This window comes from Procambarus clarkii, chromosome 18, assembly GCF_040958095.1.
Source record: "Procambarus clarkii isolate CNS0578487 chromosome 18, FALCON_Pclarkii_2.0, whole genome shotgun sequence".
Lineage (NCBI taxonomy): Eukaryota > Metazoa > Arthropoda > Malacostraca > Decapoda > Cambaridae > Procambarus > Procambarus clarkii.
In genome coordinates, this window is record NC_091167.1 from 42,494,728 (window position 1) to 42,566,816 (window position 72,089).

The 72,089-nt window shown below is 46.7% G+C and overlaps 4 protein-coding genes across 4 annotated transcripts; 2 read left to right on the plus strand and 2 right to left on the minus strand.

The window, feature by feature from the left end:
• Positions 1 to 4,509: 4,509 nt before the first annotated feature.
• On the minus strand, positions 4,510 to 5,130 carry LOC138366119 (suprabasin-like). The gene has a single exon (XM_069326858.1). The coding sequence runs from the start codon at positions 5,128 to 5,130 to the stop codon at positions 4,510 to 4,512; it is 621 nt and encodes a 206-aa protein (XP_069182959.1).
• Positions 5,131 to 5,301: 171 nt separating this feature from the next.
• On the minus strand, positions 5,302 to 6,411 carry LOC123748387 (SUMO-interacting motif-containing protein 1-like). Its single transcript, XM_045730576.2, has one exon. It carries the CDS (start codon positions 6,409 to 6,411, stop codon positions 5,302 to 5,304), a length of 1,110 nt encoding a protein of 369 aa, XP_045586532.2.
• A 7,092-nt stretch (positions 6,412 to 13,503) lies between these two features.
• Positions 13,504 to 55,275, plus strand: LOC123754442 (protein sprouty). The gene is made up of 2 exons (XM_045736862.2): positions 13,504 to 13,663; positions 51,062 to 55,275. The coding sequence occupies exon 2, from the start codon at positions 51,114 to 51,116 to the stop codon at positions 52,020 to 52,022; it is 909 nt and encodes a 302-aa protein (XP_045592818.1). The 5' UTR covers positions 13,504 to 13,663; positions 51,062 to 51,113; the 3' UTR covers positions 52,023 to 55,275.
• On the plus strand, positions 15,304 to 16,176 carry LOC138366120 (uncharacterized). Its single transcript, XM_069326859.1, has one exon. It carries the CDS (start codon positions 15,304 to 15,306, stop codon positions 16,174 to 16,176), a length of 873 nt encoding a protein of 290 aa, XP_069182960.1.
• Positions 55,276 to 72,089: the final 16,814 nt, after the last annotated feature.

Below are 72,089 nucleotides of genomic sequence, written 5' to 3' on the forward strand. Positions count from 1 at the left end.
CTGCCTGTGTGTACACTGTGTGTACTGGCCACACCCTGCCTGTGTGTACACTGTGTGTACTGGCCACACCCTACCTGTGTGTACACTGTGTGTACTGGCCACACCCTACCTGTGTGTTCACTGTGTGTACTGGCCACACCCTACCTGTGTGTACACTGTGTGTACTGGCCACACCCTACCTGTGTGTACACTGTGTGTACTGGCCACACCCTACCTGTGTGTACACTGTGTGTACTGGCCACACCCTACCTGTGTGTACACTGTGTGTACTGGCCACACCCTACCTGTGTGTACACTGTGTGTACTGGCCACACCCTGCCTGTGTGTACACTGTGTGTACTGGCCACACCCTACCTGTGTGTACACTGTGTGTACTGCCCACACCCTGCCTGTGTGTACACTGTGTGTACTGCCCACACCCTGCCTGTGTGTACACTGTGTGTACTGGCCACACCCTACCTGTGTGTACACTGTGTGTACTGGCCACACCCTGCCTGTGTGTACACTGTGTTGTTCGTCTTGGAATTATCTACAATACAATACAATACAATTTTATTTAGGTAAGGTACATACATACAATAAATATTTACAAGGATTGTTTAACTTATAGGTAGAGCTAGTACATACAATGCCTAAAGCCACTATTACGCAAAGCGTTTCGGGCATGATAAATCTACACTTTTAAGTCTCCTATTCCTGTAGTTGTGTTAAGTCTACCTACCCTGTAAGTACCTCCAGGTGTCCTTCCTCTCTCCATACCTGACCTCCACACCTATACCTGACCTCCACACCTATACCTGACCTCCACACCTATACCTGACCTCCACACCTATACCTGACCTCCACACCTATACCTGACCTCCACACCTGTACCTGACCTCTACACCCTGGTGCCACACCTCCACGGCCCAAACAACCAGTCATAACCCCCCCTCCCCCCACACCAAGGCACTGGGGCATTCTGATTGGTCGAGCGGCTCTCACGGCCCCAGACCTCAGTGTGGTGATGCAGAGCCCAGCAGAGTGGCCGCCTCGCTTGGCTCTATGGTAGAGCAGAGTACTTACCACTCAGTGACTGCGGGGAAGTGAGCTCTAGCTCTATACTCCCCACCTCAAAGTCTTGTGGTACTTGTTGCCTTAGGATTTAACTCTTCACTCGTTCGAATCCCCGCCTCACTGACCTGCCTCATCATTGGATATAGCCTGACCTGCCTCATTATTGCGGTTCTGTTATTAACATGTGTAAACACACACATGTTATCCCTCAGAACACACACATGTTATCCTTCAGAGCACACACATGTTATTGCAACAGGTCAGCAAACAACACCTGCACTCTAACGATTGAAACATCTTGAACACAGATGTTTGCAAAATCTTTCAATCGTCGTTAAATAACACAAAATCAACTAATCATTGATTAGTTGATTTTGTAATCATTGATTAGATTAGTTATTCAACTAATCTCGTGGTCACACTGCGAGAGTTAACTGCTCGTCAGTGGTGAGGTAATCGTTAGCAAATCTTTGGGGCTGTGTGGGGGAATCTTTGGGGATGTGTGGGGGGGAATCTTTAGGGCTGTGTGGGGGAATCTTTGGGGCTGTGTGGGGGGAATCTTTGGGGCTGTGTGGGGTGGAATCTTTGGGGCTGTGTGGGGGAATCTTTGGGGCTGTGTGGGGGAATCTTTAGGGCTGTGTGGGGGAATCTTTGGGGATGTGTGGGGGAATCTTTGGGGCTGTGTGGGGTGGAATCTTTGGGGATGTGTGGGAGAATCTTTGGGGCTGTGTGGGGTGGAATCTTTAGGGCTGTGTGGGGGAATCTTTGGGGATGTGTGGGGGGAATCTTTAGGGATGTGTGGGGGAATCTTTGGGGCTGTGTGGGGGAATCTTTGGGGCTGTGTGGGGTGGAATCTTTGGGGATGTGTGGGGGAATCTTTGGGGCTGTGTGGAGGAATCTTTGGGGCTGTGTGGGGGAATCTTTGGGGATGTGTGGGGGGAATCTTTAGGGATGTGTGGGGGAATCTTTGGGGCTGTGTGGGGGAATCTTTGGGGCTGTGTGGGGTGGAATCTTTGGGGATGTGTGGGGGAATCTTTGGGGCTGTGTGGAGGAATCTTTGGGGCTGTGTGGGGGAATCTTAGGGGCTGTGTGGGGGAATCTTTGGGGATGTGTGGGGGGAATCTTTAGGGATGTGTGGGGGAATCTTTGGGGCTGTGTGGGGGAATCTTTGGGGCTGTGTGGGGGAATCTTAGGGGCTGTGTGGGGGAATCTTTGGGGATGTGTGGGGGGAATCTTTAGGGATGTGTGGGGGAATCTTTGGGGCTGTGTGGGGGAATCTTTGGGGCTGTGTGGGGTGGAATCTTTGGGGATGTGTGGGAGAATCTTTGGGGCTGTGTGGAGGAATCTTTGGGGCTGTGTGGGGGAATCTTAGGGGCTGTGTGGGGGAATCTTTGGGGCTGTGTGGGGGAATCTTTGGGGCTGTGAGGGGGAATCTTTGGGGCTGTGTGGGGGAATCTTTGGGGCTGTGTGGGGGAATCTTTGGGGCTGTGTGGGGGAATCTTTGGGGCTGTGTGGGGGAATCTTTGAGGATGTGTGGGGAATCTTTGGGGCTGTGTGGGGAATCTCTGGGGATGTGTGGGGGAATCTTTGGGACTGTGTGGGGGAATCTTTGGGGCTGTGTGGGGGAATCTTTGGGGCTGTGTGGGGGAATCTCTGGGGATGTGTGGGGGAAATCTTTGGGGCTGTGAGGGGGAATCTTTGGGGCTGTGTGGGGGAATCTTTGGGGCTGTGTGGGGGAATCTTTGGGGCTGTGTGGGGGAATCTTTGGGGCTGTGTGGGGGAATCTCTGGGGATGTATGGGGGAATCTTTGGGAAGTATGAGGAATCCTTGGGGATGTGTGGGGGAATCTTTGAGGATGTGTGGGGAATCTTTGGGGCTGTGTGGGGAATCTCTGGGGATGTGTGGGGGAATCTTTGGGGCTGTGTGGGGGAATCTTTGGGGCTGTGTGGGGGAATCTTTGGGGCTGTGTGGGGGAATCTTTGGGGCTGTGTGGGGGAATCTTTGGGGCTGTGTGGGGGAATCTTTGGGGCTGTGTGGGGGAATCTTTGGGGCTGTGTGGGGGAATCTCTGGGGATGTGTGGGGGAATCTTTGGGAAGTATGAGGAATCCTTGGGGATGTGTGGGGGAATCTTTGAGGATGTGTGGGGAAATCTTTGGGGATGTGTGGGGAAATCTTTGGGGATGTGTGAAGGAATCATTAGGGATGGGGGGGGAGTTCTGAACCACCCCCCCCCCTCCTCCCCCCAGACTCAAACGTTTCCATGTTGTTATCATAGACACATCACATAATTGTGATTGCAATCTGCAATTCTACTTTGCAACAATCAAGGCAACAGTAAACTTAGAGCTTGTGGGACTATCAGCCCCGATGATCTCCATATATTGGCAAGACAGCAACATATCTCTCAAGGTGGTTGACTCTGCACACACAACAAGGCTCTATCAAACGTCAAAAAGTGTGTCAAACTCTTTCAAACGTCAAAAAGTGTGTCAAACTCTTTCAAACGTCAAAAAGTGTGTCAAACTCTTTCAAACGTCAAGATATCAATCTCTATCAAAACTATCGCCGGAGATATCCTTGACAAACAACGCCGAAATCGTCGACAGATACAACGACAAACGGAGACTAGACATAGACGAAGCACTACATATCAAACACACTCAATCAACAACCATTATCAACAACTATCAACTACCAGCCTATACTCGGGTACGTCTTAACAACTAGAAGACAAAAAACAACAGAATTGCCAGTTTATACCGCACCTACAGCCGCAGCTGACCAATGAGAGGGCAGAACAAGATAGCCTCATTAGACAGGTTAAACTTGGTTGGGCCAGGCAAGGCTTGGTTCGCTAAGTTTAGGTTAGGCTAGGCTAAGGTCAGGTTTGGGGTGGGTAGAGTCAGGTCAGGATGGGTAAGTTAAGGTTAGATAAGATAAGATTGGGTTAGGGAGAGTACATTTAGGTTGAGTAGGGTTAGGTAAGATTATGTAATGGTGGGTAACGTTAAGTTATGCAAGATTAGGGTAAGTAAGGTTAGGGTGGGTAAGGTAAGGGTGGGTAACATTAGCGCAAGTAAAGTTAGGTGAAGTAAGGTTAGGGTAAGTAAGGTTAGGGTAAGTAAGGTTAGGGTAAGTAAGGTTAGGGTAAATAAGGTTAGGTAGGTTTCAATACCCGTTACTGGGCTGAGATGATTCATCCCGTGATCAGGTCCCCTTGGAAAGTGAAGAAATATTTGGCATCCGAGAATGAAGAGCGCTGCCGGCTGGGACAGAGGCTATCTCTTACCTTGTAGATCCGGCCTTGGTGGATGACATTCCTTTGAGCCGGTGTGGCCGGCCTAGCCTGCCCTAGCCAGCCCTCCGCAGCCACCCCATCCTCCCTCCTCTAGCCTGCCTGTCCTCTAGCCTGCCCGGCGCCTCATTCCCTCCTCCAGAAATTCATGATCTTTTATTCATTCTGTTGACCTTCAATTTCCACTCTGGCTTGGCCTGCCTCCTTCATGGCTTGGCCTGCCTCCTTCATGGCTTGGCCTGCCTCCTTCATGGCTTGGCCTGCCTCCTTCATGGCTTGGCCTGCCTCCTTCACGGCTTGACCTGCCTTCTTCATGGCTTGGCCTGCCTCCTTCATGGCTTGGCCTGCCTCCTTCATGGCTTGGCCTGCCTCCTTCATGGCTTGGCCTGCCTCCTTCATGGCTTGGCCTGCCTCCTTCACGGCTTGACCTGCCTTCTTCATGGCTTGGCCTGCCTCCTTCATGGCTTGACCTGCCTCCTTCATGGCTTGGCCTGCCTCCTTCATGGCTTGGCCTGCCTCCTTCATGGTTTGGCCTGCCTCCTTCATGGCTTGACCTGCCTCCTTCATGTCTTGGCCTGCCTCCTTCATGGCTTGACCTGCCTCCTTCATGGCTTGACCTGCCTCCTTCATGGCTTGGCCTGCCTCCTTCACGGCTTGACCTGCCTCCTTCATGTCTTGGCCTGCCTCCTTCATGGCTTGACCTGCCTTCTTCATGGCTTGGCCTGCCTCCTTCACGGCTTCACCTGCCTTCTTCATGGCTTCACCTGCCTCCTTCATGGCTTAGCCTGCCTCCTTCATGGCTTGACCTGCCTCCTTCAAGGCTTGACCTGCCTCCTTCAAGGCTTGACCTGCCTCCTTCATGGCTTGGCCTGCCTCCTTCATGGTTTGGCCTGCCTCCTTCCTGGCTTGACCTGCCTCCTTCATGGCTTGACCTGCCTCCTTCATGGCTTAGCCTGCCTCCTTCATGGCTTGACCTGCCTCCTTCAAGGCTTGACCTGCCTCCTTCAAGGCTTGACCTGCCTCCTTCAAGGCTTGACCTGCCTCCTTCAAGGCTTGACCTGCCTCCTTCATGGCTTGGCCTGCCTCCTTCATGGCTTGACCTGCCTCCTTCATGGCTTGACCTGCCTGCTTCATGGCTTGACCTGCTTCCTTCATGGCTTGGCCTGCCTCCTTCATGGCTTGACCTGCCTCCTTCATGGCTTGACCTGCCTCCTTCATGGCTTGACCTGCCTCCTTCATGGCTTGACCTGCTTCCTTCATGGCTTGACCTGCTTCCTTCATGGCTTGACCTGCCTCCCTCATGGCTTGGCCTGCCTCCATCATGGCTTGACCTGCCTCCTTCATGACTTGACCTGCCTCCATCATGGCTTGACCTGCCTCCTTCATGACTTGACCTGCCTCCTTCATGACTTGACCTGCCTCCTTCATGACTTGACCTGCCTCCTTCATGACTTGACCTGCCTCCTTCATGACTTGACCTGCCTCCTTCATGGCTTGGCCTGCCTCCTTCATGGCTTGACCTGCTTCCTTCATGGCTTGACCTGCCTCCCTCATGGCTTGGCCTGCCTCCATCATGGCTTGACCTGCCTCCTTCATGACTTGACCTGCCTCCATCATGGCTTGACCTGCCTCCTTCATGACTTGACCTGCCTCCTTCATGACTTGACCTGCCTCCTTCATGACTTGACCGGCCTCCTTCATGACTTGACCTGCCTCCTTCATGACTTGACCTGCCTCCTTCATATCTTGACCTGCCTCCTTCATGGCTTGGCCTGCCTCCATCATGGCTTGACCTGCCTCCTTCATGACTTGACCTGCCTCCTTCATGACTTGACCTGCCTCCTTCATGGCTTGGCCTGCCTCCATCATGGCTTGACCTGCCTCCTTCATGACTTGACCTGCCTCCTTCATGACTTGACCTGCCTCCTTCATGGCTTGGCCTGCCTCCATCATGGCTTGACCTGCCTCCTTCATGACTTGACCTGCCTCCTTCATGACTTGACCTGCCTCCTTCATGGCTTGACCTGCCTCCTTCATGACTTGACCTGCCTCCTTCATGACTTGGCCTGCCTCCTTCACGGCTTGTTTGGTGAGGCAGGCCACTAGCGCCACGCCCCATTACCAAAATAAAACATTCTTATGGGTGTATGGTCAACCCGTCCTCTTAAAATATCGACGGTTTCCGCCCGTATGCGCGCTATGACCTGCCCGAAACGCTGCGCGTACTAGTGGCTTTACAAGAACGTAAACACCAAGCTATGTACCCTCACAAACTCAATGTACTTTCTTGTATATATATAAATAAATAAATGGACATGATTTGAAATGAAATCGGCTGAGGAAAGTGATGTACTATCCCGTTTTCTGTTGGAGTCCTCCGGCTTTAATCGGTTAAGTTAGGAGAGGAAACTTTCAATCAACGGTTTTTATGACGTTTTGAACTCTTAGGAGAACTTCCTCCCCTCCTAACCTACCAGAGGACCCTTAACTTGCTGTTCTAGGGAAAAAAATCGAGGCTGGAGTGGCCTCTCCAGGGCGCAAAGCCTTGGGTAGGTTGATGTGGAGGAGAAGCTGTTACCCATGCAGCAGAACATAATAATTAGAAGAACATAGCATAAAAATAACAAACTGCACAAGGCCTGTTGAAACAGACGAAGCAGTTCCTATACAGTAATTATAGTCGACGTTAGGAAGAGCCGTTACATCCAAATATCTGCACAAAGCTCGAAATCTCCGCACACGAATATGCTATGACTTTACTAGGAGAATTTAGGGGTTATCTTGAGATGATTTCGGGGCTTTTTAGTGTCCCCGCGGCCCGGTCCTCGACCAGGCCTCCACCCCCAGGAAGCAGCCCGTGACAGCTGACTAACACCCAGGTACCTATTTCACTGCTAGGTAACAGGGGCATAGGGTGAAAGAAACTCTGCCCATTGTTTCTCGCCGGCGCCCGGGATCGAACCCGGGACCACAGAATCACAAGTCCTGGGTGCTGTCCGCTCGGCCGACCGGCTCCCTAAGTTAGGCCACAGATCTTTCTGACCCCCCCCCCCTTTTGTCGTCATCCTCATCCTGTTTCCAGCCCCTATCCTATCCTATCCTATCCTTCGTCCTCCCCCCCCCCCTTCCCCCGTATCTTGTCAAACCCTTTGGAGAGAGAGAGAGAGATCATTCACACACTCAGTATACACCAACCCAGCCACAGTATACCTGGTTGATTCCTGCTTGATGGTGTTCTGGGAGTTCTTCTACTCCCCAAGCTCGGCCCGAGGCCAGGCTCGACTTGTGAGAGTTTGGTCCACCAGGCTGTTGCTTGGAGCGGCCCACAGGCCCACATAACCACCACAGCCCGGCTGGTCCGGAACTTCTCTTAGAAAACCGTCCAGTTTCCTCTTGAAGATGTCCACGGTTGTTCCGGCAATATTTCTTATAGTCGCTGGGAGGACGTTGAACAACCGCGGACCTCTGATGTTTATACAGTGTTCTCTGATTGTGCCTATGGCACCTCTGCTCTTCACTGGTTCAATCTTACATTTTCTTCCATATCGTTCACTCCTGTACGTTGTTATTTTACTGTATAGATTTGGGACCTGGCCCTCCAGTATTTTCCATGTGTATATTATTTGGTATCTCTCTCGTCTCTTTTCTATAGAGTTCATTTGGAGAGCTTTGAGACGATCCCAATAATTTAGGTGTTTTATCTCGTCTATGCGTGCTGTATATGTTCTCTGTATTCCTTCTATTTCAGCAATCTCTCCTGCTCTGAAGGGGGAAGTGAATACTGAGCAGTACTCAAAACGGGACAACACAAGTGACTTGAAGAGTACAACCATTGTGATGGGATCCCTGGATTTAAAAGTTCTCGTAATCCATCCTATCATTTTCTGGCTGACGCAATATTTGCTTGGTTATGCTCCCTAAACCTTAGGTCGTCGGACATCATTATTCCCAAATCCTTGTCATGCTATTTACCTATTATGGGCAGATTCAATTGTGTTTTGTACCCTGTATTATGTTTCAAATCCTCATTTTTCCCGAAAATGAGTACCTGAAATTTATCACTGTTAAACATCATGTTATTTTCTGCTGTCCAATCGAAAAATTTGTTGATATCTTCTTGAAATTTTTCCATGCCTTCAGCAGAGGTAATTTTCATGCTAATTTTTGTGTCATCTGTAAAGGATGACACGAAGCTGTGACTTGTATTTTTATCTGTATCTGATATGAGAATAAGGAACAGTAGCGGTGCAAGGACTGTACCTTGAGGTACAGAACTTTTAACTGCGTTCGGACTTTATTTTACTTGATTGACTGTTACTCTTTGTGTTCTGTTCGACAGGAAATTGAGTATCCAGCGTCCTACTTTACCAGTTATTCCCATTGACCTCATTTTGTGTGCTATCACTCCATGGTCACATTTGTCGAATGCCTTTACAAAGTCTGTGTATACAACATCTGCATTTTGCTTTTCTTCTAAAGCTTCTGTGATTTTATCATAGTGGTTGAGTAACTGTGACAGACAGGATCTGCCCGCTCTAAATCCATGTTGTCCTGGATTGTGTAACTCATTATTTTCCATACAACTAGAAATTTGATTCCTAATCACTCACTCAGAGTGATTATCACTCAGTATACACCAACCCAGCCACAGTCTCTCTCTCTCTCTCTCTCTCTCTCTCTCTCGCTCTCTCTCTCTCTCTCTCTCTCTCTCTCTCTCTCTCTCTCTCTCTCTCTCTCTCTCTCTCTCTCTCTCTCTCTCTCTCTCTCTCTCTCTCTCTCTCTCTCGCTCTTCATTCTCTCTCTCTCCCCCATTCCCCACCTCTCCTGCATATTTTAATCATCCCTCTTTACCTATTTCTCCTCCCCCGCCTTTCCAAATCTCCCTATTCTAACCTATCCCCCCCCCCTGCCGCCGGGCCCTATCCCCCCCTGCCGCCGGGCCCTATCCCTCTCTGCCGCCGGGCCCTATCCCCCCCCTGCCGAAGGCCCTATCCCCCCTGCCGCCGGGCCCTATCCCCCCCTGCCGCCGGGCCCTATCCCTCCCTGCCGCCGGGCCCTATCCCTCCCTGCCGCCGGGCCCTATCCCTCCCTGCCGCCGGGCCCTGTTCCCCCCTGCCACCCGGCCCAGTTCCCCCCTGCCACCGGGCCCAATCCCTATCTCTCATCCACACCAAAACAATAAAACAAAGCTAGAATAAATAAGCAAATGAAACTCCCTCTCTCAACCCCCCTCCCCCCACCGGGGGGGGGGGCTCCAGGGGGGGTGAGGGAGCGGGGTATAATGCTTCACTGGCAACTCTTGGGGGGGGGGGCGGCTCAGCATTGATGACGTCACCTCCCACTTCCGACCGGACCGATGAGCGCAGCATTTTATCAACAGCATCAGTCAGCTCCCAGCCGGATGTGACTCCCCCCTCCCCCCTCCCCCATCACCCCCCCCCCCCTCACCCCCCCCCCTCACCCACCCCCCCCCTCACCCACGTGTTTTATAGACGAGTTTTTGTTGAGCTCGTGAAAAGATTCCAGGAAGGGGGCATATATACGCGTTGCGTTAGTTGATTGGTCGGTGGGAGACGCCGCCCAGTGACGTCCCCGGGCGCGTACCTCGTGGCGGGGACCAGAGAGCCAGAGCTCGACCTCCCCCCGGCAAGCACAACTAGGGTGAGCACATCAGTTTAAGTGAGGCGTTGATGCTCGCGTCGGGCCTGAAGCTGGAGTGTTGATACTTGGGTCATGGTTTGCATTCATTCTTCATATTTATCCGCTAAGTATCTGTAGTAGTGAAGGGACTCACTCGCCGACTTGCGTAGATATACGCAGGCACACCCAGGCAGACCGATACGCAGACACAGTCATACCCAAATATACGCAGACACAGTCATACCCAAATATACGCAGACAGTCATACGCAGACTGAGGGTGCATACCGTACATGTGCGCAATCCACATGACATACGCAGATATGCGTAAGCAACTCTTCGCAACACTAACTTGTAAATATGGCCGGTATTGATTTATGGTTCTGGGGTGTCTCTCTCTCTCTCTCTCTCTTTCTCTCTCTCTGGAGAGAGAGAGAGAGAGAGAGAGAGAGAGAGAGAGAGAGAGAGAGAGAGAGAGAGAGAGAGAGAGAGAGAGAGAGAGAGAGAGAGAGAGAGAGAGAGCAGTAAGGGTGTGAAGGGGAGGACGAAAGTGGTGGGGGATTGGGGTAAAAGACCTCATACATTTTCTAAAAGAATGGGATGACAGCAAAGAAATGAGTGGAATACTGAGGTTACAGTATGAGTGTTTTCAGTGAACCCTTCAACACATTACAGATCAGTGATCCAAACGAATTCTTTACGAGTAAAATAGCATCATTAAACCATATTTATATAAGCTGTCAACCCTAACCCCACTGCAGTTTGAAGTGACCATTGACAGCATGCCCCATGAACTCTCTTGTTGTTGTGGCTTAAGATTCGCTACTTGGAACAAGTTCCAAATAGCACGGGCTATGGTGATCCCGTAGTCTACCCCCATGCACTCTGCACCAGTCCCAGACTCCTGGAATTCTATATTCATCAAGAACTTCACTATCACAGGCCCGTAACATCCTTTAAAGATATGTCCAAGATAATGGTGTCATCCCGACATACCTAGAACATGAGAGATAACACCACTCTACAAGAGAGGCAGTAAAGCTGATGCAACAAAATATAGACCAATAACTCTAGCCTCAAACATCATACCAATCTTTCAATGAGTACTAAGGAGTAAGATCACAAAACCCAGGTACTGACAGGGTCCACCTAACCCTGGTCAACACGGGTTCAGAACAGGGCGCTCCTGCCTCTCACAGCTGCTGGACCACTGTGGCATGGCACCAGATGTCATGAAAGACAAATTGCCGATATAATTTTCACAGATTTCGCAAAAGCCTTCGACAAATGTGACCATGATGTTATTGCACACAAAAAGAAATTGCTAGCAAAGTAGGGAGATGGATCTTTAACTTCGTAACAAACAGAGTCCAGAGTTTAATGGTCAACAGAGTACAGTCTGAATCATCCACCTTGAAGAGCTCAGTCCCCCCAGAGTACTGTGCATGTCCCAGAGTGCTGTGCGTGCCCCGGTACTCTACCTCGTCCTCATATCGGACATAGACAAGGGTACAAACTATAGTACTGTATTGTTGACCAGACCACACACTAGAAGGTGAAGGGACGCCGACGTTTCGGTCCGTCCTGGACCATTCTCAAGTCGATCGGTCTGGTCAACATATTTCAGCCACGTTATTGTGACTCCTCGTCTGCGTAAAGTACTGTATCACCCTCTACAGATGATACCAGCATGTCCAGGGGAGTAGCCAACAAAGAGTATACAGCAAACTTCCACTCTGATGTTAATCAAGTGTTTCAACGAGCCACAGACAGAAACATGATGTTTAATGAGGATAAGTTCCAATTACTACAGCACTGAAAAAAATAGAGTAAACATCAATGCAGAAACTACACGTTAAACACAGACCACCCGCACTACTCAAAGGAAATGATGCATAAAATAAATAAATAAATAAATAATAAATAAATAAATGTTTATTCAGATAAGGTACATACATACAAGAGATTTGACAAAAATTGAAAGATTTATAGATAGAGCTAGTACATACAATGCCTAAAGCCACTATTACGCAAAGCGTTTCGGGCAGACTAAGGAGTAATCATGCCGGAAGAACTTACTGTTATAGAACACTATAAACTTGCTGTTCCACCTGCAAGTTGTGACATTATTGTTCACCAGAGTGGAATACTGTTGCTCACGAACACCACAATTCAAAGCTGAAGAATTTGCTGACCTGGAGATCGTGCACAGATCCTTCACCGCTAGCATCAACTCAATTGAACGTCAGAATTATTTGGACCGCCTTAAAAAGTTAAATCTGTTTTCTCCTAGAGCACAGGCGGGAGACTCATAGTAATTTACACTTTATATATTAAAAGTAATGGTTCCAAATCTACACACAGAAATAACATCACATGAGACCAAAAGGCATGGCAGGATGTGCACAATAGCCCTAGGTGTATAATGGGTGTGTGGTGTTAACTGCTAGGTGAGTAATGGGTGTAGCTAGTGTCCCTTGCTAGATGAGTAATGAATATAGAGGGCCCCTTGCCCTAGCTAAGAGAGAGAGAGACGAATATGGGGCCTCATCTTAGGTGAGTAATGGGTGGAGCTAGTGTCCCTTGCTAGATGAGTAATGAATATAGAGGGCCCCTTGCCCTAGCTAAGAGAGAGAGAGACGAATATGGGGCCCCATCTTAGGTGAGTAATGGGTGCAGCTAGTGTCCCTTGCTAGATGAGTAATGAATATAGAGGGCCCCTTGCCCTAGCTAAGAGAGAGAGAGAGAGACGTCCGTTTGTACTAGGCGCACCCAGGCGACCCCGGCCTTGTACGACTATTTGTGTAAGAACTCTCGGCAGCCACACCTCCTCCCTCCCCCCCTCTTCCCCCCCACCCCATCCTCTTTTGGCTGGGTGGGGGGGGGTGGTACCTTGGGTTGTGGGTTAGTTTTACTCCATTTCTATAACTTTTAAACCCGATTTTCCTATCTGAGGGAATTGTTTATCCCGGGGAGTGTGTGTTGCGACGGCACATGAGTTGCACGAGGCGTTGCAGTCGGGTTGTGAGTCGATGAAAGGAATGCGTTGTACGTCCGGCAGTGAGGCGTCTGCTCTTATGAATGAAACTAACGCCTGTTGCTTGTCTTTCCTCCCTCTGGACTGTATTATGGGGGAATTTGGCTTCCTTCCCCCTTGCCTTTCACTGCAACACTGTGCTTGGGGTTGACGCCCAAGGCACGTCGTTATTCTGGTATACACAACGGCCTAACATCTTTATTAATTAACCCCCCTCCCCTAAAGTACTCGTATATAGATACTTACGGTCTTTAATAATGTTAAGGAATATTCATGGTATTTACTAGATAAATAAGTACGTAAATGAAGGTATATTTAACGTGTAATATAATGAGGATATCAATAAGGAGGTGTAAAGTATGGTTGGTATATATGGCGAGTTAGATGTATACGGGTGGAGAGGAGTGGAGGAGCTTCCTCCCCCGCGGCCACTGGAGTGGACTCGCCCGTGTCTCGCCTGGGCTGGGCTGACGCTCCGGGTCCATATTTGGTCCAACTGTGAGAGGGTGAACACACTGCTGTGTGCTCCTAAGGATTATATCGACATTTGGATTATCAAAAGCCTCATCTTCCTCCCTCTGCTGTGTTTTCGTCGATTTTGGATTTACCTACTGATGAGAATTTGTGGGAATAGGTAAGTTATACGCTACGAGACGTGGAATTGTGTTTGTGGGCAGCCATTTCATTCAATGATGGTGAGCAGTTTAATCTCATTCATAAAAACCTAGTTGAAGCTTTCTAGGCCTTGGTCCCACAAGGCCTACTAGCCCTTGCAACCTTCAGGACCTAACTTCCGCCACGTCTCGTGTCTCGAACGAGGTCGCCAGCGCAAGAAAAGAGTGGAGAAGTGTGTTTTAGCAGTGAAAATGTGGATATAACGGAGCATGTGTGGGGGATGGTGGATGCGCCGTGGTGGCCGCCTCGCCACCTACTGGAACCCCACACCACCACCACCACCACTACCACCACTACTACCACTACCACCACTGCTCCTGACGGTGGTGTGTGCGAGGGCTCCACACACACCCTAGGGTGTCGACGAGGCGGCTCTGCTGAAGCCATTTATATAACTGGAAGGCTGAACTTACACCCTCCCCCCGCCGCCAGGAGGACAGCGCACCGCGTATGGAACCTTCAGTGGCTGACGACAACCAGATACCACGGTGGTGCACTCTGGGGGAGCCTTAGGTGGGTGCTCTCAGGGGGGGGCAGCCTAAGTGGGTGCTCTCTCAGGGGCCACAGGGGGGGAAGGGGGGAGCCTAAAGTGGTGCTCGTGTGGGGACCAAAGTGTGGTCCTTCCGTATAAGGGAACCAAAGTGGGTGCTCATAAGGGGGACCTAAGTGGGTGCTCTCAGGGGAACAGGAGAACCAAAGTTGGGGCTCTCAGAAACAGACTTTGAAAATGAACATTGGAGCCCATTATCAGTGTTGTAATATCATCATTGTTAACTAAACACCAAGTGACTGAATAATACGATAGTGTGCGATAAGTGTGGATGAAAATATTTTGGAGTGAACGTACACGTCTGAAAATACGTTAAAAAAAAACAGAAAGAGAAAGGACTTGACTCGTAGCAGCTGCGACAGACAGACAGGAGTGAATGGACAGAACCTAGGAGTGAATGGACGGAACCTAGGAGTGAATGGACAGAATGGAGGAGTGAATGGACAGAAGACCTTAGGAGTGAATGATTGCCGTGTGTAAGGCAGAGGAGGCGCGGTCGGCCTCCTCCCACCTTGGACTATGTACTACCAGCCAGTTTTCTCTCAAGCTTTAGGCAAGAAGGACATCGGCGAATTTCACCGCGGATCTGGCATAGTGCCACGGCTTGAGTGCTGGCTCCCAGTAGCCCCCTCTAGGGACCTCAGCGCGCGGCCTTCACCCCCAGGTCCCACTTTGGGGACCTCAGCACGCGGCCTTCACCCCCACGTCCCACTTTGGGGACCTCAGCATGCGACCAGTGCCCCCTGGTCCCACTTTAGGGACCTCAGCACGCGACCAGAACACCCAGGTCCCACTTTAGGGACCTCAGCATGCAGCCAGCACACCCAGATCCCACTTTGGGGACCTCAGCATGCGGCCTTCACCCCCAGGTCCCACTTTGGGGACCTCAGCATGCGACCAGTACCCCCAGGTCCCACTTTAGGGACCTCAGCATCCGGCTTTCATCCCCAGGTCCTCCTCAAGGACCTCACTCAGCATGCGATCACCCACACCCTGATCCCCAAACATGCGGCCACCACACCCGAGGGACCTCAGCATACTACCGCCATATGAATCATAATGTTACAACCTCCAGGGACTCCAGCATGCTGTCACCACCGCCTCCAGGGACTCCAGCATGCTGCCACCACCTCCAGGGACTCCAGCATGCTGCCACCACCACCTCCAGGGACTCCAGCATGCTGCCACCACCACCTCCAGGGACTCCAGCATGCTGTCACCACCTCCAGGGACTCCAGCATGCTGCCACCACCACCTCCAGGGACTCCAGCATGCTGCCACCACCACCTCCAGGGACTCCAGCATGCTGTCACCACCGCCTCCAGGGACTCCAGCATGCTGCCACCACCTCCAGGGACTCCAGCATGCTGCCACCACCACCTCCAGGGACTCCAGCATGCTGCCACCACCACCTCCAGGGACTCCAGCATGCTGCCACCACCACCTCCAGGGACTCCAGCATGCTGTCACCACCTCCAGGGACTCCAGCATGCTGCCACCACCACCTCCAGGGACTCCAGCATGCTGCCACCACCACCTCCAGGGACTCCAGCATGCTGCCACCACCACCTCCAGGGACTCCAGCATGCTGTCACCACCTCCAGGGACTCCAGCATGCTGCCACCACCACCTCCAGGGACTCCAGCATGCTGCCACCACCACCTCCAGGGACTCCAGCATGCTGCCACCACCACCTCCAGGGACTCCAGCATGCTGCCACCACCACCTCCAGGGACTCCAGCATGCTGCCACCACCACCTCCAGGGACTCCAGCATGCTGCCACCACCACCTCCAGGGACTCCAGCATGCTGTCACCACCTCCAGGGACTCCAGCATGCTGCCACCACCACCTCCAGGGACTCCAGCATGCTGCAACCACCACCTCCAGGGACTCCAGCATGCTGCCATCACATCGCCATGACAATATGAACCACCATATGAAGCATATCGCCACCACATACAAAAGCCCACACCAGGGACTTTACTGTGTGACCACATCAGGGGGGCCCCTGTACCAGGAACTGCACTGCGCAGCCACCGCATCAGGGGCTCGACACAGGAACTCCACTGTGCGACCACCAACCACATCAGGGGCCACACAGACGACTCCAGTATCTGACCGTTTTTTGGGGGAGTTCCCAACATTGCTGAAATGTCTGCCCACTCACTCATTTTTGTATATTTATGTATTATTGACTAGGCTACTTTCTAATTAATAATAATTTTATATATCTACATAAGATTAGAATATATTTTCCATGTAGGCTGTTGTGCATTTTGTAATTTAAGTGTTGGGTAGGACTAGTTTATTGTTGGCATGTGATCTTATGGTATTTACATAGAATTCTACGTATATATAAGTGCACATTAAGGTAAATTAATTCAAATTACCCCTAATGATTTGGCGTGTACTTGGAGCTCCCAATTGGTTTAAAGTTATCCCTTGGGCGTCTGCAGGTTTAAATTTGGTTTAATTAATTAGTTTAGGGCAGAAAATATATTTTTACTTTTTTTTACTGTTAAATTCGTATTTGCTATACCAGCGTCGTTTGTTAAATGAATGGGATCTGTTGCTGTTTGCTATGTACGAGAATGAGTATACGACAATCACAGTAGTGTGATATATCAAATGAACAAATCCACAAGGGCCGTGATGAGGATTCGAACCTACGTCCAGGATGATCCCGGACGCGATCGACTAAGGCGCGTCTGGACTCATCCCGGACGTAGGTTCGAATCCTCATCACGGCCCTTGTGGATTTGTTCATGAAAATGTGTAGTTTGCTGACTGTGTACAAGAATGTATAGTTTGTTGACCACGAGAATGTATAATTTATTGACTGTGTATGAGTGTATAGTTTTTTGACTGTATACAAGAATCTATTTTACGAGCATGAATGTATAGTTTGTTGACAGTACGAGTACGTATAGTTTGTTGAATATGTATGAGCATGTATAATTTGTTGACGGTACTAGAATTTATAGTTTATTGACTATGTACGAGCATGTATTTTTTTTTTTGACGTATAGTTTGTTGACTATGACGCTCATGTATAGGCTGATGAATGTGTGTGAGCATGTATAGTTTGTTGGCTCAATGTGAGCCCGTGTTGCTCTGTTTGTTGAGCTAAGTGGCAACTGTATATATTTGTTGCAAATATGTGAGCAAGTGATATACGGTATGGTAATAACATGACATCCAGTTTTTAGACGCAAGTTGAGTTTGGTAAAGAGGATATTATCTTCAAGTTGGACGTTGTGAAGGGTAGTGTCTTAGTGTAGTATAGACCGACAGTCTTGACAAATGCCGGTTTGGGTCATATCTAACAAGGCGAAAGTGATTTTTTTCACACTGATACGTGGATGCTATATACCACTGGGCCTGTGTGATTCCGTCCTGCCCTCCCAAAAGTTGTCTGGTGTGTAATGATGGTGGTGTGTGGTAGGACTAGGCTTGTAGGCAGTGACTAATGAAAGATTTCTGACCATGAACTCTTGTGTTTGGCGTCAGCTGGGGCGCACACGTGGTATGGCCATATGGAAGTATTTACGTCGTTGTGTGCGACCAGCGTCAATGTTATTCTATCCTTACAAAAAGCTGGTCTCCCGAAGACATGTATGTACTCCTTGTGGCAGGGGAAAACATTTTTTCGCATTTCTTAGATGCTATAGTTATTGAAATTTTAATTTGCCTAAACTTTGAGGCATTTGGGAGGATTAGGCTATGTTAATACTGAAAATCGGTCGCATATAGTCAAGCAATATTTTTATTGGTATTTTTATAGCGACTGAAGGTAAAAAAGCAACCTCTAATTACAGTAATTTAATTTGTTTTTAATTCTAATTTGTTCGTATCATTATTATAATTTTTTAATAATTCTTATGGAAGATTCACATTTTGTTGCAGTTTGCAATTCATTACACTTGAAACACCATTGTTCCTGTTCTAAACCTTATGTCGTGAAGGTGTGGTTTACGGTGCAGTGAAGCCTGCGTGCTGGGTCACGGGTGTACATGGGCAATGTACTCTACACGGTAGTGTAGAGCCTTGTTGTCTGGATTAAAGGTGCACGGTACACAGTGTAGAGGCTTCTGTGATGCGATAATGGTGTATGATACACAGTATAGGGGCTTGTCTGGATTAAAGGTGCACGGTACACAGTGTAGAGGCTTCTGTGATGCGATAATGGTGTATGATACACAGTATAGAGGCTTGTCTGGATTAAAGGTGCACGGTACACAGTGTAGAGGCTTCTGTGATGTGATAATGGTGTATGATACACAGTATAGAGGCTTGTCTGGATTAAAGGTGCACGGTACACAGTATTAGGATTCGTTGTCTGGATTAAAGGTGTGGGGTACACAGTGTGGAGGCTTGTGTGCTGGGTTAGCAAGTGGGAGAGGTAGCGGGTCGGGTGTGTCAGTGGGATAACGCCACACTCCCACCATTCATGAAGTGTGTCCAGGGGGCGCCATGTGTAAACAACTGTCTCTAAGCCAGATAAATATAACCGAACAGGTGTTTATTTACAACAATACTTTTTAAATTACATTTTGTTCAAATTTTAGAACGTTTTGAATATTGAAATAAATATAAAAACATTGTATAAACTGTCGTGCTAGCCTGGAGACGGCTTTAGTATGAAATAAGTGTTAGCCTAATCCATTGTACACCAAAATAACTGCTTAAATTGACGGAGCATATCTTGTAAGTTGAGACAGGGTGGGGAATTTGTGTGTGTGTGTGTACTTAACTAGTTGTGCTTGCGAGGGTTGAGCTTTGGCTCTTTGGTCCTCCCTCTCAACCGGCAATCTACTAGTGTACAGATTCCTGAGCTTCTCAAGCTCTGTCATATCTACATTTGAAACTGTGTATGGAGTCAGCCTCCACCACATCACTGCCTAGTGTATTCCATTTACTAACTATTATGACACTGAAAACGTTCTTTCTAATGTCTCTGTGGCTCAGTTGGGTACTCACCTGTGTCCATTTGTGCGTGTACCACCCGTGTTAAATATTCCATCCTTGTCTACCTTGTCAATTCCACTGATAATATTGTGTGTGGTGATCATGTCTCTCCGGGCTCTTCTGTCTTCCAGCAACATGAGGTGCAGTTCTCTCATCCTTTCCTCGTAACTCATCCCTCTTAGTTCTGGGACTAACCTAGTGGCATACCTCTGAACTTTTTCCAGTTTCGTCTTTTGCTTGACAAGGTACGGGCTCCATGCTGGGGCCGCACACTCCAGGATTGGCCTTATATACGTGGTATACAAGGTTTTACAAGGTTTTGAAAGAATACTTACCCATGTTTCTGAAGAGAGTTCTGATGTTAGCTAGTCTAGCATACGCCGGTGATGTTATTCTTTTGATATGGGCATCAGGAGACAGAATTGGTGTGATATCAACTCCTAGATCTTTCTTTCTGTCCGTTTCGTGAAGGACTTCATCTCCCATTCTGTATCCTGTGTCTGGCCTATTTCCTCTAGTGTGTGTTTGTGTGTTGTTATTTGTGCTTGGTATCTGTGCAGCTAGTTTTAACCTGATATAATTAAAACTTTGTCATATCTGTGTTTTTATATTGTGAATGGAGTGTCTCTCCGCTACTGAAAAAACAATTATATCACTGTGACTCATCTGTGTTTCTAGTTTGCAATTGTACCGTCTCGCTGTCCATATCTTTTTTTTTAATAGGCCTGCATATTAAAACTTTATTAGCTTAAACTGTCGTGGTATGTCCTCGTAGCTTGGTTCTAGAACCAACCGCGTGGTTGATGTCTGAGGCATCTTAAGTTTTTATAACACTGCCAAGTGTGGGTTCCTTGATAGACCTCCGTATTTTAGGACTTGTCTCACATATACTGTATATGGTCTTCTCGGCGATTCATGTAATGGGCTCTTAGAAGAAATTTTGTTTTTGTATTTCAGTATCTATCATATGGTGGTATTTCTAGAGGTTATAATCTCACGGCCCAGTTTGACCAGGCCACCTTAAATTGTCCATCTGATCATTCCGGTTTTAGGTGCTCCTAATTTGTTCATTGTCGTATGTTAAGTGTAGGGTTCGCAAGATGCTGGTCAAGGGTGATTTGAGGTCACTTAACAACTTTCCTATTTAAAACAATAGTTGGTAATTGCTACATTATATAAAGGATTTTGTAAAGAGCATTGCTGATGCCTTAGGAGTTACCTCCTAAGGCATCCCTCCTAGGTAGTGATTCATATGCCAGCTGCAGCGTCCAACAGTCAGGTTGCCAAGACCTGGACAGCGACCGGGCCGCGGGGACCTTGATCCTCGGAATCCCCGCAAGGTACTTATTGTTTCTTAAATTTGTAATTAGAACGGGTTTTGCACGCTTTTCTGTACGCTTATTCTTACTCCTCTGGGGAGAAATATTTGATGTATTTCTGGGCTACATGAGAGCGCGCGACATGATCAGAGCTGCTTACATGTCAGGCAGGCTACCTGCCACTGGACCTTGCAGCGCCGGGTGTTGTAATGTGTGTGATCAACAGGCTACCATGGGGTGGGGGGTGTCTAGAATTGAAATAAGTTTATTGAGGTATAAATACACACAAAGGGATGAAGTAGCTAACGCTATTCTCACCCTGTTCGGTGCAGTGTTCACATATAATGTTATATATATATATATATATATATATATATATATATATATATATATATATATATATACATATTTATATATATATATATATATTTATATATATATATATATTTATATATATATATATATATATTTATATATATATATATAATACAGTATATGTCAAAACTGTTACTGTAAACATACAGTATTAACAAACAGTCTGTCTGGAAATTGTTAACGTCTCACTGCACGTGCTCATCACCCAGTGAACAAACAGCTAAGGATGTATCAGCATTTGTTTCAGTTTTGCTGCTGTATCGATGACATGTCTACCTAAGGTTTAAAGAAGCATTTTGTCATCTTATATATATATATATATATATATATATATATATATATATATATATATATATATATATATATATATATATATATATATATATATAAGGTTTTGATATATATTAAGATGATAAAATTCTTTGGAGATTTAATTTTTCAACTTCCTTCTCACGTGAAGAAAAGATGTGAGGAAACTAGAGAAGGTTCGCGCTAGAATCACCCCTTTCGGGTATTATAATATATATATATGCCTACAGGAAAGATTGCTACCAAAATATACTAATAAGATTTTATATAGCCAAGGTAAAACATCAGTTCAGTACCCTTATTTATTATGGATATTGTTTGACATATTTCAGTATCTAGTGAAAGGTCCCACGGATCATAAGAGGAACGTTCCTGCCATAATCCAGTTAAAACAAGTTTTTTTTTTTTTTGCTAAATTACAGTTCAATGAGACAGACGAAAGTTTTCTCATTAAACGCTTAAAGTGTTAACTCAAACGCTGTCTATAAGAGCGTTTGAGGTTTTTCCCTCTAGAGTATTTGCTACCTCCCCGCACCCCACACAGGATGTGAGGGGCACCAGAGACAAAAAGATATGTACAGATGGCCAAATGTTAACCAGGAGTTCCTTCCATGTTGGCGTAGTTGCCTTGTAGTAGCCTAACCTAACTAGTTCACCAGCCTGGTAGTATTTTTCGGAGTTTGTGTTGGGTTAAAATAAATATTCCACGCCGGCAGATGGTTTTAACATTAACTGTAGGGCGACACAGGTGGATATCGTCGCGTGAAGCTGGTCAACCAACACACAGGATGAATATATTAGATTATTCAATGGTAACGCAGGAAGTTGTAATTTGAATGGTATATATTTTTTATGGAGCGGTGGTGTTTCCTCAATAACCCTTGCCGGAAGAGTAGCCCAACATCCGCAGTGGTGGAGCTGCACCAGCGAGGCTGACAATTGCAGCTGTAACAGCAGCAGCGGGAGCAGCAGCAACAGCAGTAGTAGCAGCAGTAGTAGCAACAACATCAGCAGAAACAACAGGAGCAGCATCAGTAACATTAGCACAAACAAGAGCAGCATCAGTAACATCATCATCAGCAGCAGAAACAACAAGAGCGGCATCGTCAACAGCAACATCATCAGCAGAAACTAGGGCAAGAGCAGCAGCGGGAACAGCAGCAGTAGCATCATCAGCAGCGGCAGCATCCTGTCCGCCCCACACCCAGCCACCGCCAGCCACCCCATCAGTTGGCCTGCGTGCCGCTAGAGCACTGCTGCCGCAAACACCACACTTATACCATTAACTACGACACACCTGGTATTAATTGCTTCAGAAATTATAATATTTGTCTTATTCGCTTGAGGTTTGCTATGTATATTGCGAAAAAGTCTCCAAAAAGATATCAAGATATCAAGCCTATACTCCGTACTATGGCTATGGGCTAACAGCCGTACATTGATCGCCGTAAAAAGATTGTAAACTATATATCTCTCTTGCTTTTCATAATAGACTACATTCTGTGCTATAGGAATATTCGTCCACACGTTCGAAACGAGACAAATTTTAAAATTAGTCTTAGGCTAGGAATTAAAAAAGAACAATGCGATGAGTCTAAGCACGAATGCTAGGCAGGCCCTATTCATACCAAGCTATTTTCAACTGTGTATCATCCACTCATAGCTTAAATCACTGTTTTTCTTATGTAAATCTATAATACTGTGAGTGTATTTAATGATATAACACCACTAATATATATATACACTATATGTATGTATATATATATATATATATATATATATATATATATATATATATATATATATATATATATACACACTATATGTATGTCGTACCTAATATCTAGAGTGGCCTTACAAGCCGAATTTTCATGAAATATTTAATTTTTGAAACAATTTTCTTATGGAATGATAAAGTTTTCATTGTATTATATGTGATTGCAATTTTATGTTGTCAAAACTAACATAATAATTTGATTAAACCTAACCTATCCTAACCTAACATAACTAAGTCAGTGATTCATTTTCGTAATATTATAGATTATTATTGTTAGAAAATAACCAATTTGGCAAGAATTATTTGGAAATAACGAAAATCACTCGGCGTGTTAGGCAAATCGGACCTTGCAGAGCCAAGTAGTGCGGTTCTGGCTATTAAGCACGACATTATATATATATATATATATATATATATATATATATACAGTATACATATATATATAATTTTTTTATATAATAATATGATAGTACACCTCGGGCTGGAATAAGGGGATCCATAGCCTCGGAGATAAGCACACACAACGCATTAGAGGGAATGTTTAGGTCCCCGCCAGTACAGTTTCTATGTTCTCTTTTTATCCTACCACCCCTTCCTGTTGTTGTTTTTTAGCTTATATTTATGTATATTTTATTTAACATTTCATTACACACATTATATATAATTAATTTACATACATATATATAGGCATGTGTGTATATCACGAAAATAAACACGTGATTAAGAATGTGACAATGTCAGACCACGGAGGAAAATGAAACAGGAATTTCCTTAAGTACTTTCGTATATTAAATACATCTTCAGAAGGAATGCCTTCCTTCTGAAGATGTATGCTGCCAGAAGGAATATTCCTTCTGAAGATGTATTTAATATACGAAAGTACTTAAGGAAATTCCTGTTTCATTTTCCTCCGTGGTCTGACATTGTCATATATATAGGCATGTATGTATATAAATCACGAAGAAATTAATCCGTAATGAATAATATGACAATATATATTTCATAATGTTTATGTAAATGTGTTAGTTCAACCCTTCATCCGGTTTAGATAGTACGTTTTGTAACTATGTACACCAAAGTTCAAATATTGACGTTCCAAGCCATTATATAGTAGCATTTTGTACTATTTACTTGATAAGAGTTCTGAAAAATGAAACTAAACCGCAAACTTAAATATTCCTAGGCCTAGCGTAGCACACATGTGTATTATATCAGGCCTCAGATATCGTGTATTAGGCCTATGACGGCTAGGCTATGTTAGCTTAGTTTGTCTTTGCATCATACGTAGAAAATCGTTTTGCGGGTTGTCCCACTTCAATAGTATCGATTTGTACTTTCTAATTGTGTTGTACGTCTGTATATGTACAATGGTCCTCATCCTGCCTATAAGTACTATCAAAACAAGGGGATGGGCTGTAATATAATAGTACGGGTTTGGAGGAACTTTGTGAATATCAATAAGTCCAATGTAAATATATTACATGTGATTTCCATCAAAATTTTGAAGTGGAAATATTGTTATTTTTACTGTTATTATTATGAGTTAAATATAGAATAATGAATGCATGGAACAGGAGATGAGTGAGAGCACGGAGGGAGGGGAGTGAGAGGGAATGGTGAGGAGATTAACGGGAGGGAGGGAGGGAGGACTAAGAGGGATGAGTGGGGAATTGGGAAGGAGAGGTGAAAGGGTTGAGAGGAAATACGATTGAGTAAAAGGGCTAGGGGGGGGGGGAGGGGGGAGGTAGAAAACCTGCAGAGTTTCAGCAGATGGAAAGAGTTGAAAAAAATGGTGGGTGATAGGCCTAAGTGATTGGAATGTGAGAGCTGGAGGCCCCCAAGAGTTAATATGGGGGCTAAGTGAGTGTGACAAGAGGCTCCTGGGAGAGGAGGAGTGGCAGGGCTGAGTGAGTGAGTGAGTGAGCGAGGAGAGAGAGAGAGAGAGGGGTGAGTGATGGGGGTGGTGGAGTGGGTGCAGCAGCGCCAGCCAGGCAGGAAGTCACCCCCCCCCCCCCCACCCTGCTAGTAGCGACTCTTCATATCCGGCCGACACCCATTATCCTCTAGGAATGGCGACCCCCCACACCCCCTCATCGCCCCTCGGCCCCACCACCCCCCACACACACACTACCCAACCCCTACCCCATTCCACTTGATGGTGGCTTGATATATAAAGGAGTGGGCCTGGGGGCGGTGGTGGTATTACGGGCTATTCATGCCCGTGCCACCTTTTGGGGTGGCTTTATCTTTATCAATCAATCGGGTGGTAGTGAAGCCTTCCTTAACTTGGGTTGGGGGGAGGGGTTGATGGCGTTGTGAAAGGCAAGGTTATGGTGGAATGATAGGGAAGGGGTTGATAGTGGAATTATAGGGGAGGGGGGTTGATGGAGTGTCTAGTGGGGGGGGGGTTGATTGTTAAGAGCTTCACCTTAAGGCTTAAGAACTTGAGCTCTTAAGTCCCTTCCGTTCATCTCTCTAATTATATAACTGGAACAGCATCTATCCAGATTACTTACTCATTCCGTGTATGCAGCAGTAATCTTTAAGTTTTTATGGCTCATCTGACTATCTTTTTATGTCCCAATCATGTTTCGCCCCCTGGAACATCTGACTATCTTCTATGTCCCAATCATGTTTCGCCCCCTGGAACATCTGACTATCTTCTATGTCACAATCATGTTTCCTACGGTTCATCTGACGGTCTTGTATGCTCTCATGTCACACCTCACACCTCTACGACCTGGTGACCTCATGAGGCCTGGTGCGAGTCCTGTGAGTGTTTTCAAGGTTCGTTTTGTTCTTGATGTCACGATAGCTCCACTTTGTGTGTGATCAGTGATCTTAAAGGAAGCCTGAAAGATGTGTGTGTGTGTGTGTGTGTGTGTGTGTGTGTGTGTGTGTGTGTGTGTGTACTTTCGTTTCTGTTTGCCATAACTTGTAAATGAATGAGAACAATGACTTGAAGAGTTGCCGGTTAGCACGTCCCCCCCCCCCCCCCAGGTGGTGGCAACAGCGTCACGTGACGTCACGTGACACTGCCAACTATATGATCATTTATAACAAGCAGTTAATTACTGCGCGAGTGGTAATTAGTATTATCAACCACTTAGGAACTATTAATCCCGCATCGACATGTTGCTATATTTGTACTCGCCTAGTGCTGCTTGCGGGGGTTGAGCTTCGGCTCTTTGGTCCCGCCTCTCAACTGTCAGTCAACTGGTGTACAGGTTCCTGAGCCTACTGGGCTATTTGTCATATAGGGACACTATATATATATATATATATATATATATATATATATATATATATATATATATATATATATGTAGTCTGGGATTAGCTAGGCTATGATAAAATTATATGAGAACTTTTGGGTAAGGCATTTTAAGTAATTTATTTATTATATTTGCTCTGCTTTCATTAGGCCTAAGCTAGGCCTACAACTCTTTATATATAACGTCAGTAGATAATTTAAGTGCATTTTTTATAAGTATTTTACAAATTACATTTTGTCTTGAAACACGCTAATGCTAACTATAGGCCTATGGGGAATTTGTGTAGATTGCAAATATCTACTTGTCTTCTGTTGTCACTGACAATAATCCAATAAATCTAAATAGTTCTGTAAGTTTTGACTCAAATATATTCTATGCCAGTAAATATTTGATATATGGGAGCCATTCACTGGAGATAGTATTGAATATATGGCCCGTATACTGCCAGATATGTGTTCGTTACTAGGGTTCAGTAACTAATAAACGTGTATTAGGCTAGACTAGTGGATAGTAGAGACCCTTGTTATTGTGCCAAGGTCCCTGTTGAGAATTACCTATAGCCTAGTCTATAGAGGGCGGTGTGTATATCATCATTATATCGGTGTGTATATCAGTGTATATCAGGGAGCCGGTCGGCCGAGCGGACAGCACACTGGCTTGCGATCCTGTGGTCCTGGGTTCGATCCCAGGCGCCGGCGAGAAACAATGGGCAAAGTTTCTTTCACCCTATGCCCCTGTTACCTAGCAGTAAATAGGTACCTGGGTGTTAGTCAGCTGTCACGGGCTGCTTCCTGGGGGTGGAGGCCTGGTTGAGGACTGGGCCGCGGGGACACTAAAGCCCCGAAATCATCTCAAGATAACCATTCTTAATAGCACCTTAGTTCCACCAAGAACATTTCCTAGTGGAACCTTGCTTTCACTGAGAACATCTCTAGTAAACCCTAGGCTCCACTGAGAACATTACTAATAGAACCTTGCTTCCACTGAGAATATTCCTAGTAGAACCTTGGTTCCACTGAACATGCCAGGTAGTGCCCAGGTTCCACTGAGAAGACATGCCTTGGTGGACTGGACCAGAATTGATCAAGGATTTACCCAACCTGCAGATATAGTAACCACTTATTACAAACCTGTACATCTTTCAACAATCATCGCCGATTTGCTGACAGTTATTAAACCACCTTTGAGTGCCGAAGCGTTACGAGGTAATTTATAGCAATAGTATCCTTGGGTTGAGTAGTTTCCAGGCTTGTACACTGTTCAATATATATGTAAATAAAGCCGCCATGATTGTTGAAAGATGTACAGGTTTCGCAAGGGGTTGCGCAAAGGCTTGATCAATGCTGGTCCAGGTGTCTAAAAATATTCCACTCGGGTAACGCTGACAATATTCAATGCTGCCTAATTAATTGTGAAGGTATTCTACATTATGTAAGTCTCGTGCAGCACTGTGGCACTGTTTGTACAGCACTGTGGCACTGTTTGTGCAGCACTGTGGCACTGCAGGAAGGTTGTGCAGCACTGTGGCACTGCAGGAAGGTTCTGTGGCACTGTTTGTGCAGCACTGTGGCACTGCAGGAAGGTTGTGCAGCACTGTGGCACTGCAGGAAGGTTGTGCAGCACTGGCACTGCAGGAAGGTTGTGCAGCACTGTGGCACTGCAGGAAGGTTATGCAGCACTGTGGCACTGCAGGAAGGTTGTGCAGCACTCTGGCACTGCAGGAAGATTATACAGCACTCTGGCACTGCAGCTTGTCATCCAGAAATGATAGTACTTATATCGACTATTTGTGAAACGTACAACAAATGAGCGCTCGCACACTCGAATTGTTGTTTTCGTTATTAATTATGTGGACGTGATGAGGAAAAAGGGCAACAAATACACCTAAGATTCCCAATCCTAGTATACCACATATGTGTGTACAAAAGTATACATAATATAGGGTATATTAGGCCTACAGGATAGGTTCTTTAGTTACTTTTCCATTTTTTTTCCAACATTTTGGAGTATTTCAGTTGCACAAATATCTTGGGGCCCAAGAGACCACGTTCGACCAATAGTTGATGTAAGTTATGTAACTTTTGGAGGATGTGATGGACACAGTATGAAGTTTATACATCATACTGGCACTAGAAACAGGCCTTCAGTACGCTGGCACTGTAGAAACAGGCCTTCAGCGTCCTGGCACTGTATAAACAGGCCTTCAGCGCCCTGGCACTGTATAAACAGGCCTTCAGCGCCCTGGCACTGTATAAACAGGCCTTCAGCGCCCTGGCACTGTTGGAAACCTCCCAACGAGCCAGTGTCGTCCTGAAGTTTGCTTGGCACTGATGAAACATAGACCAGGGACAAGGAATGATGTAGCCATATTTTACCGGCGGCGGGAGACGGTACTAATAGCCTATTGACAGATTTTATGGATTTGCTTCAGCTTAAGTAAGGAACGGACAGCAAAACTGGTTATTACCCTAAGGGAAAAATGGCATTAGTAACCCAACACATGAAAGATGGGAGATTGAGGACGTTTCAGTGCGACCTGGACCTCTTCTCAAGTGGTGTCACACGTCTTGATAATGGTTCAAGATAAAGGAGATAATACCGTTTCAGTCCGACCTGGACCCGATTCACAAAACAGTTACGAAAATACTTACGGACGTGTACGTCTTGACTCAATCTTTGACGGCTTTGGTTACATTTATTAAACACTTTACAAACCTGAAAATTTCCCAATCAACTGTTGTTATTGTTATAAACCGCCTCCTGGTGCTTCGGAGCTCATTATCTGTTTATTAATTGTAAACAAAGCCGCTAAAGATTTAGAAAAGATGGACAGGTTCCTAAGTGCTTGCGTAACTGCTTCGTGAATCTGGCCCCTGGCTGGATCCTTATGAAGTATTATTACATGACTTAAGGAGGGCCCAGGACGGACCAAAACATCGTCATTTTCCTTTCAAGTGTGGTGGGTCGGGGTGTTAATATTGAGGCACTTAATGGTGCCCGAAGGAGAGTTTAGAACACGTTTACAGTGCTAGAGGAGTGTAAGCTTATGATAAGTGTCGTTGATGCAAGCTTAGTACTCTACTAATATGTGGGGAATTTCAAGAATTCTTTTTTGTTTTGTTTTCTAAATACTGTAGATGAAAAGGCTTAGGCAGTGTGCATAGTGATTTGTTTGATTGTTTTATTGGCTATATTTCTAAGTTATTGATATTTTGCCTCATTGTAATGTATTTTTTTTTATTTAGGATTGTTAACGTTCAACTTTCTTAGTTGGGTGTAAAATTGATATTATTAGGTATGTCGTGGCACGCGTTAGTACATTAAACTATCGCTACAGAAATTTTGTAATCTGAATAGTGTTTAGCCCACAACTAAGGTACCAACCACTTGGGCTGGACGGCAGAGCGACGGTCTCGCTTCATGCAAGTCGGCGTTCAATCCCCGACCGCCCAAGTGGTTGGGCACCATTCCTTCCCCCCCCCCCCGTCCCATCCTAAATCTTTATCGTGACCCCTTCCCAGTGCTATATAGTCGTAATGGCTTGGCTCTTTCCCCTAATAACTCCAAACCCTCCACAACAAGTGTGTCGGTTCTCTAACTTACTTATGCACTTACAATTTTGTAAGTGCATCCTAGGAGTTCCTATAATTATATATTGAATTTAAACATTTCCCAATTTTTTGTGAAATTTGAGTTTTCCGTAAAACAAAAATACTGTATTTAATTTTTCAAATAATTGTTAATGGCTCTTATTCTTCAAACTTTCCATTGTCGAAATTTTGTAATTGTACATCTCAGCATATTTTCTTAACCTAGCCTAGCTCCTTAAGGAGATTTAGCGATAAAAAGAAAGTTGTATTTTATTTTTTAACTTGTTTTTAAATTAAAGTTTTAATCACAAAAGTTCTGAGACAAAAGACAATTATTGTGTAAGACAGATTACATTCAGTCTGTAAGTCTTAGCCAATGATTTTCTGAGAGACTTCAACATTTTAATTTAGAATACTAGTGTTTTTTTATTGTTTTGTTGTTACATACACACACACACACACACACACACACACACACACACACACACACACACACACATACATACACACACACACACACACACACACACACACACACACACACACACACACACACACACACATACATACCCACACACACACACACACACACACACACACACACAGAAACCTAAATGAGGAAGCTTTTAGGGCACTTTACACTGCCTACGTGAGACCCGTCTTAGAGTATGCCGCGCCATCATGGAGCCCCCACTTGAAGAAACACATAAAGAAACTGGAGAAGGTTCAGAGGTTTGCGACGAGGCTTGTCCCAGAGTTACGAGGGATGGGATATGAAGAGCGGCTGAAGGAACTGAACCTAACGACACTAGAGAAAAGAAGGGAGAGAGGAGATATGATAGGGACATATAAAATACTCAGGGGAATTGATAAAGTGGAAATAGATGAAATGTTCACACGTAATAATAACAGAACGAGGGGACATGGGTGGAAACTGGAAACTCAGATGAGTCACAGAGATGTTAGGCAGTTTTCTTTTAGCGTGAGAGTAGTAGAAAAATGGAATGCACTTGGGGAACAGGTTGTGGAAGCAAATACTATTCATACTTTTAAAACTAGGTATGATAGGGAAATGGGACAGGAGTCATTGCTGTAAACAACCGATAGCTAGAAAGGCGGGACCCAAGAGTCAGTGCTCGATCCTGCAAGCACATATAGGTGAGTACATATAGGTGAGTACACACACACACACACACACACACACACATTTATCGATATGAAATTATACGTCGACGAGGTTAGGCTTGCATGGTGTACGTTCCTATTCTCGCTCTTAGGGTCTAAGATATAACGTTTTGCTAACGTGAGGGTAGTGGGTGGGAATGCTAGGCTAGGTCAGTGACTTCTGCAGTGCCAGTTTCTTGACTTCTTCTATTCAGAGTCTCCTGCATTTATACAGGAGTAAGTTCACCAGTAAGTTCTGTAGAACTTAGGTTTCAACTTTTTTACCCTGTCGTAGCTCAGTCGATTAAGGCAGTGTCTGGGATGCTCCCGGACGCAGGTTCGAATCTTCGTCACGGCCCTGGTGGATTTGCTGCATTTATAGTTTGTCGAGTTCTACAGTGGCAGTGACACTAAGTCACTAAACACTTCCTGTGTTAGTGACTACTTCTAGCAGTGGTAGTGTGTTGACCTATCGGTGACTTCTACAATGGCAGTGTTGACTTGCATTGTCATAAATTTATTTTGAACTTTGCTCTATATATGTATTTAGTTAAACAGTTCCTTCTTCGTATCGACTTGTGTAGATTTTTCGAAATCTGTTCGTTCTAAACCTTCACATTAGTACCATCTGGTTTAGAAGCAAAATATGAAATAACCAATTAGCGAAATGTAGGTTTCACACGTTTTAAATTCGATTTAGATTAAAAGATACTAACTCTGATCATGGAAAACGAATATATATATATGAAATCTTGATAAATATGAAAATATTTAGCGGTTTCTTCAGTAAATATTGGTTTTTAACATCCTTTTTTTTATCATTCTAGTTTTTATTCCACGTTCAATATATATATTTTGTGCTAGGGATTCATCATGGCAATTGTCTCGTATTTTTCATAATGTTGGTCGTGGAAAGGTAGTCCTTTGCAGTAGCTGTCACTCCTACAGTTGGCCGTAAAAAGGTGTATTGTCATGTGCGGTCTGCTTTTTAGGGTTGTGTGTGTGTGGCGTTGAATGAGCCATTTCCCGTGGCGTTGTCGTTGATGAGACGCCTCGCGATTGTACTTCTCTTTCTCGTGAAAATTGTTCCCAACTTTTTTCATGCGCCGACGCCATGGTGGTGCGCTCTCGCGTCTGGCAGCGGGGTCATGGTGTTCCTCTCTTGCGCAGATGTCGTACAGCTTATGTAGATTAGGGTTATTACAAATTAAAAAATATATATATGGTGTGTCTTCTCTCTTATGATGTTATTTTAAGTGTATGTGATGAGCTCAGTGGTTTCTGTAACACGAGAAATATTTAGCCAGTGATGGGTCTCGTAGCACAGTTGGCTGCGTTCTCCAGTCACAATCAGGAATCCCGGGTTCCATCCTCGAGGCCTGACAGAAGTGGATGGACAAAGTTTCCTTTCAGCTACTAACTCTGTTCACCTAGCAGTAAATAGATACCTGGGAGTTAGACAACTGTTATGGCACAACAGTTGTCCCATTACTCACACACACACACACACACACACACACACACACACACATATATATATATATATATATATATATATATATATATATATATATATATATATATATATATTATACAAGCTTCCTCTCACGAGAAAACGCATTATTAATTTGGGTCGAGATAAGACGAGTGAAGGAGTGGATGATTCTTGTATTTATTTAGGGTATGTTAGTTCATTTGTATTTGCAATTAATATATTAACAAGAGAAAGAATAGTGTCATTATAAGTTGTAGTTGTTGCACCAACAATAATAACAACTTGGAATATACAGTGTACAGATGTTACTAATAACTTCTGGAACTGAAGAACAGGAGCTACAAGGAGAGCCTAGTGATGTTAAATTTGCGAAAGCTAGAAGATAATAGAAGACGAGGAGACATGATTACTACATACAAAATAGTAACAAGAATCGACAAAATTACCACAAGGGGAATTCATTAAAAATGCTAATTTAAGAAGTGGCCATTCAAGAAGTCATTTTGGCCATTCAATTCAAGAAGTCGATTCAACCTAAGAAAGATCTGAACATATAGTTGAACGATGTGTGTCTCCACAGAGTGGCAGAGGGTTGTACGGGCGCGGGAAAGTGTTCCTTTTCCGCCAAACACACACCGAAACTACGACGTTGGTACAACGTTCAAACAAGTTTTAACACCTAACCAGTTATAACAACCAATATAGCACAGCTCCTTAAGGAGATTTAGCGAGTTATTAGCAACTAGTTAGTTATTAGTTATTAGCATTTATATTAGTTATATTAGGGCCTACGGGCTCACCATAGCCCGTGCTACTTGGAATTTTACATTCCAGGTAGCGAATCTTCAACAACAACAACAGTTATATTAGTTATTTAGTTATTAGCATTTAGTTATTAGCAAGTTGTAACAACGTTCTAATACGTCATAAACACGTTAAGCCAAGATGTAACAACTTTATTACAAGTTGTAACAAGCGGAAAATAAGAGACAGTTTCGGTTTGTGTTTCCAGGGTTGCCCTCCAGATTTTCTGAAAGAGGAAAATGGCAACGCCGCGCTTGTTGTCTCACGTACTGTTGGGTCAGATTATGAATGAATAGGCGCTTTGTAACGACGACTCTCATTGGTCAATACACCACACACACTGGTTTATATAATTGGCACTGTTATCGAAAGGAAAATAGTGTAAGAGCTGTTAATAAAAATGATTATATGTAGATTAGTGGAAAAGGGGAGATGGCTCTACTTTTGTGCGTAAGAGTTTATTGACCTTTTATGCAAAAGATATAACATGGAGCACTTTTAAACTACTTCCCTGGAAAACCTCACAAAGTTCTGTTATAATATATTTGTCTAATACAGATAAATATACAGAAGTCATTAAATAAATTTTAAATTACCACAATAATATCAGCAAAACTATTATTATGTACACCTACAAATTGTTCCACCCAAGTAACTGGTTGTAATTAGTATATGGTAGTAATGCGGGCCCTCAAAATAATGAATGACTCGAAAAACAAAATTTGTAATGTACTGAAAATCTGTGTGTTGTCTCTTAGGTAATGCGACCTTTCGTACCCAGTCATAGAGTTATGATATAAGAAGGCTTTTGGGCTGCAAGTGAAATTAATGATTTTTTATAGTTTCTTCACATATATGCGTTTACTTCACATGCATAGGCGTTTAGAACACGATGTATACGCCTACCTACCTAAATTTTCCGTCAAGACCTGAGGTATAAAATAAATGAACACATTCTTCATAAATGGTAGGCCCATTCCATCTCTGTTTCTAATGTAGGAAAAAGAATGATTTCTGTTATTAGCTTTACCCCTCTGTGTTCTTCAACCCAGTCCTCTGAAAGCACAATTACATTTCAATCCCAACTCTGCCTTCTGAACACTAACCCACAAATGTAGAAAGTTGTTGGTCCGCCTTGGATCATCATCAAGCCTTGATAATGGTCCAAGACGGACCCAAACGTCACCACTTTTCCCTTCATTTTTGGTGGCGGGTTCCAGCCCCATCCTCTGGCACCACTCCCGGACACTTGAGTATGGCCTATACTTGAGGTTATCTTGAGATGATTTCGGGGCTTTAGTGTCCCCGCGGCCCGGTCCTCGACCAGGCCTCCACCCCCAGGAAGCAGCCCGTGACAGCTGACTAACTCCCAGGTACCTTATTTACTGTTAGGTAACAGGGGCATTCAGGGTGAAAGAAACTTTGCCCATTTGTTTCTGCCTCGTGCGGGAATCGAACCCGCGCCACAGAATTACGAGTCCTGCGCGCTATCCACCAGGCTACGAGGCCCCAAGCCTCGACCATACTCTCAAATTGTGTTCTCATTTGAAACACAATATTACAATATGTACATACAATAAAGCACGGAAATATTCTCACATACAGCACCACTACGACAAAATCCTCCTACTACCAGCAGACATCCAAAAAAAATAAAAGATCAAACAATAATTATATACAATCCAGCCTGTTGGATTAGTGTGGAGTAGGAGCCTTGCGACGTTCCATGTTTGTCCACTGAGGCATTGATTGTATGCCATTATTGTGTGACCTTATACTGACGTTGTCGAAGGTCGGCCCACGCGGGAAGAAAGTTCATTGTTCATTACAATATAAACAAGTAGACCCAAATTTTGATGGGATGTTGAGACTCGGGTCACTAATGAGATTTAAAGTTACTCAAATTAATTAGATTTACTTTTTTTTTTTTTGGTGATCTTATATAGGCCAGCTAGAGCATATATAGCACTTAATGGTTCAAATCTTGGCTTGAGTTATTGAATATTTCTCATCCAGCCTCACTTCTTGCTCTTTCTCACCCGCCTCGTTCTCTTCCCTCACCCTTTCTTTACGACCCCTTTCCTTTACTACTAATTTTCCATGCTCTTCCTTTAATATAAATCCACATCTTTCGTGTTGATCTCTACCCCCCCCCCCCCCCTATCTACTGGGAGTTTTCGTATCACTTGTATTAAGAATGTGAGGGGGCAGCATTAGTGTGCGGGGGCATGTGGGAGAAGGGGGCCCATGATAGGGGGGGGGGATTGACTCTTGCCAATCTTAGTTGCCCTCTTTTATTTGACTTTCTTCCTCCTGTTGCTCTGCCGCCATTTCTTTCCTCTGTATATTTACTGAAAGTTGTACTTGGCGGGGTTATAAAAAAAATAATAAATAGGTTCTAAACATATCTAAAATTATATATATATATATATATATATATATATATATATATATATATATATATATATATATATATATATATATTGGAAGGGAGTACCACCTCTAGCTGGAAGAAGGAGGACCCATAGCCTCGGAGGAAACCACGCATAACGCATTAGAGGGAATGTTTAGATCCCCTCCAATACAGTTTCTGTGTGCTTTTCTCCTACCACCTACTACTCCATATATATATATATATAATATGCATGCGAACAAGCTTGAATGGTCCCCCAAACATATATGCGACTGAAAACTCCACACCCCAGAAGTGACTCGAACCCGCAGAGAATAGCAGTAGTCATGTTGTCAGTCATATATATATATATATATATCGAAGTTATGTCTGCAACGAGAGTGTCGCTCCATTCATCCATTCAATCACCTAGTTGTGCTTGCGGGGGTTGAACTCTGGCTCTTGGGTCCGAGCCAGAGTTCAACCCCCGCAAGCACAACTAGGTGATTGAATGGATGAATGGAGCGACACTCTCGTTGCAGACACAACTTCGATATATATATATATATATATATGGATATATATATATATATATGGATATATATATATATATATATATATATATATATATATATATATATATATATATATCTTTAAAATATAAACAATTAGTAAAAGAAGGCATGCTAAATTCTTTGAGTTACTTTTTTGTAATACTTAGTATTTGTGGTAAGAATATTTGTAAATATGTCATATGCCAGGGAGGGAACAGCTGGCCGACCCCTCAGTGTTCAAGAGAGAACTATCAACATCAGAGGCCCGAGACTGTTCAACACGCTTCCACTACACATAAGGGGCATAACTGGCAAACCCCTCACAGTGTTCAAAAGAGAACTGGATACGCACCTCCAAAAGATACCTGATCAACCAGGCTGTGATTTATACGTCAGGCTGCGAGCAGCCGCATCCAACAGCCTGGTTGACCAGTCTAGCAACCAGGAGGCCTGGTCGACGACCGTGCCGCGGGAACGCTAAGTCCTGGAAGCACCTCAAGGTATATAGTATACAATATATGGTATATTTGCAGGGAGAGTGGGGAGAGGGGCATGTACCCATATTGTAGAATATACAGAACATGTGCAGGGAGAGAACGATATACAGCAGTTGGAAATAAAACAAAATTTCAAATTAGCCTGCACCCAGGTCGAATTTTGTATTTTCATGAATCTTGCTAATATAGTACTGCTTATATCTTGATATATTCCGCCATAGGCTGGGAATATCCTCTTATCAGCGACGGTTAAGAAGTATAGCCTCTTGCTAGTTCTGGATATTCTTGTTTTGTTAGCTATATCACCGGCCACTGAGAAACATAGGCCACTGCTGATTCCTAACATTCTTGATTTGCTCTCGTCTCTAATCATAAAGGCAGGTATAGCATCCAGTGGCCCACTCAAACAACTTTGGCAATTACTCGACCACTATGACAAAATCACAAAAGTATTAGAAGAAAAATAAAATGTATGTGTGGTATACATAAACTTTGTAAAGGTATTTGATAAATGCAGCCTATAAAATGACATCAATAGGAATAAGAGTTAAAGTTGGGAGGTGGATATTCGGTTTCCTGTCAAGCAGAATGCAAAAAGTATGCTTTTTGTCATCCTGTTATCAGGATAAAAATAAAAGTCACAGCTTCGTGTCATCCATTGCAGACGATACAAAAATCAGCATGCACATTTGTTCTGTAAAAAGAGACTGAAAACCTACAAGCCAATATTAATTGTCTTCGATTGGGCAACTGAAAATAATGTGAGGTTTAACAGTGATAAATTCCAGATACGTAGGTATGGACAAAATTATGAACTTGTGCCTTGTATCCTGAATGTCGTTCAATCAGGTCTCGTAAGGATTTGAGTGTGCCTTGTACATGCAAAGGATCTGAGAATAATGATGTCAGATGACCTAACGTTTAGTGCGTATAACCAAATAAATATACCGGGGAGACAGCAGGAAAATGATTGGATCGATTTTCAGAACCTCAAATCCAGGGATCCCATCTGAAGCCTCATGCTATTTAAATCACTTGTGCTGTCCCGCCTTGAGTACTGCTCGATACTCGCTTCCCCCTTCAGAGCAGGAGAGAAATTGTTGAAATAGAGAGAGAATACAGAGAACATACGAGACACGCGTAGACACGATAAATCACACAAGCTATTGGGATCGTCTCAAGGCTCTCAAAATGTACTGTAGAGAGGCCATGAAGAGGTGTCACATAATATATACAGTATACGGAAAATGGTGGAAGGCCAGATCTCATATATACTGAGTAAAGTAACGACACACTGGAGCAAATGATATGTCAGGAAATGCAGAATCGAGCCAGTGACGAGAAGCGGTGCCACGGGCACAATCACAGGCCGTTATGTACACCACACCTCACTCATGGCTATTCAGTAGACTTCTGGCAAGCATAAGAAATATTCCCGGTACAAAAGTGAACTCATTCGAGAAAAATTAGACAGGTGCCAGTAAAAAGTGCCAGACCCTGTACCACTCCCCCCCCCCCAGAACCAGGCCCCCCTCCCCTGCACCACACCCTCGCTTAAACCAATTTAAAACTTGCTTCCCTTTTGATTGCTTGTTATTTCTCTACAACAGTGTACAGCTTGCTTGTACAGTCGTATGGTACACTTTAGTATTTTGTTCAAGTTATAAATCAGTTTTTCCTAGAATACGACCCACCAATGAGAGCACTTCAAGGTCAACAACGGTTACCAGCGGGCGCCCAGGGACGAATTGAATGAACAAATGGTTTCCAAATCGTCCCATCCTGGCTTGGGTGCAAACTAAGGTCCTGTTGTTAACTGTACTTGTTAAAGCGGCGTTCACTATATTTTCCGACACTTTAGAGCAGCGTGTGCTGTAGAATTGTTCTTGTGAGTCACTAGTGGCTTGTACTAGAGTATATCGAGGAGGAGCTGCCGGGCTCCTATTTACCGCTAGGTCAAGAAAGGCATCAGGTAAAAGAAAACGTGCCCGACTTGAGGGGTTATACCCTCCTGTTCCTCGCTTATATGAGTCAAGGATGTAGACCACTGTGCTACAGGGCCAGGTTAACACGTCTGGTACAGGTTGTGTGAAGTATGTTAGGCTCTCTGAGTGTGTTGAACTTCGTTATTAACTTGTGAATACTGAATATATTTGCCATCTCTTAGCTCAGTCATTTATTGTGCACTCTATACCCATCCCGTGGGCGGTGGTGGACCCCATACCCATCCCGTGGGCGGTGGTGGACCCCATACCCATCCCGTGGGCGGTGGTGGACCCCATACCCATCCCGTGGGCGGTGGTGGACCCCATACCCATCCCGTGGGCGGTGGTGGACCCCATACCCATCCCGTGGGCGGTGGTGGACCCCATACCCATCCCGTGGGCGGTGGTGGACCCCATACCCATCCCGTGGGCGGTGGTGGACCCCATACCCATCCCGTGGGCGGTGGTGGACCCCATACCCATCCCGTGGGCGGTGGTGGACCCCATACCCATCCCGTGGGCGGTGGTGGACCCCATACCCATCCTGTGGTAAGGTAGTAGAGACTATTAAAGAGGAGCTTCTACTACTACCTTCCCTACCTCACACTACCTTCCCTACCTCACACTACCTTCCCCACCTCACACCACCTCACACCTGCCTCCCCACTTCACTGCACTTGTCCACAACTCACACACCAGGAAGTATCCTCTCATCTTTCACAGGTATTTGGCCTTCCAGTTCCTTATGACTCGCTGTGTTCTGACCTGTAGTAAAGATGGTGTACTCGTCCACCCTCTCTCCACCCGAGAGTATTTACGACGTGGTGATCACGTTCACCTTTCGATGATTCCGAGGATCCACATCCCCACGGCCCGGTCTCTGACCAGCACTGGTTGGTCTGGCCAGCCAGACGGTTCGACGCGGCTGCTCGCTGCCTGACGTACTCACCTAATTGTGCTTGCAGGGGTTGAGCTCTGGCTCTTTGGTCCCGCCTCTCAACTGTCAATCAACTGGTGTACAGATTCCTGAGCCTACTGGGCTCTATCATATCTACATTTGAAACTGTGTATGGAGTCAGCCTCCACCACATCACTGCCTAATGCATTCCATTTGTCAACCACTCTGACACTAAAAAAGTTCCTTCTAATGTCTCTGTGGCTCATGTGAGTACTCAGTTTCCACCTGTGTCCCTTTGTTCGCGTCCCGCCCGTATTAAACGGTTTATCTTCATCATATGTATGACGTATGAGTGACAGTCTGGGTCTTCAGTTAGCCTTACATCGTAGTATTATTTATTCTGATATTAGTCTTTTGACGTGTATTTTTGTCCTTTTCCGCATTGAAGGTGTCATGCCGGCGCTGCGTGCATTCGTACAGGTCTCACGTAGGTGAACGTTTAGCTTAGTGTTCTGAACGCTTTTGAATTCGGATTGCGGATGGCTATTCTTATATATGTCATCTTTACATATTGTCCTGGTGGTATCCTGGGGTACTAAGGTACTCCTGGTCTGGCAGGGGGTACTGAGGTACCCCTGGCCTGGCAGGGGTGTTGAGGTACCCCTGGCCTGGCAGGGGTGTTGAGGTACCCCTGGCCTGGCAGGGGGTGTTGAGGTACCCCTGGCCTGGCAGGGGGTGTTGAGGTACCCCTGGTCTGGCAGGGGGTGTTGAGGTACCCCCTGGCCTGGCAGGGGGTGTTGAGGTACCCCAGGCCTGGCAGGGGGTGTTGAGGTACCCCAGGCCTGGCAGAGGGTGTTGAGGTACCCCAGGCCTGGCAGGGGGTGTTGAGGTACCCCTGGTCTGGCAGGGGGTGTTGAGGTACCCCTGACCTGGCAGGGGTGTTGAGGTACCCCTGGCCTGGCAGGGGGTGTTGAGGTACCCCTGGCCTGGCAGGGGGTGTTGAGGTACCCCTGGTCTGGCAGGGGGTGTTGAGGTACCCCCTGGTCTGGCAGGGGGTGTTGAGGTACCCCCTGGCCTGGCAGGGGGTGTTGAGGTACCCCTGGTCTGGCAGGGGGTGTTGAGGTACCCCCTGGCCTGGCAGGGGGTGTTGAGGTACCCCTGGTCTGGCAGGGGGTGTTGAGGTACCCCTGGTCTGGCAGGGGGTGTTGAGGTACCCCTGGTCTGGCAGGGGGTGTTGAGGTACCCCCTGGCCTGGCAGGGGGTGTTGAGGTACCCCAGGCCTGGCAGGGGGTGTTGAGGTACCCCCTGGCCTGGCAGGGGGTGTTGAGGTACCCCCTGGCCTGGCAGGGGGTGTTGAGGTACCCCAGGCCTGGCAGGGGGTGTTGAGGTACCCCAGGCCTGGCAGGGGGTGTTGAGGTACCCCAGGCCTGGCAGGGGGTGTTGAGGTACCCCTGGTCTGGCAGGGGTGTTGAGGTACCCCTGGTCTGGCAGGGGGTGTTGAGGTACCCCAGGCCTGGCAGGGGGTGTTGAGGTACCCCTGGTCTGGCAGGGGGTGTTGAGGTACCCCTGGTCTGGCAGGGGGTGTTGAGGTACCCCTGGCCTGGCAGGGGGTGTTGAGGTACCCCAGGCTTGGCAGGGGGTGTTGAGGTACCCCAGGCCTGGCAGGGGGTGTTGAGGTACCCCTGGCCTGGCAGGGGGTGTTGAGGTACCCCAGGCCTGGCAGGGGGTGTTGAGGTACCCCAGGCCTGGCAGGGGGTGTTGAGGTACCCCTGGCCTGGCAGGGGGTGTTGAGGTACCCCTGGTCTGGCAGGGGGTGTTGAGGTACCCCTGGTCTGGCAGGGGGTGTTGAGGTACCCCTGGTCTGGCAGGGGGTGTTGAGGTACCCCTGGTCTGGCAGGGGGTGTTGAGGTACCCCTGGTCTGGCAGGGGGTGTTGAGGTACCCCTGGCCTGGCAGGGGGTGTTGAGGTACCCCTGGTCTGGCAGGGGGTGTTGAGGTACCCCCTGGCCTGGCAGGGGGTGTTGAGGTACCCCAGGCCTGGCAGGGGGTGTTGAGGTACCCCAGGCCTGGCAGAGGGTGTTGAGGTACCCCAGGCCTGGCAGGGGGTGTTGAGGTACCCCTGGTCTGGCAGGGGGTGTTGAGGTACCCCTGACCTGGCAGGGGTGTTGAGGTACCCCTGGCCTGGCAGGGGGTGTTGAGGTACCCCTGGCCTGGCAGGGGGTGTTGAGGTACCCCTGGTCTGGCAGGGGGTGTTGAGGTACCCCCTGGTCTGGCAGGGGGTGTTGAGGTACCCCCTGGCCTGGCAGGGGGTGTTGAGGTACCCCTGGTCTGGCAGGGGGTGTTGAGGTACCCCCTGGCCTGGCAGGGGGTGTTGAGGTACCCCTGGTCTGGCAGGGGGTGTTGAGGTACCCCTGGTCTGGCAGGGGGTGTTGAGGTACCCCTGGTCTGGCAGGGGGTGTTGAGGTACCCCCTGGCCTGGCAGGGGGTGTTGAGGTACCCCAGGCCTGGCAGGGGGTGTTGAGGTACCCCCTGGCCTGGCAGGGGGTGTTGAGGTACCCCCTGGCCTGGCAGGGGGTGTTGAGGTACCCCAGGCCTGGCAGGGGGTGTTGAGGTACCCCAGGCCTGGCAGGGGGTGTTGAGGTACCCCAGGCCTGGCAGGGGGTGTTGAGGTACCCCTGGTCTGGCAGGGGTGTTGAGGTACCCCTGGTCTGGCAGGGGGTGTTGAGGTACCCCAGGCCTGGCAGGGGGTGTTGAGGTACCCCTGGTCTGGCAGGGGGTGTTGAGGTACCCCTGGTCTGGCAGGGGGTGTTGAGGTACCCCTGGCCTGGCAGGGGGTGTTGAGGTACCCCAGGCTTGGCAGGGGGTGTTGAGGTACCCCAGGCCTGGCAGGGGGTGTTGAGGTACCCCTGGCCTGGCAGGGGGTGTTGAGGTACCCCAGGCCTGGCAGGGGGTGTTGAGGTACCCCAGGCCTGGCAGGGGGTGTTGAGGTACCCCTGGCCTGGCAGGGGGTGTTGAGGTACCCCTGGTCTGGCAGGGGGTGTTGAGGTACCCCTGGTCTGGCAGGGGGTGTTGAGGTACCCCTGGTCTGGCAGGGGGTGTTGAGGTACCCCTGGTCTGGCAGGGGGTGTTGAGGTACCCCTGGTCTGGCAGGGGGTGTTGAGGTACCCCTGGCCTGGCAGGGGGTGTTGAGGTACCCCTGGTCTGGCAGGGGGTGTTGAGGTACCCCTGGTCTGGCAGGGGGTGTTGAGGTACCCCTGGTCTGGCAGGGGGTGTTGAGGTACCCCTGGTCTGGCAGGGGGTGTTGAGGTACCCCTGGTCTGGCAGGGGGAGTTGAGGTACCCCTGGTCTGGCAGGGGGTGTTGAGGTACCCCTGGTCTGGCAGGGGGTGTTGAGGTACCCCTGGCCTGGCAGGGGGTGTTGAGGTACCCCTGGTCTGGCAGGGGGTGTTGAGGTACCCCTGGTCTGGCAGGGGGTGTTGAGGTACCCCTGGTCTGGCAGGGGGTGTTGAGGTACCCCTGGTCTGGCAGGGGGTGTTGAGGTACCCCTGGTCTGGCAGGGGGTGTTGAGGTACCCCTGGTCTGGCAGGGGGTGTTGAGGTACCCCTGGTCTGGCAGGGGGTGTTGAGGTACCCCTGGTCTGGCAGGGGGTGTTGAGGTACCCCTGGCCTGGCAGGGGGTGTTGAGGTACCCCAGGCCTGGCAGGGGGTGTTGAGGTACCCCAGGCCTGGCAGGGGGTGTTGAGGTACCCCAGGCCTGGCAGGGGGTGTTGAGGTACCCCTGGCCTGGCAGGGGGTGTTGAGGTACCCCAGGCCTGGCAGGGGGTGTTGAGGTACCCCTGGCCTGGCAGGGGGTGTTGAGGTACCCCTGGTCTGGCAGGGGGTGTTGAGGTACCCCTGGTCTGGCAGGGGGTGTTGAGGTACCCCTGGTCTGGCAGGGGATGCTCTAATATGACCCGCAGGTTCCTCTACGTACTTTTTTTTTTTACTAAGCTAAGCTTGCTCTGTCTCTTGTCAGGGAGCTGTGAGTGTGTGAGAGGTGCTTCACATGTGTTTCACCATATATGTATGTCTATAGATGAACACTGTGTTGCATTCATTATATACACACCCTGATGTTTCCGCACATGTTATTTTGCTCTGTTTAAGGCTATTTATTTTACCATTATGTATATATATATATATATGGGGCTGGGTTTTCATCTAGTGAATCGAGGCTCTTGGGCCACCAGCTGTGGGAGCGGGGCGTCTCATCTTGGAGTAACCTGTCTAACATTGGGTCCTCTAACATTCCGACAGTGTTCCACACCCTGATGGGTTGGTGCAGCAGTCTGATGTTTAGTGGCTGTATGTTCAGGAGTTCATGGAGCTCCTGGACTGTCTGATCATATGGTGGACGGTGTTTTGCTGCTCTCCTTAGCGCCTTATTTTGTACTGCTTGTAGTTTCTGCATGTTAGTTTTCGTTAAGGTGTACAGTGGTACTGGGGGTGTTCTAGATGCGGCCGGACTAGAGCCTTATATAGATGTACTGTATCTGTATGTTTGTACTGAGGCTTCGGAATCTCCTCAGTTTTCTTAACGCTGCTTTGACTTTGTTTAGTCGGTCCCTTACGTTAATTTTTAATTCGTTTTATTGATCATGAGTGCCAGTATTCTGCCTACCTCCGCATATTGGACCGAGCGGGTTGTCAAGGATGATGGGGTCCGGGTTTCTTTTTGCAATGTGTATTATCTGGAACTTGTTTATTTGTGCTAATTTTCCATTGCTTCTCAAAGGTGTTTATGAATTTAATTTTTGCCTTCGTCTTGTTGGCAAGTAGCGGTTTTGATGGCATATTATTTGGGTGACATCGTCAGCGTATGTGCTGTATTCTCCATGTTGGGGTTGGGGTAGGTCAGCTGTATATATGTTGAATGGAGTTGGAGAGAGGCAGCTTCCCTGTGGCTATATGCTGGTAGATCAGGGCTATAGCTGTATGGGTCCCACTGCGGTGTCTAAACCCATGCTGCCTGGTGTTATACTTCTCTTCCTCCTCCATGTACTTCACAAGTCTCTGATTGATTACTTTTTCAAATATTTTGCCTGGTAATCCGAGGAGGGAAATTGATTTGTAACTTTCAGTTTGGGTTGGGGGTTTACCTGGCTTGGGGATTAATTTGATTGTGGCATTCTTGAAGTATGTGGGGAATAGTCCAGATGCAAGAGCTGCATTTACTATACATGTGTATTGATGGAGTACAATCACTGGTAGGTTAGTTAATACCATCTTATTTATCCTGCTGTTGCCCGGCGCCTTGTTTATGAAACCTTTAATTGTTTTACTGACCTCTGTAATGGTTGTGTGTTTCATAAGGTGGCAGTCATTACGAATGTTGTTAAGGTCTATTGTTTGCGTCGGGAGTAGTGATGCAGCTCTGTTCTTGACTTGAGTTGTAATTTCCCTTTCGTTAATGGGGCAAAAGTTTAAATTTTCTTCCGGGTTTAAAAAATTTTCCAAGAACTTCCTGAATTCCTGTTCTCGTTCTCTCCTCTCATAGAGAGAGAGTTTAGGTAGAGTTTATTTCCAGAGGCGTCTATGATGTAGGGTGTTTCCTCAGCTCAGCTCAGTTTCCCATCAGGATTTTGACTTTTCTCCTGAACTTTCCTGGGTTTCTGTAGTCGACTTGAATTTTGCTTATGTCTTGGTGGTGAGGGTTTCTGAATAGGGTTAGTTGATAGTGTCATTATTATTGATAGGTGGTCGCTTGTGGGGCCCTTTCTATGCGGGTGTTTGGGAAGTGGTGGTGGTTTGACAGTATTATGTCTGGTGTACCACTGTGGCCTTGTCTGACACAAGTTGGGAAGTCTGGGCCCTGCTGGGTTAGATTTCCGTTTCTTATCATATTGTGGATGGCTTCTCCTGCCTGGTTGTATCTGCCTCTCTCTTCCCTCCCCATATTGAGCTCCAGGGCCCCTCTTCGCTAACGGTACACCCCGCCACCCCCCACCTTCCCTATCATAACATCCCCCAACAAATTTTCCCAACTTCTATAGCATGTACTACCTATGACTAGTCATTGACAGGTAAGCACCCCCTCTCCCCCATAAGATCAACCCTACCCCCCCCCCTCCTCTATAACATAAACCCCTTCCCCCTCACCCCTATAATTTAAACCCCCTCCCCTTATAGGATCAAGCCGTCCCCTATAAGATCCCCCCTCCCCAGTTCAGGCGCACGTCCCCTGCCCTCCCCCCCCTCCCCAGTTCAGGCGCACGTCCCCTGCCCTCCCCCCCCCTCCCCCTGGCCGGCACGTAGGACCCTCTTGCCCCGGAGGGAGTGTGAGAAAGGAAGCGAGAGTTCTACACCAGTGAACGACATCCGTCCCCCCCATCCTCCGCCCCACACCCTCCCCCCCTCGTCCCCCTCCCTCTCCCCTCTACCCATTGTCTTCAAGGCTTAGTCCTCCTGTCCCTCCTCTCTTAAGCAGTGTTGATGGTGGGGGGGAGGGAGGCAGCATCACGGGAAGTCGCAGTGATACTCGTTCGAATCCCATTTTTCGTGGCTACCATCACTGCCTCCTCCTCACCCCCCCCCCGTCACCCCTCCCAACATTGACCATTACCCCCAGTGTTCATCCTGTTCCCTCCCTCCACCCCTCTACTCCACCCAACCAACCCTCTCTCTACCTCCCCTCATGCTCTCTCTCTCTCTCTCTCTCTCTCTCTCTCTCTCTCTCTCTCTCTCTCTCTCTCTCTCTCTCTCTCTCTCTCTCTCTCTCTCTCTCTCTCTCTCTCTCTCTCTCTCAAGCCCCCCTCCACCTAATGTCTCATCTCAACCAGCCATCATCGTCTCCCCTTATCTCCCCTTCCCCCCCCCCCCTCCCGCCCTTTATGGCTTATATTCAACCCCTTCTCATGCGCCTCATCTCAACCTCCCCCCCCTCCCCTCATTTCCTCCCTCTCTTGATCCCCATTTCTGTCCCCTCTCACCCCCCTTCCCCTCTTCTATTCCCCTTCCCAAGAAACCCTCCCTAACACACACAAGACCCTTAACAACTATCAAAACATGTACACAAGCATCTGAATGTGTGCATGTGAATGCTACAACTTACACACACATGTGGTGATCGGACATGATCACCACATTCAAGATTCTCAAGGGAATCGACAGGGTAGATAAAGCCAGGCCATTTAACATAAGGGGCACATGCACTAGGGGACACAGGTGGAAACTGAGTGCCCAAATGAGCCACAGAGATATTAGAAAGAACTTTTTAAGTGTCAGAGTGGTTGACAAATGGAATGCATTAGGGGGTGATGTGGTGGAGGCTGACTCCATACACAGTTTCAAGTGTAGATATGATAGAGCCCAATAGGCTCAGAAATCTGTACACCTGTTGATTGACGGTTGAGAGGCGGGACCAAAGAGCCAGAGCTCAACCCCCGCAAACACAACTAGGTGAGTACAACTAGATGAGTACACATCGTGCAGCAAGGTTGACAGCCCGCCTGCTGTCATAACGAATCTTCCTGTCCTCTGCTGTCTTCAGAAGGAATGCAGAGCAGAACACTACGAATCAGTGGTGTTCGCTGATGTCGAGACTCGACATCAGCGAGGCACTACACATCAAAAAGTCAACAGCAGCAATCAACAACCAATTAACGCATAACTATATTCTACCCACTTCATGACCCCGAACCAACGTAGGAGCAGCAAGAGGAAGTACGGGCCAATAGGCCTTCTGCAGTTACTGCCATTCTTATGTTCTCATACCCATTGATTCGGGTTCTGGCATAGTTCTGTCACCTCACCCAAAACTTTTGTGCCATATCACCTCGCCCAAAACGAATATAAGTATGATGTATGTTATGTGTAAACTAAGTCTTTGAAAATGTAAGAAGCATTACGAAACGCGTTTAGGCGTCAGACCAAAAATAAAGAATGAATTTTGGAGAGTTAATTTTTCAATTACCCTCGACAGTCAGTGAAGAAAAACGTAAGAAATATTGAGAAGATTCGTGTTAGAATTATTAATCTTACCCTTTCGGCCATATTCAACAACATATATATATATATAGTTCATGGGATTGCTTGCAGTAATATGGTAACAATGGACACTAGGGAGCCGGTCGGCCGAGCGGGCAGCACGCTGGGCTTGTGATCCTGTGGTCCCGAGTTCGATCCCGGGCGCCGGCGAGAAACACCGTGACAAGGGATAAGGTGACTGTTTTAAGGTACCCCTCCAGAGGCCATTTGCCAGGGTTTGTTTAAGCATAAACTCGGTGCCCTGAGAGCCATTTGTCAGCAATTAGACCAACACTACCAGAAGATAGAGCTTGAGAGTGTGTTGTAAAATTAAAAAAATCCCATTAAAGTAAATATGTAAATAAAGTAATTAATTACTACGGGTAAATAAATAGGAGAAACTTAATAGGATAAAGAATTACTTTATTTCGAAAGTTCACAAAAGAATATTAACAAGAACAGACCATTAGAAGCGAATTGGGCTGTTGTCGGTGGAAGGGTCGTGGTGGTGGTTGTTAGTGGGAAGGTGGTTGTGGTGGGGGTTGTCAGTGGAAGGGTTGTGGTGGCGGTTGTCAGTGGGAAGGTGGTTGTCAGTGGAAGGGTTGTGGTGGTGGTTGTCAGTGGGAAGGTGGTTGTCAGTGGGAGGGTTGTGGTGGTGGTTGTCAATGGGAAGGTGGTTGTGGTGGTGGTTGTCAGTGAGAAAGTTGTGATGGTCAAACCAATGTAGACAACTTCCTACATGAAATGCTGGAGCAATCGGGTTGTTGTGGATATGTGGACCTCCGAACTGCTCCAAGCAACAGTCTCGTGGATCAGACTTTCACAAGTCTGGCACCAGGACTCCCGGCACCCCCCCCCCCCCTTCCCCCCTGCATGAACTATCCAGGTACGGATTTGAAGACCTTGCGTTAGTTCCTAGGATCAACGTCGCCGAGGCCCGCACTTGTGTAATTGGCTGTTAACGACTGGCGCGGAATTGTTCTTAATTATATGACTCAGTAAGCTGTTAGTGTGCCTTAATGCATCAATGATATAATTATATAAACCCGCTAAATGCAGCATTTTATGATTTAGCTTCTTGTGTCCTTAATGTGATATTCATGTAACCAACGTACACTTTGGGTCGTATTATTGGCAATTGTCGATGCGTGTTGCTATCATTGGTTATGATAAACTTATACAAGATAACCTGGCTGGTTATGGTGACATCATGTGGTTACATCACATGGGCTGTGACGTCAGCGGTCGTGTTGATATTTAATATGACCTTTAAGAGTGACATCAGCTGATGTCACCACTATCAGCAAATCGTAAAATATAAACCCCAAAAAAGACAAATTTACGTTGGTATAATGAACTTCAAATTCTGACATTGACATCACTGAAACTTTAATAAGGATTCACATATTCATTTTACATTTTCTTGTAGGATTCAGGGTAAAAAAAAAAAAAAGTGACAAGAAAAATACCAGAAATGGTCCCTTAATGTTTTGTATACATGATGATGCAACATCCACAATATTATTCTACTTATCTTTACGTATAATAACAAGGTTTATCATTTTATTAGGAACAGAGCCAGATTTAAAATCCTGGTAAATATAGGTTGTGTTTTTAAGCAACCACCCCCCATCCGACCTCCCCTAATTTCCTTACAGATGTATGGTAAAAATGTCATGTGGCAGTTACCGGACTCTGCACGATTGATTAAAATACACCATATGACGTTCGCCGTTGTTTAAGGGTTGACGGTCATAGTTGCAACATTGACCTCATTGCTTGCCTCAGAGTGACCAAGCCTCATTTGGTCCAGTGAGGAACATCATATTATTTACCAAAATGCCTCAATTGGAGCAGCGAGGGAGCCTCACTTGGGGCAGCGAGGGAGCCTCACTTGGGGCAGCGAGGGAGCCTCACTTGGGGCAGCGAGGGAGCCTCACTTGGGGCAGCGAGGGAGCCTCACTTGGGGCAGCGAGAGAGCCTCACTTGGGGCAGCGAGGGAGCCTCACTTGGGGCAGCGAGGGAGCCTCACTTGGGGCAGCGAGGGAGCCTCACTTGGGGCAGCGAGGGAGCCTCACTTGGGGCAGCGAGGGAGCCTCACTTGAGGCAGCGAGGGAGCCTCACTTGGGGCAGCGAGGGAGCCTCACTTGGGGCAGCGAGGGAGCCTCACTTGGGGCAGCGAGGGAGCCTCACTTGGGGCAGCGAGGGAGCCTCACTTGGGGCAGCGAGGGAGCCTCACTTCGATGTCATTTTTGCCAATGATAACTATTGTATAAAATTTGTGTGGATCTCATCCCATGTTGGAGTTGGAAAACATGACTTTGTAGATCGATTGGCCAATGAGGCTTGCAGGAAAGAAAACGTTATGACTTTAAACTATTTAATGCAGTTATCAGAAACTCTAAAAAAGCTTCCCAGTAGGGCAAAAATACAGCATAGTGGCAACCGAGATAATCTATTGTAGAGATTGCTTCCTAAAAAACGCTTTCAGCATCCGATGGCAAAACACAGCATTACCAGGATAAACACACAGCATCACCAGAATAAACACTCGCAGCATTACCAGGATATGCGCACAACATTACCAGGTTATACACACAGCATTATGTGGATAAACACAGCATCATGAGGATAAAAACTCACATCATTATTAAGATATACACACTCACAGCATTACCTGGATAAACTCACGATAACCATGTGTCCAAACTCAGCACAGCAACTAGGACCAAAACACAGCTACCCTTGGGCTTACCACACTCAGCAACCCTGAGTGTAAACACACTTGCTACACCTACCTCACTCTAACACACAGCAATCACCAAGCCACCTCCACGTCCTGTCGTGCTTGGGGGCTCCTTTGATGACTACTCAATTTGGTCGCTACAAGTCGTTGTTTTACGTAAATTTAAACAAATTTTTTAAAATGTCAATCTTCCCGGTTTGTGGGTAAAGATCTGACGACTTCGGAACATGTGGAATTGAAAGCAACTTGGGGTTAGTGGGGATTGTTGTTGCTGTTTTTATGCCGGTGGCCATTTTGAAATGCCCAGGGCGATGGGTGATTGTGGCCATGGCCTGAGCCCCTCGCTCTCCATCCTGGTGCTTGCAGGGTATATTATGTGGGACAGTTTGTTGCTATACTTAATTTTAATTGGGGTCTCGGTAAGAATATGTGAGTGTCTTATTTTGGTGTTTAGTAAACCTTTTGATGCAGATTCAGGCTTACAGTTGCAAGTTTAGAAATGTGAAGAAGTTTCTGTAATAGTTGCAAGATGAACTTTTGATGTGTTGCTGATAGTGTTATGGTTGTACAGGCCAAGGTAGGTGTTTATTATGATTGTTGACAGTGTTGCAGAGATTTGTATTACAGAGTATTGATTTGATTTGTATGTATTGCAGAGTATTGTGGAGCGGCGGCTGAGGACAGGATGGCAGCTGCGTGCGTCCGGTGATGTCGCAGGATGGCGGCAGCCAAGGCGGGGGCGGCGCGGGCGGCTGTGAGGGGTCGGGCGCCGCCAGCAGCCCCCAGGGTAGCGCCATCACCCTGGCCGTACCCCGGCCAGACCACCAGCGCACCACTAACCTCTACGTGGACACACCCTTCAAACACCGCGTGGCGCCCCGGCCGCGCCCCACGCACCACCACTCCAGCACTCCCACCTCGCGATCCCACCTCGACCTCGCGCTCGTGCACGGCGCACCTGCGCGCTCCAGCGGCAAGCGGCCTGCCAAGCTCACATCTTCTCACTCGAGCGTGACCGCGGTGCCCGTTAAGGGCAGCACTAGTGGAAGCACGACACTGCAGCAGGCGCAGCAGCAGCAACAGCCGGCTGGATCCCGCACACCAGTCATCAGCAAACAGCCGGCGGCCATAACCTTTACTAAGGGCGGGCGGGAGGATGCTGATGGCGAGTCCATCATCTGCTCATGGTGTGGGCGGTGTCGCTGTGAGGCGTGCACCCGGCCGCGGCCCCCGCCTGCGGCCTGGCTCTGCCGCAACAAGTGCCTCTGCTCGCCTGCAGCCGCAGTCGACTATGCGTCATGTTTGTGCTGTGTTAAAGGCGTGCTTTACCACTGCGGTAAAGACGGCGAGGCCGGCCTTGCCGCAGCCGCAGATCACCCGTGTTCGTGCGGGGGACCGCATGCGGTACTGGGGTGGGCGTGCCTAGCCCTGGCCTCCATACCCTTGCCCTGCCTCCTCTGCTACTGGCCGCTAACAGGGGCGCGCCGCCTCCTGGAGATGACCTACCAGCGCTGCACCAGCCACGGGTGTCGGTGTCCCCAGGGGCGGCCGCCACGCCTCCAGCCGCCGCCGCCACCGCCACCGCCGGAGAAGCGGCCGTTGCACGACTGCGCGTGAGGCGCAGAGAGCCGCAGGTCACCCTCTCAAGCTTTAATACCCCGGGGCCAGGGTGGCCGGCCCGTGCCCTCCCCATACCCGCCAGGAGGGCGGCCTCAGGGGCACGTCGCTGGTGGCGTGGGCGCGCGCTCTCCCCCTAGTCACGGGCGTCGCGGGCCACAGCCGGTGGGCGTCTCGGGCCACAGCCGGTGGGCGTCGCGGGCCACAGCCGGTGGGCGTCGCGGGCCACAGCCGGTGGGCGTCGCGGGCCACAGCCGGTGGGCGTCGCGGGCCACAGCCGGTGGGCGTCGCGGGCCACAGCCGGTGGGCGTCTCGGGCCACAGCCGGTGGGCGTCGTGGGCCACAGCCGGTGGGCGTCGTGGGCCACAGCCGGTGGGCGTCGCGGGCCACAGCCGGTGGGCGCCGCGGGCCACAGCCGGTGTCAGCGGCCACATTCAGGGATCAAGGCCGTGGGCAGCAGGTGGGGCAGCCGCCACGACGGACACGCCCACACATCATTATTAATTTATTCAACAGTTTATCATGGTGTTACTTTTGGGCGGGGGAGGGCGTGTGTTGGGCGGGTAGCAACAGCCGCCCTCAGTTACGGTGGGCAGAGTGGGTGGGGAATGGTGTGCTGAACGCCACTCCTGGCCCGCCCTCGCTTCCCCGCCCATTGGTGGTGCTGCTGCGCCTTCTGCTGCTGGCGTGGCCAGTGTTGGTGCTCCCCTCGACCACAGCCCCAACACCACCCCTTCCCCAGGGGCTCCACCAGGGTGACTGCGAGTGGGCCACCCCAGTACCTTCAAAGTGGGCCACCCCAGTACCTTCAAAGTGGGCCACCCCAGTACCTTCTAGTGGGCCACCCCAGTACCTTCTAGTGGGCCACCCCAGTACCTTCTAGTCGATCAGTTAATGTTGTTGTGCGGATGTTTTTGCGACGAAAAGAACGCCCGACATGGCTTCCCTCCCCCCCCCTCACCCCCCCTTGTGTCAAGTGATCAGGGAGGGAGTCTACTCCTTCCCTCCTGTGTCCCCCTCTCTCCCCCTTCCTCCTCCCCTCAGTGACTGTGGGCGCAGACAGGCGCCACAGCCGGGCCTGAGAGATGCCACCTTATAGAGGCTATATTTTCTGGCCATCGTTGCTGCAACTACTGTGTGATTGAGTGACCTCATTCTGGCTTCCAATGAAAGGAAAATAATGTTCTATAGAGAGAGCTAGTGCTGTTGACGATGTGACATCACACACACGTCACTGCTGGATGCAACTGTGGAGATGTCACAAGAAAGATGGTGGGAGGATAGCGACTGGTGCTGCTGCTGCTACTTTGTACTGTTCGTGCACAAAGTGGAGGGCAGCAGTGCACGACCACCGCCCTCAAGTGGACCTCAGCGTGGACAGAACACTCTAGTGACCATATACAAAAGGCAACACAATGGGAAAGTTTTGGAGGACAAATAATTAGCGTTTGGTCACTCGTCAAGTGTTTATGGAAGATTGTGTTTGGATCCAAGATGGCTATGAATGTTTATATTATATATATATATCTATATATAGATAGCTAAATGCCAGAAACAGATTTTGTGATGCGATGTGTGTGTGAGAGTGAGTGAGTCGAGGGACAGATATATTTTGTAAATTGCACCGTGAATATCCTTGTCAGAGAAGAGTTATTTAGATTTTTGTCCTTGGTGTTTAGTTCGTTAGGAGAGTCGGTCAGCTCCTGCATGTGATATTGGTGGGTGGCGGCGACCTCCTAAGGGTGGGGTGGGGGGAGATGGGTATGTCATAAAGCTATAAAAGCCTGTCACGAAGAGAGGGGACGTGGTGGGTCGTCCTTCGTGGTATTCGGGCCCAGGTTGTTGGGGGTGAATCAGTGCCAGGTGTGCCAGTACTCTGCAGCCTCCCTCCTCCTCCTCCTCTCATCTTTGGGCAGCGAGTAGTGTTCAGGATGCCTCAGATCTTGACAGCTTGGCTCAATATGTGTTGGATCTTGAGTGCCATGAAGCCTCGCTTGTTCTTAAGAAGTGCTGTTGTGAGGAGCAGCTTAGGTTGCACTAGCTCTGGCATTGAGTTCACTTTACCTGCCTTTTGTCACAAATTAACCAATATCCGATGTTAACAGACTTCCTCTTGTGTTCAGTTTATGTTTGCACATACATACATACATACATATATATATATATATATATATATATATATATATATATATATATATATATATATATATATATATATATATATGTCGTACCTAGTAGCCAGAACGCACTTCTCAGCCTACTATGCAAGGCCCAATTTGCCTAATAAGCCAAGTTTTCATGAATTATTTGTTTTACGACTACCTAACCTACCTAACCTAACCTAACCTAACTTTTTCGGCTACCTAACCTAACCTAACCTATAGAGATAGGTTAGGTTAGGTTAGGTAGGGTTGGTTAGGTTCTGTCATATATCTACGTTAATTTTAACTCCAATGAAAAAAAATTGTCCCTATACGTAATGAAATGGGTAGCTTTGTCATTTTATAAGAAAAAAATTAGGGAAAATATATTAATTCAGGAAAACTTGGCCTTTTAGGCAAAGCGGGCCTTGCATAGTAGGCTGAGAAGTGAGTTCTGGCTACTAGGTACGACATATATATATATATATATATATATATATATATATATTTATATATATATATATATATATATATATATATATATATATATATATATATATATATATATATATATAATATTTTATATATAATATGTGTGTGTATATGTAAGCATACACATGTATTACAAAAGAAGCTCTGTTCTCTCACCACGTCCCATTGCGTATTTTTCTACTTGATTTTTTATTGTATGAATGTTATGGAGAAGAGGGGGGGAAGGGGGAACAAGGACCCCCTCCCACGTCCCCCTCTTCCCTGCCACCCTAAGAAGGGGCTGACCCCTCTTCTCCACTCCTTGTCTTCCCCCCCCCCCCACACATGAATGAGTTTTGGAGCCCCCCAATAATTGTCTTTTGTTAAAGGGGGGGAGGGGGAGTAATCGGGCCACGTTTCACCTCTGTTGCTTTGTTGAATACAGATTTATTGGATAAAAAAAATGTTTTAATGTGAAGTTATTGTACAGAATTGTCTAGAGAGAGAGAGAGAGACAGAGGATTGTTAATGGTGTATAATTCTTCTTGTATAACTGCTTTGTATGTTTGAAAGACTATATTGGCAGTTATTGTATGTATGTACATAATGAATATTGAAATAATAACGAAAGATGAAATTTTGCCAGTTTGTTTGATAATTATTCCTTAATTACACCAGGTAATGTGTCCATCAGTATGTTTATCCTGTGGCAGTGACGCTGAAAATGATTACCTTATGAGATGGTGATTCTCCTATCGTCTGATAGTGATCCACTTGTCAGTTCATAATGATCTCCTTATCAATTTATAGTGAACCCTTACGAACTGCATTGATTCGGGATCCGATCTCCTCATATGATATTCATCCCCTTATAAACTGATAATACTGATATCTCCGTACAAACTGATATTCACCTTATAAAGGTGAATATCACTATCACATTGTTGATAGTGATCATGGTGGTATGATGGCGTGATTCACTTAACAATTAACTATATGTGCAAATTATTCGTTATAAACCTTGATTCACTTTTGATTAATAATGACTGGTTGATCATAGTCTTGTTGATTGGATTATTGATGCCCTAACTGGCTAATCACACACGTGACTTACTGTAAGTTTAAGATCTGACTAATTCTAGACCTCTTGAGTCCATATATTGTCCCAGTGGCGTAGTGGTAAAGCACTCGTCCGGCACTTTGGCCTGGGTTCGTATCCTGACCGGGTGCCAATCCTTAGCTAAAAAAAATGGATTAAGACTACAAATATGCATTTGAAGGAGATAAGAATTAAAGAGACAACTTAAAATCTATTGGCCCGTACGAGGCAGAGACTTTTATAACTATCCAAACTCATTCATATTCAGTATGTCTAACCTACGCTTGAAACAAACCCACGTCTACTATGTTACCTGGCAACCAATTCCACATACCAACAGCCCTGTTTCCAAACCAGTATTTACCCAGGTCTTCCCCTGGATATAAACTTATCCAATTTGTATTCCTTGTTTCGTATTCTATTTTGTGTTGAGTTAAAATCGTATCCATACCCAGTTGTTACAACCTTCCATCCATACCCACACTTCCCATGCAAGTCTTGCGGAGAGTACTTGAAAAAAGACTCCTTGACTGTCACGAGGACCACAGGACTCTCCTTGACTGTCACGAGGACCACAGGACTCTCCTTGACTGTCACGAGGACCACAGGACTCTCCTTGACTGTCACGAGGACCACAGGACTCTCCTTGACTGTCACGAGGACCACAGGACTCTCCTTGACTGTCACGAGGACCACAGGACTCTCCTTGACTGTCACGAGGACCACAGGACTCTCCTTGACTGTCACGAGGACCACAGGACTCTCCTTGACTGTCACGAGGACCACAGGACTCTCCTTGACTGTCACGAGGACCACAGGACTCTCCTGGACTGTCACGGGGGTCACAGGACTCCTGGACTGTCACGAGGACCACAGGACTCTCCTGGACTGTCACAGGACTCTCCTGGACTGACACGGGAGTCACAGGATATGAGTAATGTGGGGCAGGATATGGGTGGTGTGGGGCAGGATATGGGTGATGTAGGGCAGGATATGGGTTGTGTGGGGCAGGATATGGGTGACGTGGGGCAGGATATGGGAAGTGTGGGGCAGGATATGGGTGGTGTGGGGCAGGATATGGATGGTGTCGGGCAGAATATATGTGGTGTGGGGCAGGATGTGGGTGGTGTGAGGCAGGATATATGTGGTGTAGAGCAGGATATGGGTGATGTAGGGCAGGATATGAATGGTGTTGGGCAGGATATGGGTGATGTAGGGCAGGATATGGGTGGTGTTGGGCAGGATATGGGTGATGTAGGGCAGGATATGGGTGGTGTGGGGCAGGATATGGGTGATGTAGGGCAGGATATGGGTGGTGTGGGGCAGGATATGGGTGATGTATGGCAGGATATGGGTGGTGTGGGGCAGGATATGGATGGTGTCGGGCAGAATATATGTGGTGTGGGGCAGGATGTGGGTGGTGTGAGGCAGGATATATGTGGTGTAGAGCAGGATATGGGTGATGTAGGGCAGGATATGAATGGTGTTGGGCAGGATATGGGTGATGTAGGGCAGGATATGGGTGGTGTTGGGCAGGATATGGGTGATGTAGGGCAGGATATGGGTGGTGTGGGGCAGGATATGGGTGATGTAGGGCAGGATATGGGTGGTGTGGGGCAGGATATGGGTGATGTATGGCAGGATATGGGTGGTGTGGGGCAGGATATGGGAGGCGAGGGGCAGGATATATGAGGTGTGGGGCAGGATATAGGAGGTGAGCGGCAGGATATATGAGGTGTGGGGCAGGATATGGGAGGTGTTGGGCAGGATATATGTGGTGTGGGGAAGGATATGGGTGGTGTGGAGCAGAATATGGGTGGTGTGGGGCATGATATGGGTTGTGTGGGGCAGGATATGGGAAATGTGGGGCAGGATATGGGTGGTGTGGGGCAGGATATGAGTGGTGTGGGGCAGGATATGGGTGGTGTGGGGCAGGGTATGGGTGGTGTGGGGCAGGATATGGGTGGTGTGGGGCAGGATATGAGTGGTGTGGAGCAGGATATGGGTGGTGTGGGGCAGGATATATGTGGTGTGGGGCAGGATATATGTGGTGTGGGGCAGGATATGAGTGGTGTGGAGCAGGATATGGGTGGTGTGGGGCAGGATATATGTAGTGTGGGGCAGGATATGGGTGGTGTGGGGCAGGATATATGGGGTGTGGGGCAGGATATATATGAGGTGTGGTACAGGATATGGGTGATGTGGGGCAGGATATATGTGGTGTGGAGCAGGATATGGGTGGTGAGAGGCAGGATATGGGTGGTGTGGGGCAGGATATGGGTGGTGAGAGGCAGGATATGGGTGATGTAGGGCAGGATATGGGTGGCGTGGAACAGGATATGGGTGATACAGAGCAGATTATAATAACTATGTATAGACAATAATTCATAATTATAGTTATAGCTAATTGGGGAGCAGTAACTGAGGAGTGTGTGGTGGGGGGGGGGGGGACATGCACCACGAGAGAACACATGTTCACTATGAAGAACAGGAAAGAAGAGACCATGAATGAACAGAGGAGACACAGTAGCCCACACAGACGTCAAGGAACACCCACCTGAGTGAAGGCGTAGTCACTGGAGCGCGTTAGGACGGCTAATGATATAACCTGATTGAAGAAACTCGTTCTCAAAAAGCCACGATTAGAAACGGGATTGGCAGACAAGACTTTTTAAAAGTTGGCAAGGCGGGGGCTTAAGAGCTAATCGCTCCTCCCTTCTCCTGGAAGCACATTTAGGTGAGTTTAATTAGATGAGCACAAGCGCTTATCCATGAGCACACGGTGTAAACACAACGGTCCGCGAGGCTACGAGGAGCGACAAATTTAAGAATATTTGTTTGTTTTTTTATCTTTAAACATCTTCAGTGACAAAATTAATATACAATTTTTACCTAATCGATGTAATTCAGTTGGGGTCTTGTTGCTGTTAGGATGGTGATTATTTTCACTCACAGGACAGTGAGGATGGTGATTATATTCACTGTCACACAAGACTGAGTGAGGATGGTGATTATATTCACTGTCACACCAACGGACAGTGAGGATGGTGATTATATTCACTGTCACACAGGACTGAGGATGCTGGTTATATTCATTGTCACACAGGACAGTGAGAATGGTGATTATATTCATTGTCACACAGAACAGTGAAGATGCTGGTTATATTCACTGTCACACAGAACAGTGAGGATGATTATATTCACTGATGCAGGGAATACGGACCAGCAAATTTAAGAGAAATGGTTTAGTTATCTTCTCATATACCAGTCACAAGGGAATACACACTAGGCTATCCAATTGGCCAGGACTGAATTTTTTTGCAGTTTCACGTTTCAATAATATCGTGAAATTCCAGCAATTACTACATCAAAAAATTTAGCTGTAATCACTGGCATAGCTTTAAAGGGGAATTTTTTTTTTTTACAAGTTTCTGGATCAGCCTGGCTGTGTTGGGCCCCTTGCTGGCTACAAACACAAACAGTTTTATGCATCAGGTACCAAGGGAGGCTGCAATAGGAGAACTATGGATGGTGAACAGGCAACATGGAGGTTTCAGCCCTCGGTGTCGAGCCTCGCTTCACTATCCTACATCCACCACACTGGTTGGCTAGTGGTTGAATGGGTGAGTAGTCATTAACCCAGACTGTCATTAACCAACAGTGTCATTAGAAGCGAATTAAGAATTAACCAAAATGCTTAATAAAATACTATGCAAACTTTCAGTGACAGACATACTACTTATCACTATCTTCTTATCATGTATTATGATCTATTATTATTCATAATGTATTAAGGTCGTATGATCTATTATTCATTTTATTATATTATTCTTGTATGTATACACAATATACATGATTAAGGAGTATGGTCGTATTGTGTTGATGATTTACCAGTCTCGCCTCTGTGGCCCTCGGCCGTAAGGGTGATTCGTCGGAAAGGAAGCGGGTTAGTGATTTTTTTCTCTGTGATCACAACCATTTGGAGCGCAAATGGTCCGGTTAGGTGAGTGGGTGGTTGGGTCTTCCTGTGTCAGGTGGTGGGGGCTAGGTGGCGTTGGTGCTGCGGGGTTAGGTGGCGTTGGTGGTGGGGTCTAGGTGACGTTGGTGGTGGGTGCTAGGTGGCGTTGGTGGTGGGTGCTAGGTGGCGTTGGTGGTGGGTGCTAGGTGGCGTTGGTGGTGGGGGCTAGGTGGCGTTGGTGGTGGGGGCTAGGTGGCGTTGGTGGTGGGGGCTAGATGGTGTAGGTGGTGGGGGCTAGGTGGCGTTGGTGGTGGGGGCTAGATGGTGTAGGTGGTGGGGGCTAGGTGGCGTTGGTGGTGGGTGCTAGGTGGCGTTGGTGGTGGGTGCTAGGTGGCGTTGGTGGTGGGTGCTAGGTGGCGTTGGTGGTGGGGGCTAGGTGGCGTTGGTGGTGGGGGCTAGATGGTGTAGGTGGTGGGGGCTAGATGGTGTAGGTGGTGGGGGCTAGGTGGCGTTGGTGGTGGGGGCTAGGTGGGATAGGTGGTGGGGGCTAGGTGGCGTTGGTGGTGGGTGCTAGGTGGCGTTGGTGGTGGGTGCTAGGTGGCGTTGGTGGTGGGGGCTAGGTGGCGTTGGTGGTGGGGGCTAGGTGGCGTTGGTGGTGGGGGCTAGATGGTGTAGGTGGTGGGGGCTAGGTGGTGTAGGTGGTGGGGGCTAGGTGGTGTAGGTGGTGGGGGCTAGGTGGCGTTGGTACTCACCTATTTGTGCTTGCGGGGGTTGAACTTTGGCTCTTTGGTCCCGCCTCTCAACTGTCAATCAACTGGTGTACAGATTCCTGAGCCTACTGGACTCTATCATATCTACATTTGAAACTGTGTATGGAGTCAGCCTCCACCACATCACTGCTTAATGCATTCCATCTGTTAACTACTCTGACACTGAAAAAGTTCCTTCTAACGTCTCTGTGGCTCATGTGGGTACTCAGTTTCCATCTATCTCCCCTTATTCGCGTTCCACCAGTGTTGAATAGTTTGTCCTTGTTTACCTGGTCGATTCCCCTGAGGATTTTGTAAGTTGTGATCATATCTCCCCCTACTCTTCTGTCGTAAGGTGCATTTCTCGAAGCCTTTCCTCGTAACTCATGCCTCTTAGTTCTGGGACTAGTCTAGTGGCATACCTTTGAACTTTTCCAGCTTCGTCTTGTGCTTGACAAGGTACGGGCTCCATGCTGGGGCCGCATACTCCAGGATTGGTCTTACATATGCGGTATACAAGATTTTGAATGATTCCTTACTCAGGTTCCTGAATGCTGTTCTGATGTTAGCCAGCCTCGCATATGCCGCAGACGTTATTCTTTTTATGTGGGCTTCAGGAGACAGGTTTGGTGTGATATCAACTCCTAGATCTTTCTCTCTGTCCGTTTCATTAAGTACTTCATCTCCTATTCTGTATCCTGTGTCTGGCCTCCTGTTTCCGCTGCCTAGTTTCATTACTTTGCATTTACTTGGATTGAACTTCAACAGCCATTTATTGGACCATTCACTCAGTCTGTCTAGGTCATCTTGTAGTCTCCTACTATCATCCTCAGTTTCAATCCTCCTCATAATTTTTGCATCATCAGCAAACAATGAGAGAAACGATTCTATACCCTCTGGGAGATCATTTACATATATCACAAGCAGTATAGGTCCAAGGACTGACCTCTGCGGGATTCCACTGGTAACGTCTCGCCAATCTGAGACCTCACCCCTCACACTGACTCGTTGTCTCCTGTTGCTTAGGTACTCCTTTATCCAATGGAGTACCTTCCCTTTCACTCCAGCCTGCATCTCCAGCTTTTTCACTAGCCTCTTGTGTGGCACTGCCTCGTATGGGCCAATAGGAACTGCCTCGTATGGGCCACTAGGAGCTGCCTCGTATGGCCCAATAGGCATTCTGTAGTTTCATTCGTTCTTATAGTCTCTGTTTTTATTTAATAAATGTTATTGACATTTCCGGTTGAACTTTCTCAGTGAATTTGATTTACGGGACCAAATTTGTAATTCTTGTCATGAAATGACGGAAAACTGTTGAAATGTGCCACAAACCTAAGACAGCAACATGGTAGATGTTCCCTTCTGCGTTGCTGGGTAAAATGTCATTAAGACTCCTAGTTAGTAACACCGTCGGGGATGGATTACCCATTTCTGTTTTAACTTAAAGACTGAACTATCCAACATCAAATATCAATTTGATGTTGGATATCAGTGAATCCAACATCAAAATTGCTTCAATTCTGCCAAAATTATATTTAATAAAATATAACCTAACACTTGGTGGAAAAGATCAGTCAAATCCAAATTCAATATACTATTCTAGGGTTAGTATAATATTTCTAGAGAATACACCTAGGTATTATATACACCTGTATACACCTAGGTATTATATACACCTAGGTAATATATACACCTGTATACACCTAGGTAATATATAAACCTAAGTGCATCAACAACATGACGTCTTATTTGATTTCAATGAGTTTATTTTGATAGTGTCAATGAGTTTATTTTGATAGTGTCAATGAGTTTATTTTGATAGTGTCAATGAGTTTATTTTGATAGTGTCAATGAGTTTATTTTGATAGTGCCAATGAGTTTATTTTGATAGTGTCAATGAGTTTATTTTGATAGTGTCAATGAGTTTATTTTGATAGTGTCAATGAGTTTATTTTGATAGTGTCAGTGAGCTTAGACTAGTCACTAATAATTTAAATAATTTATAGGAAAGTGAGCCCAGTGAACAATTCTCGCTCGGCTGTTCGCTAATGTCTTAATTAGGTCATTCTCAATACGGCAGTTCCCGTGATCCGGTGACGAATTGTTGTAACAGACGTTTATACTGTACTTGGTACAGTAACTACCTCGCTCGTTCCAAACAACTGTCCCTAATGAGTTTATTCCGAGGGGTCGTATAAATGCTAACATTATTTAACACCCATGTTAAATAATGTGTTTACCTTGTTAATTTCCCAAAGTGTTTTTGCATATTTAATGTCACTGATGTCACTCTTCCAGCATGGTGAGTTTAGTTCCTGAGCCGTGAGAGGGTCTCGGGTCTGCCTCTGGTCTGCGATTGGCTTTGTTCTGAGTATTGGAGGTGTCAATTCCGCGCTCTGTATTCTGAAATGGGAGACTGAACGACGCCTCGTTCACATTCCTAAAAGCAGGTTTTATGTTGGCCAACCTTGCCAATGTGGCTGATGATATCCGGTTGATGGATGTCAGCTTCAGGAGATAGGTTCAGTGTGGGGTGTTTACCTCAGCCTCTTATCTCAGCCTCACGGGATCTCTCTCTCTCCTGACCGGCCATCTCTCCTCAGTAGCATCTTACTTTAGATTTGCTGTATAGACGCCCATCTGTAGAGCCTCCTCGATCTTGATAAATACTTGCTTAGAAAGTTCCCCGTCGTTGCCTCTATTAGTTTGATTCGTCATGTGTGTTCGGGAGATTCCGCCTTTTTAATCTGTCATGCCATGGCCGAGATTACCAACTGTATCATTAAGGAGTTGAGATCTCTTCCATCCTGCAACTGATGCAACCTTCTCTTTGATATATTTGCATTATTATTTCATTGTTACGCGTGTCTGGCCCTCCTGTTAATTTGTGGAGGATTGTATGTCTCTGTCACTATTATCATGGGTCCTCCCATTGTTATGGCGCCCATTATGTATTCACTGAATATATCACACCCTGGAAATCCCATCTCATCGAATATTCAATCAATTCTAATCAATTTGCCACTCCAGCTCCTTGCTTTCATTCACTATTACTCTTCTGGAATAGAGGCAGTTAGGAAACAGTGCATTTGTTAGAATTACTGAGAGTTATCTGTTAGGGCAATTATAAATGGTTTTCTTACATGTATCTTTTCAATACCTTTGTCTTGTTTGTAACCCCCCCCCCCCTCCTTTATTTGTATACACGATAGACGCTCAATTGCCTCTGTAACTACCAGTTGTGTGGCTCTGTATCGTGTGGATCCTGAGACTGTAGAGGAAGGCAGGAGGGAGGTGGGTTTCTTTGTGTTTCGGTTATGTATTTAGGATTTGTTGGAGGGCAGGTAAGAGAGTGTTATATGGGTAGCCAGCTATGCTGTGGGCAGGCAACCCGTTCTCGCACTTTCGTACAGTCAATATTGACTTATTAAATGTGCATATGTGATATACTAATTGGTTGTGAATATTTTAGTTTACCTTGAAAAGCTTCATAGAAAACACCGACCTCACCTAACCTTCTTAGTATGTTAAGATAAGCATCTTATTGCTTCTTATTTACCATTATTACTTAATCTATACCGCACCGTCCACTCCCTGTGGGCAGGTGGCACGAATCCCCCCGTGGTGTGGGTAGGATTAGAGGAGGCCTCATAGGTGCAAAGTTGTATGGGGGAAGTCAATCTTTGGTTAAATTTAATTACAAATGCTCAACCATCTCTGAATAAACCTTTGGATTACACTTGCAGCAAAAGCTTTGAAGCTGGGGAAGGTGCTGGGTAGAGGATCATGAGCAACCGGAAGTTCTCTGCACTGTTCCAAGGCTACAAGAGTTAAACTAAAGTAATGCAACTAGGCACCCCACAAGGAGGAGTACTGAGTCCTACCTTGTTTAATGTTCTCATTAATGCTTTACTAAAATTAATCCCAACTAGTCCGGCAAACATCACTATCAGCTACGCAGATGACATCCTTGTACATACTAAAACCCACCGCGAAATGCAAACAGTCTTAAATTGTATACATACAGCTTGTGAGAGCCTTGGTCTTGTAATCAACGCTGCTAAAACTAAGGTATTTAACAGACAAATTGGCAACAGCAAAAGTGAACCACGAAAACTTAAGATAGATAACATACCAATAGACTACGTCTCTTCTTTCAAATACCTTGAAGTCTATGTCCCTTGTACCTCAACTGCAGTCAATAAGTTACATCAACAATGTAGAGATAGACTTAAGGCTCTCAGAACTGTAGTGGGGTACAGCTCTAAGTACGGTGTAAATATTAGAATAGCAAAAATGATGTATTTAGCGTATATAAGGTCTCTGATAGACTTATCATGCACCAGCTTTGGTCCTGCAGAATGGCAGAAGTATTGATAGACTGGAAAAAATGCAAAATGAAGCTCTCAGAATTATACTTATCTGTCCTATAACTACAAAAGTTCTCAACATGCGGAGAGAATTAAATATACTTGGCATTCGAGAAAGAATATTTGAAATTAATCTTATGATGAAACTAAAGCTTCTTCGTGATAACAAAAACAACATTGTGTCAGTTGCACTGTTAGAACACATACGAAATGGAACCAGCGAGTCTAAACGGATTCAAAGAACAGCCACTCATATTAAAATGATGGGACTGCACGATGTATATACAGATGAAAGAGTACAGCACTTCCTTCCACCCTGGCAGATAGTACCTTTTGACATCCTGACCCCTGCATACCCCACCAAGAAACTAATCACAAACAACCCTCATGCTCAGCTTGCTGCTAAATTAAGCACCATAGAACACATTCACAATATACAAGCTGAAAACAACATAGCACAGACCATATACACTGACGGATCACTCAATACAGCTACAGGGAGGGCAGGAAGAGCTGTTATTGCTCATCAACCCGATGGCAGCACAATTCAAAGGAATATCCGAATTAGTAACTGAGCGTCCACAATGCAAGCCGAGTTGGTAGCAATACTGGTAGCACTCGAAATTATTGACAACACTGAAGTAGACAGCTTAGGTATTTCTGACTCCCTTTCCTCACTACGAGCAATAAACAGTTTGCAATCAAGTAATAACGTGCTTGTCTTGGAAGCTAGACGTAGATATATAAGAATACTTAGCAAGAGGGTAAATATAAAAATGTTGTGGATTCCTTCTCACATTGGCCTGCAGGAACATGACAAAGTTGACGCCCTTGCTAAGGCTGCAGTAAATAAAGACAGTATTGAACGGAATCTTGAGTTATCAAATAGGTCCCTTAAAAGTGTCATTAAACAAGAACTCCTGGATGGATTTGAAGAAAGTAGAACAGTGCAAACTGGAACATGCAGGTCCATTGTTCATCACAATGAAATGTGTGAAGTAAAACATGTGTATGGGGCAAGTAACAAAGTCAGTAGACTAACAGATGTTGTCACAGCTCCTATAAGACTTGGCTACAAGTATCTCTGGCAGTTCGGCTTGTATAGGGATCTAGATGAAGTAAAGTGTAAAGTGTGTGGACAAAGACAGGGACACACACTCGAACACTATATCTTGGATTGTAGTAAAATTGAGCCATTTAGAGATAAATCTAAGCTCACTCTGTATGATATGGCAACCTATCTTATTACCATGGATAAATTACCTGAAATCCTTGCACTGTATCCATGTTTCGCTTCCAGTAGATAAACGACATATGAGATGAAGAAACAAGTAGTGTATTGTGAAGACTAATAATAAACAGAAGCTCCCCTATGACTATCTCCATTGGTCAAACTATTATGTATTAGCGATAAGACCTACCATTAATGTATAATGACTTACTGTAAATATATAGCTATTGAAATAGCACTTTCTCTGTAACTAGCTGACATTGTAACTATAAGGTGTGAAGGATAGATGAAATTGTTTATGTAATAATCTAAGATGAGGTCTGATAAAGACCTTTTGTGCCCTCTGTAATGCTTTTTGCGCTACCGCTCTAACTAGCGGCCTCCGGTGGCAACAATTAATGAGCGTAGGGGTGGCGAGGGTGTCAATATAAGATGGGGGCACTTAGCGGGGGTTGAAGTTGGGGCTTAGGCAAGGAGGGGAGGCAGGGGGGGAGGTGATGGGACTGGCTGGGGATTGGTGTTGGGGGGTTATCTTGAGATGATTTCGGGGCTTTTTAGTGTCCCCGCGGCCCGGTCCTCGACCAGGCCTCCACCCCCAGGAAGCAGCCCGTGACAGCTGACTAACACCCAGGTACCTATTTTACTGCTAGGTAACAGGAGCATAGGGTGAAAGAAACTCTGCCCATTGTTTCTCGCCGGCGCCTGGGATCGAACCCAGGACCACAGGATCACAAGTCCAGCGTGCTGTCCGCTCGGCCGACCGACTCCCGGGGTGACATAAGTAATGGTCACCCCTGCTAATCTCTGTCATTGTGTATTCTCTGGGTTACTCATCCAATACTCGCCAACAAATACATCCAGACTCACCAATAAAATATCGGCCAGACTCACGTAATACTCATCCCTCCCTCACAGTTAATGGGATTGCAACCAAATCATTCAGCCATGGACGAGCCTGGACCCTTGTTTGGGGTCATCAGAGTCCCCCCCCCCCTACACCCAAGGACCGGACTGCTCACACCCGTTCACTGTCCGCCAGACCCAGCGAAGCTTAACCCACCTGACTGATACACTTATATTTATATATTTTACAACTACAATGGTATTATAATTATTTGTTAACATTTTCAGCTAGTAACGGATAGACCGCTCTCTCAACACAGCTAAGGAATACATTAATAGACAAGCAATTAGAATAGGAAGAATAAACAGAAGGAATTAATCACGGCAAAATACCAACTGATTACTCGCTAACTGGTCTTAACAAGGTCATTTAAAACCAACCGGTCCAAACAAGGTCGTTCAATTGTCAGACTTCCTGGGTGAGCAGCATTAAAGATGATGGCTTGATTATCAAACCTTCCAAAAAATACTGTTGAGCTTGAAAAAGGTACAAATTGTACCTTTTTTTACAATTATTATATTGATAAATAATATTGATTAATATAATTGATTAATTATAATTGATTAAATTGATAAATCCAGATTTAAAATTTGTCAATAATTAGTAATTTAAAAAGTTACAATTTGAAGCTACACTGAAATACGATTAATGTGGGGATTAATTTTCTGTAACATATATAAAAAAATTTCTTAATAAAATTAGAAAAAAATTAATTATTAGTTAAATGTTATATAAGTCGAGGAGAAATTTAGGTCGGCTTACGGGAAATAGCGAGACCGTCGTTTGAGCAGAAAATGCGCGCGTCGAGGCCCCGAAGGCACCAGCCCCGTGGAGGAGAGCCCGCTACTTCCACCCCGGGGCATGGCTTACGGGGCTCAGTCTGCCCCCTCCAAGCCCCTTGTTCACGCCCTGCCTTGCCCCAAGGTCCACCCCGCCCCCTACCAGCCAGACCCTCCCCCGCCCACTCCGACACCACCACTCTATCCCCCCCCCCTCCCCCGCCTTCCTTTGCCCCAAGCGCCGCCTCCAGCACTTCCCCCCTCCCCATTAGCTCCCCCCTTGCCCTCCCCATGAGCCTCCCCCCACCTCTACTACGTTACAACCTCGCTGGACGCCCCCGCTTGTAGCCCACGTCAACACGCCCTTCCAGCCCATGCACCGTCCCTTAAGGGCTTGCTTGTCCCTCAAATGGTCACCCTGGCAATCAGGGTTGAGGAAATGAGCCGGTGAAGGCAACGGAGCGCAGGTGTGGCCAGGTGTGTTGGGGTAGTGGAGGTGGGCGCGGGTATACCTGTCTTCCTGCCCACCTGTTGCCCGCTCTCAACGTCACTTGACGTGTCTCATCCTCCACCCACACTAACAACGTAACAGTTGCAGCTGTTGCGGGGGGTTATAACCCGGGCGCTGGGGGGTGGGGCAGGTGTGGGCAGTGGGGCAGTAGGGCAGGTGTGGGCAGTGGGGCAGGTGTGGGCAGTGGGTCATCCTGTTGGTAGTGGGTCAAACTCATCACACCTGCACACCACCTGATCTTCACTACCCCCTCAGCATCACAACACTATATAGTCACATTAGGTGAGTACATAATCACAAGGTCGCGGCATCATAATACTTGGCGGGACAACAGGTGGTTGTGGTGGGCGGGTCGGGGTCGACCCCTGGCTCCACAAGCTCAGGCAAATGATACCATTTTCCATTTTCAATTAACACAGACTCCATCCTCACTATGATTCATCCAGCGTGTTATTGTCCAACATGATTAAATGTTTGTCTAATGTAATTTATTAGATAATGCTGAAGGGTAGGGAAGGTGGAGAAGGGTAGGGAAGTGCCTACAGCGCCTTCAGCAGCCAGCACATCTGCTCGTTCATTCCAACATGGGAGGGGATCCACAGAAACTTGATGACTCTTCCCCTGGTTGGTAAGTACTCTCACAGCTCTCTTAATTTTAGCGACTATCACAAAATTTTCTGCCCAATTTTTACTTAGGCTTTGCAGTGTGGGTTTTGAGTCAGTGCAGGCCACTGCGCCATTAGTCTTTCGTTCAAGGAACCTTAACGCCATAACAATGGCAGTTAGCTCTGCTTGCGTTGAAGAGGCATAGTTCTCAATACGCGCTTTTTCTTCATTTCCTCGTTGGAAAGTATTATCCTTGATTACCGTGTATGCTGCACCAACCCTGCCATTGACAGAATTAGATGACCCGGCAGTGTAGATTTGATCTAGTTCATCTCCGGCTTCTTTATAAATTTCCTCGAGATACTTGTGCCTCATTTCTTGTGGTATCATGTTGGATTTTTTCATTGCCATTTCATTGATGATGATCTTGCATGAGTCATCCTCCCAGGGAGGTAACCTCTCTACAGGCAGGAGCTCACGGGCTTGCTCAAGCAGGTGAAGCTCTTCGAGGTAGCAGACTGATCTGTGATGCCATTTTTTGCTTCTCCTGTTTCCCCCTGAAAGTAGCACAGAGCTCATTTTTTTCTTAGCAATATCATTGTAATGGGGATCTCTGGCTATCCTAATTGCAACTTACCATTCAGCTCCTTAATTCTGCTTTTAACACTGAGGAGGGACAACTCCTCTCGTAGATTAGACGTTTTGCCAGTTCTTGGAACATCAAGAATGATTGTCATGGCTTCATTTTGAATGCTTTCGAGCCTTTTCATATCGCTTTGGGAGTAGGTGCACAGAACTGGTGCTGCATAGTCTATGACGGAGCGCACATAGGTTGTGTACATCATTTTAAGCACGGAAATAGAGGCTCCATTCCAGGTCAGAGCTTTCAGTGCCCTGAGTCGACTTTTGCTTGTTCCCATAAGTTGATTGAGCTCCTCTTTCTTCCCCTTGTTAGAGCCGACAGTGACGCCAAGGTACCGATAGTGGTCAACCCATTCAAGTGTTACACCATTAATTTGTAGTTCTTTATTTTCTGCCCGCTTGTAATGAGAGTTTGCTTTTGTCTTGTTTGTGGAGAGAGTGAAACCGAGCTCAACACATTTCCTTCCGAGGAGTTCAATGGACTGTTTAATATTTCCCAAGGTGGGAGCTTGTATTAGGACATCATCTGCATATCCCACTTGTTGTGTTCCTTCCAGAAAACCAATATTTGCAATGGCGTTCATGAGTACATTGAACAGAATGGGGCTGAAGACTCCTCCTTGGGGGGTCCCGAGTAGGTGTTGTGATGTTTTGTGATGTGGTGCCGAAGGGGAAAGGCATTATCGGGGGAAAGTGCCAAGCCATTTCAACTATATAGCACTTGGAAAGGGTCAGGATAAGGTTTTGGGATGGGATGGGAGGAAGGAATGGTGCCCAACCATTTGGACGGTCGGGGATTGAGCACCGACGTGCAGGAAGTTTCTGTTCCAGTCACTAAATAATAAAAAACTAACTGCGATGAAGAAACTGCCACTTTAATGTATTTAACGGATCTTATAATAAATGGTAAAAATAATATGAACGGCTAGTTGTAAAACTTTAACAAGTATCATTTTAAGGGTATAATTTTAAGGTGTTCTTTTTAAGGGTAACCCTTTAAGGGTATCGTATTAAGGGGTATCCCTTATAGGCGTATTATTTTATGAGTATAAGGGGCACCTCTATATGGGTATCCTTTAAAGAGCATCATTTTAAGGATATTTTAAGGGTATCATTTGAAGGCAATCCTTCCATGGACATCCTTGGTTGCCGAGAGTCCCGGGAGGAGTCTCTGGGAGGAGTGCTTGTGTGTTTACCTTGTGTGGTGGAGCACCAGCGGTGTTACACGGTGGGAGGCGCTCACGGCCTCCCCCCACCTTCCCTATTCCTGTAATAACATTGTAACTATAGATGACAATAGGAGGCGTCAATGTCCATCACTTTGCTTGTGTCCGACATGAAATGTGTATGTGTGTGTGTATTCACCTAGTTGTATTCACCCAGTTGTGCTTGCGGGGGGTCGAGCTCTGGCTATTTCGGCTCGCCTCTCAATTGTCAATCTACTAGTGTGCAGGTTCCTGAGCCTACTGGGCTCTATCATATCTACATTTGAAACTGTGTATGGAGTCAGCCTCCACCACATCACTGCCTAATGCATTCCATCTACTTTCGACTCTAACACTGAAAAAGTTCTTTCTAATGTCTCTGTGACTCATTTGGGTACTCAGCTTCCACCTGTGTCCCCTTGTGCGTGTACCACCCGTGTTAAATAATCCAACCTTGTCCCCCCTGTCAGTTCCCCTGAGAATTTTATATGTGGTGATCATGTCTTCCCGGGCTCTTCTGTCTTCCAGCGACGCGAGGTGCAATTCTCTCAGCCTTTCCTCGTAACTCATATCTCTTAGTTCTGGGACTAGCTTTGTGGCATACCTCTGAACTTCTTCCAGCTTTGTCTTATGCTTGAAAAGGTACGGGCTCCATGCTGGGGCCGCATACTCCAGGATTGGTCTTACATATGTGGTGTACAAGGTTCTGAAAGATTCCTTACACAGGTTTCTGAAGGCAGTTCTGATGTTAGCCAGCCTCGCATACGCCACAGGTGTTATTCTTTTGATGTGGGCTTCAGGAGACAGGCATTTTCTCTTTCCGTTTCGCGAAGAACTTCATCTCCCATTCGGTATCCAGTGTCTGGCCTCTTATTTCCTCCCCCTAGTTTCATTACTTTACACATACTTGGGTTGAACTTTAGTAGCCATTTGTTGGACCATTCCTTTAGTTTGTTTAGGTCATCTTGTAGCATTATGCCATTTTCCTTTGTCTTAATCCTCCTCATAATTTTTGTATCATCAGCAAACATTGAGAGGAACGATTCGATACCCTCTGGGAGATCGTTTGCAAAGATCAGAAACAGTATAGGTCCAAGGACTGATTCCTGAGGGACTCCACTGGTGACGCCTCGCTATTCCGAGACCTCACCCCTCACACTGACTCGCTGTCTTCTGTTGCTTAGGTACTCCCTTATCCAGTGGAGTACCTTCCCTTTCATTCCTGCCTGCATCTCCAGTTTGTGCACTAGTCTCTTATGCGGTATTGTGTCAAAGGCTTTCTGGCAATCCAAAAATATGCAAACGTATGACTTGCCATCCCTGAACCCATGCTGATGTTGTGATACAAAGTTCTTCCGCTCCAGATGTTCCACTAGCTTTTTCGCACATTCTTCTCCGTTA

What these genes read in the sequence shown, in the direction of transcription:
- LOC138366119 (XM_069326858.1), bottom strand. Translation starts at nt 5,130, where the DNA reads ATGAAGGAGGCAGGTGAAGCCATGAAGAAGGCAGGTGAAGCCGTGAAG.
- LOC123748387 (XM_045730576.2), bottom strand. Translation starts at nt 6,411, where the DNA reads ATGAAGGAGGCAGGTCAAGTCATGAAGGAGGCAGGTCAAGCCATGAAG.
- LOC138366120 (XM_069326859.1), top strand. Translation starts at nt 15,304, where the DNA reads ATGAATCATAATGTTACAACCTCCAGGGACTCCAGCATGCTGTCACCA.
- LOC123754442 (XM_045736862.2), top strand. Translation starts at nt 51,114, where the DNA reads ATGTCGCAGGATGGCGGCAGCCAAGGCGGGGGCGGCGCGGGCGGCTGT.